Raw genomic sequence first — 72089 nt, forward strand, 5'->3', positions numbered from 1 at the left:
CCAAGAAATCATCATCTTCAAAAGCCATCAGAAGTCTATAGTCATTATTATCTTCATCAATATTTGATAAACCATCGCTATCTTCATGCGTACGGTAGCTTTTCTTACTTACACTTTGTTTCCTATTCCATTTTGTTGATTCCTTACCTTTATCAAGTTTATCTTTATGAGGACATTTGGCAGCATAATGACCAACTCTTCCACAAGCAAAACATTTGAAAGTTAGTTTACCTCTGAATCTTCCAGAACCCCATTGAAGGTTCTTGACAAAGTTTGCTTCTTCCTCTTCTTCTGAAATATGTCCTGATTCATTGAGTTCTTCTTTTCCTGAAGCTTTGAATGTGGCTTCTCTCATGTTTGATGGACATCATTTTCTCATTTCGAAAGCAGTTAAGATTTCGTGCAGCTATGTCATAGTGATACTCTGAAGATCTTGCTTTTCTTCTATGGCAGAAACTTTTGATTCAAACTTAGTAGACAAAGATCTTAAAACCTTTTCAACTAAAGTAACTTCTTTTATCTCTTCACCCAAGTTCTTCATGCAATTAACAATCTCATCTATACGTAAGAAGTAATTAGCTATGCTTTCATCATTGTGCATTTTGAGAGTTTCATATTGAATTCTGAGAGTTTGTAGTTTTGCATGTTTTACCTGATTGTCTCCTTCATAGCTTAAAACGATCTTGTCCCATATTTCTTTGGCGGTTTTGAGCTGCATAACTTTGACAAATTCTAATTGTGACAGATTCCCCAATAATGTATTGACAGCCTTGGCATTGGTTTCATATTGTTTTTTACCTGTTGTATCCGTAGGAATTGTTGATGGAAATGTATATCCTCCTTCCACAATTTCCCAGACATCTGTTCCAAGAGATTGAAGACAGACTGTGGTTCTTACCTTCCAATAAATGAAGTTGCTCCCATCAAAGATTGGTGGTCTAATGGATCCCTCTCTTTCGTAGTTACTCATGATGATAGATCTTCTTTCAAGTTATCAAGCTTCTTCTGAAGGACCTGCTCTGATACCAATTGTTGGAAATAATACTGAGAGGGGGGGGGGGTGAATCAGTATTAGCAAGTCAATAATATTTCATTTCAGATTTATATACGCTACTTCAGTTAATCAAACTTGCGTGTATACGCAATTGTTTTTAAGGCAACTAGCTTATACCCTTCAAACTTATAACTTAGTTAATTCATCATATGTTGATCTTTAATCTGTGCATCAGAACCATATAAACAATGACCAAGTACACTAAAAACATAACAGACAATCACACACATAAACACAAGATATGAGGTGGAAACCCAATGTGGGTGAAAACCACCTACTGCAATCGTCTCTATCTTCTTTTAATAAAAAACTTATTTTTACAATTTTTGTACTGGTGCACTCTTATGCCAGTACACAGGCTTCTACCTGCAGAAGGCTACAACCTTCTCTCGTTCTCCAACTTCTCCTAGAAGGGAGCTACAACCCCCTAGCTCTTGTACTAGCTGATGTGTTTACTAGTACGTAGGTGCTGACCTACAGAAGGCTACAACCTTCTCTTTTCTTCCAAGGACCACGTTTCATAAATTTTTAAACTAGATCCATCAATCAAACATCAAATATATTTGCATCAATCAATCTCCTTTGCACCAACCAAAACTGAATCAATCAATCACTTCTCAGAATGTTGTAACCAGAATACAGTAATAGTAACCAGAACCCAACCTAGAACCGAGAACACTGCAACAATGAACAGAAGTAGCTAAAGCATATTTTATTAGGTATACACTACTTCAATGTGTCGAACATGCGTACACACATCGTTTTCTCAAAGCGAACCTGTGTATACGCTGTTTTGATATGCAGAACCGACATGTATACGCGTCTCCACTGAAGTGAACCTGCATACAGATCTGTAAATGATGATTTAAACTTTATAACAATTCCAGACATCAGTTATACCCAGATCATCATATTTACAGATTATAACATGCGCCAGTTATTCAGATAAAAGATCAAAACCACACAAAGATACTTCTCTTCAAGCCTTGAGATCTTGACCCATCAATAGAACTTATCCTTCATCAAGCGCTCAGGTTCATCCTTGATTCAAATCCAGCTGTGCACCATAACCCAATAACCTGTATTCTAGATCTTGCTCTTCATTAGATATTCAATTCATGAGTGTCTTTGCCTAATGATCTTCTCCTCCTTTAATAGTCTTAGGCCTTACTCAATACCATGGTCCAAAACCACTTAGAATCAATACCTTGGACCAAATACCTGGGGTCAACACTTTGGACAAAATACTTTGGACCAATACCATGGACCAAATACCACGGACCAAAACTAAGTTTTCCAACATGTATGCGCCTTTCCTTCCGTTAAAGTGCGTGTACGCTATACGCTCCTTTCTTTTCGGGAAAGTGCGTGTACGCTATACGCGCCTTTCCTTCCATGAAAGTGCGTGTACGCCATACGCGCCTTTTGGTCTGCGAACCCATGTGTACATTTGGCTTGGTCAATGGGCAACCTACGTATACCTCTCTTTCTTCATTCTGTGACCCTGAACTGTGATCTATCATCTGTGTGAGTTGCCATCAAGGACAGCACCTGTGTCATAATGCCGACATATGGCTCTGGTTTTCCTCATTCAACCTATTATTAAATATCTCAATCTATTTCTTCTACAACAATCCCATTCACTACTCTTTCTTCCCTCTCAACCCTACACAACACAAAGAATGGGATCTTCTTCTTTGCTAAACACTCCCTCAATGTATCCCACTTCTCTATGATGCTCTAATGCACAACATCACAAAAAGAATGTGAACACTATTTGGGAGATGAGCAAGCCAAATGAATCCATAGTTCAACCATTCCAGGAAATTGCTAAAATTGGAAAAGAATGCTTTAAATCCTTTGTCAAAGAACCGAATTTAATTAATATTTGTGAAAAAAATGAAAAAAATCAAATTATTTCTAACGTCAGTTGACAATAATAAGAACACAATGTTTGAAATAGAGATGATAAAGGGATAAGTAATACCAGTTATAAATTCTTTCAAGAGAGCTAAAAGCCCTAGGCCTAATCAGCGGGCAATGGAATTCTATTTGGGTCTCTTTACCCCTATGGGAGATGATACTCTTAAGAAATGTGGAAGAGTCCAGATCCTCGAAAGTATTAGGTGTAATCAACTCAACCTTTATTAATCTTATTCAAAACAACCACGGTCCTTCCTTTGATGAATTCATAGCCATATCAATCTATAAATTGATCTCTAAAATGATTGCAAATATACCAAAAGGGATCGTGTCAAGGGTATTATTTGAAGAATATTCTGGATTCCTAATTAATAAGCAAATCGGAATGCTATGGGTTCAACCTATGAAACCTTGCACTCAACTAAAACCAAGAGTTCCATTCATTAGTGTCTTTTGTAGTTCCAATAAGCCATTCACGATCTAATTGCTTTAATCCTTCTCATGGTCTCCCAAAAGGATGTCCTTTATCACCCTTTCTCTATTTACTAGTTATTGAAGGTTTAAATATGTTGTTTAAAGATGCAAGAAGAGTATAAGAGAAATAAAAATGTACGAAATTGTGGTTATTTTTCATTTTCCTATTGTTGATGATATAATGTTTTCTTTAACATGGTAGTATAGGAGAGATTAGAAATATGAAGGAGATTCTAAAATTTCATAGCAAGGCTAAATTATGGAGATTAATAGGAATTCGTTAACATTGTTCAAAGGTTTCATTGTAAAATAAAAATCTAGATTGCAAATATTTTTCGTATGAATTCCTTGGACTCGGATTAACGGATCAAACACTTGAGACTTTAACTTAAAAGCCTAATGATTTTAAATATGGGATTTATATATATGGTCATAAAACAGATTTGTATTTGGTATAATAAATGGTTGTTAAGAGGAGGTAAGCTAGTTTTGGTCAATGTAGTTTTAAAGTGTATTCCAATGTATTTGATGTCCATGGCTCACATGACAAAAAGCATCCTTAAAAAAATCAAATAAATTATTATTTTATTTTTTTGTAAGCTTGGTAGAACTACATCTTCATCATGTCCAACTTCTCACCCCAATCGGGGGGATAACACAAGATTTGAACCCAAGACTTCCAGTTCGGTGAGACTTCATTTTCACGACTATTGCAAATTAAGCTACCCTAAGCAAACAGATAAATTAAAATTATTATTTAAATAATAATAAAGAATAGTTTCTACTACAAACAATGTGTATAGACCAAATAGTTGCATATATATAACTATATTGATATATAAATTATTGATAGAAGGAATGATGATGCTTTCCAATGAGGACCTTAGCTTAAATATAGCCTAAAGAAAGGCCTTTTCACGAGGGATTGCGATCTTTGCTTGTACCCCTCTAAATATGTAATTATAGCTATTTTATTTTTTATACATAACAATTTCCTTTAGATAATTCAGAGGGAGAAAAAAATAATTAATATGTAATTATAGTTATTTTATTTCTTATACATAACAATTTCCTTTAGATAATTAAAAAATAATTAATATGTAATTATAGTTATTTTATTTCTTATACATAACAATTTCCTTTAGATAATTAAAAGGGAGAAGAAAAATCTATAAGAGGCAAAAGGATGGGAATTAAAAAGTATTCCTTGTTCAACGTAGCACTAGCTGCACAAAATCTATGGAAGCTAATCCACAATTAAGGTTTTTTATGAAAGCTAGCCTACAATTAAGGTTTTTAGGGAGAAGTCATGAAATCAAATATTTGGAAAGGATATCAATAGAAGGCTAGTCAGACAAGGAAGAAAAACCTATAATGCAGGTTCTAGAAGGCTAGTCAGACAGGGAAGACAAACCTATAATGCATGTTCTACAGTCTGGGAAATTCTAGTTGAGGCTGAGGCTTTCCCTCTTATTGGTAAATAGAACAAAGTAAGATTAGGGAAAGATCTCTAAATTAGGGGCAAAAGAATTTACAGATTGTCAAGAGCCACAGTAAGAAATCTTCATTTAATGGGAATATTCTCTCCAAAGGAATGCAAAGACAACTGATGGAAAACATGTTTGGTCTCGGGGATGGAAAATGGCAGGCTCCTTCATTTGCAGCGGTTAGAAGCCAAGTGGAAACAATTGGTTACAGGACTAGATTCCAGCTCAATAAAACCATCTGATTACAGGGATTTAATAAAGTGGCCTAAGAATAAAGGTAAGAATAAATATCTGGAATAAGACGCTTCTACACTGGGATAGATTTAATAAAGTGGTCCAAGAATAAAGGTCTGGAATAAGACACTTCTACACTGGGATATGCAGCGAAGATGGCAGAAGTAATGGCTGGGAAAGGATCTAGTAATGGCGCAAAGCTTAGAAGCTAACGAGTCCTTTAAAAGCAAAAAATTGATTTCACTTGCCCTGAATAATAAAGTATTAACTTGAGACAATTGCCAAAAGAGACATGCAAGGTCTTAAAAGATGCACCCATACAAGAGTTGTGAACAAACTCTAATCAACTGTTTGTTAAATGTAATTTTTCAAATCAATTTGGGATGAACCCCTTCATATTTCAAATGTAGTAAGAAAAAATGGGAACAAAGGACTCTTATGGATTGTTTTCAGTCTTGGATATGCTTATTATTAAAAGAGCCTTTAAGGCTCTGCCTAATTATGTGCACTAGGGTAATTGGTTTTTCAGAAACAAAATGGTATTTCAGGTGTGGAGATGAGCCCAACCCAACGAGTCCAAAAAATCGGATGTGTGTGTGTAAAGGAAGTGGGATTGATTTCAATAAACCATGGGGCTACTTTGATGCAAACTGCCAGGGTGTTCCAAGTTTATGCAGGACTAGTGTCATACTTTTTCTTGATCAATTTTTATCATTTTCCACTGAAGTTTGTGGCTGGGCAAGGTGCAAATAATCATGCTGAGATTAGATATCATTTTTGGGATTCAACTACGTTAAGTAAGTCATTCATCTATGACCATTTCCATGAGAGGTAGTCGTAACTGACTAATTTCTCATGATTTTTGAATAGTCCACATAGCACTTGTTGCATTGAGTGATGCTCACAAGGGTGACGAAGTGGGATTGAAAGTAGTGAAATGAATCACATAACGTCAATCATCACTTCCGGGGTTTGCACCTAGTAACTAAGACTTCCCGGGAGGTCGCCCATCCCAAATCACCTCCGGCACAAGTGGGCTTCACTGTGGGGATAGTGCGCTCAACCAAACCCACAGTGCTCCCCACAGTCAAGCCCACTTAGCTTGCTACCTCATTTGCAAAACCTTAGCAAGTATTGTGCCTCATGAACCATTCAAGTAGAGCTCCCTTCACTCTTTTTGTATACAAGAGATTGTTACTATGTGGGCAATTGCAAATCTTTGGTGGTCCCAAATGAACAGTGGACTGGGCACACACTCAATGCAGATTATAAAATTTGATGCTAGGACCAATTATAAACCAAATATTGGATGTAAGGGGGAGATTTGAAAATCTTTCCTTTGTTCATGTATAAAGAATTCAATGCCACAATTGATTAATTATCGAAGGATGCAAGAGGGTCTACATTCTTGTTGATGTTTGTAGCTTGAGCAGGTACTGCACAAGCCTGAGTGTCCAAGCATGTAGAAGTCACCCAAAGTCACCTTAAACACTTTGCTCTAGTGTGAGGAAGTTGTTTTTGTAACTTAGTCTAAAATATAATTAAGAAAAACACATAATTATTATGTTGGCTCATTGAATAGTTGAACTAAAATAAACTTAGGAAAAGTAAGTAAATTACTTTAGTGAATAAGTTTTAATCTCAGCCTTGTCAAGTCTCACTAGCACAACCGGTTGAGGATGGGCCTCGTCAGTGAGGCGACCTAGGATCAAACCTCACAGGGGGTGGTTGTGCCCTGTGCTAGGGGGAGGAGACATGCTAAAAAATCCAGTCAACTTAGGGCTGGTGTGGCCCTGGCCGAGTGTGATCCCTAGGTGACTTTACGGATTAGATGCCCCTAGGTCGCGGCCCCTCAAGCGACAGGTCAAACCTAGAGGATCACAGACAACTTGACCAAAAAAAAAAGTTTTAATCTCAGCCCTCAACTGAAGTGAGCCAAAATCTAATCTCGGCCATTAACCACTATGGAGTTTAGGGTTAGGGATTTAGCTCAAAGAAAAGTTATAAAAGCAAGGCTAAAGAGAAGGAGAAGATACCATACAGTAGCACAAGATTGAGAGAGGCATCTTAGTGAGCATATTAGGTCTGAAGAAGGGGCAGTAAGGACATCCAGATCAGCCAAGGAGGATTCGATCATCTGGATCAGATTCAATGTTGTATGTATTTCCCCATTTGGGCCATCTTCTCAAGAACAAAGTCCAAGTAAGTTCTGAAAAATTTAACGAGGAATTCTGATTGAACAGAATCTGTTGTCATTTTTGTGATTGAAATTGGTACATTTTGCTTTTCACCAAATTTATTTGGTTATCACCCTAACTGTGTTTTTAATCAGTAGATGCAAATCTGCTCGAAACTAATTGATGGATTGCTATGGCAAAAAAATTAACAATTCTAAGTTTGAGTTCATTGGAGAGTCACAAATATCAGTTTCTGAAAAATATTCTGTTCTAATTCAAGGTTTTTCTACTTTACCTTTAGATTGTTATGATATAGTTTCCAGTGTGGAGCCCAATGGCTGCCAGTAAGATGAAAAGATCTTTTTTTTTAAAGCATGCCATAAGGATCCTTCGAAGACTGTAAAAAATTAGATATACACAGTTTCTGAAGTATGATAGTCATTACACTGATATATTTTGAGCCTAAAATCAGACATGATGTATACTCTGATTTCAAACTTCATATATCGAATATGAAGATTTTTTTCATGGAAACAAAAAAAAAGAGTCTAACAAATAATAAATAAACAACACAACCTCCTATATGAAAGAAATAACCCCTATAATGTTCCTTTTTTATGGTGGTTCGCGGATACTGATTAGTTGCTACATCTATGGGAAAATCTGGGCAGATCAACCCCAAAGGGTATCAATTCCCTCTGGCCAAACTAGCAGAGCCTAACCCCAAGGGCATCGAGGAGAATTGACCATGTGACCTCCCAATTGACAAGGTACTTAGCAACGGGAACTCGCCCAATTACGCTAGCCACTATCATGTTCCTAAAACAACTAAAGACAAAATTTAGAAATGGAAAACTACGATATATCATAATGATGTAACAATGTATTATGAAGGTCATGTGCATTACAATCTGGAAGAGAATCAATGTCTACTAGAGAAAATGGATATAACTGAAGGATACTTGGCTTGGGAAGTGCACAGATTCTGCCAGCGTTTTTCTCAATTTTAATAACACCACAATTACGTCTCAAAATAATGGATATATCAAAATTCCACTCAAACAAACATTTATAAATAGTCAACTACAATGAAGCAGGAAGAGGAGAAAAATGTGTCTTCAGGTCTTCATTGATAAATCCTCCTCAAGTTACCTGCAGAGCCCTTGTTTAGCAGCAGTAAGTGGCACTTCGAATCTTGTCAAAATTCAAAGATTTATAAATAGTCAACTACAATGAAGCAGGAACAGGAGAATAAAGTGTCTTCAGGTCTCCATTGATAAATCCTCCTCAAGTTACCTGTAGAGCCCTTGTTTAGCAGCCAGGAAGTGGAACTTAGAATCTTCTCAAAATTCAAAGACGGCCACATTAGCCTTATGTCTCTGATTGGTTAGCTTTTACTCTAGCCTTCTTTTTCTTTTCATGCCCAACTTCACATGGAATGTAGACTTTCATCATTTTCTTATTGAAGATAGTTCAAGATGGGAGCAGGTTCAAAACACCTAAAAACTTAAACCGAAAAATTGAAAATACAAAACAGCAGCAGATAAAATGGCAAGGTAATCATAATTTACTTAGCAATCCATGTAAAAGGCATCCATTGGCATTCTGCTCGAATTCTTATTCAAACTGAAAACTTTCTGTTCGTCTAAGAAGTCCATCTGACCAAGTCAAACCAGAATTTTTTAGTGTCATCTGATGGTGAGATATTAATACACATTGAAATCATATTCGGTTGTTTGACAGCTTCCTTTAAACAAGTCACTTGGATCTCCATTGTGCCAAAGAAACAATAGCTGAACTTAGTTGATAAGGGCAATTGCAGAAGACTGAAACCATAATTTACTCAGTAAAATGAAAAAGGTGCCCATTAACATTGCATTGACATTCTTACTCAAACTATGAAAACCCTTTCTTTGTACATGTAAGAAGTCATATGACCAACTCAAACCTAAATTCTTCAGTATCCTTCCAGCTTCTAATCGTGAAATATGAGTACAAAGATTAGAGTCCCATTCTGTTCGTTGACAAATTCCTTTCAGCAAGTCATTTGGATTTCCATCCTGCCAAATCCTCTAATGTTAGTTCATAACTATCTTGTGAGCCTCGCCGAATTTCTTCTCCTTTATCCCGGAGAAAGTCCTCAACACTGCTAGGTTCTCCAAACCAACCCAAGCGGTCTGCAATCAGATGTAAGTTGTTGCATCCACTACAGCGAACGATAACAATGCCCTTCTCATATGATTCTCTATTCATAGTCTTTACAGATCTTGTTTCACACACTCTGCAAGTATAGACCATAGCTAGATCATGCCGCTTTGATGCTTTCAAATTAGAGAAAGCGCTAAATTCTACGGAATTGCTTTTGGCACTTGGCTTAGAAATTTCCATTGTTGAGACTGCTTGTGATTCAAGGTCAGCGTGATTTTGCATATTATCAACATCAGTTTCTGAAGTTTTGCTGGAAGTGTTATCTTCCTCAGAAATAACCTCACAAGCATTGCCAATTCCAGTATGCAAACATCTTGTTCTAGAATTATTTTTACGTTGTATAAAAACATTCTCACAAGCTGATGAAACCGATCTGAATGCAAACAAGTTCAATGGATTACCTGCAGCAACACAGCAAATCAATCAGACCTTCAAATTTTACCTTTTCATAGAAATCACTACTGCATGATATCATGCTTTCAACCACATCAGCGGGCTTTTCACCCACAAAACTAACACCCTCAAAAGCAAAGACCATCTACCATAAAAGTGGCATGTATAGACACTAGAAGCATTCTGCTGCAAAAATAAGCTCAACTGAGAAAACGTTAAACATTCAAAAGAAAATGATTTTATATTTGGACCTTTCGTGAAGATATCAAAAAGAATAGCACATGGTGTTTTCATATTTAGAAAATTGCCCATTGAACATCCATCAGAGAACTACTACTGGAGGAGTTTTATATAAATTTCACCAAAAACCTTTGCAGTCTAAACTAAATAAAAGATTAATTGGATTGTAGGCATCAACACCCTTGTAATTGGGAAGCATGAAAACCCTTTGATAATTTCTATGATTCTATCTCGTTCATTGAACTTTTACTCAAATTAGAGTTACATAGCTAGCAGCACATAAATTGGCCTTTCCATTATTAATGATTATGTTTAATGTTCCTCAAGACAAGCAAGGTCTATCAGAGAAATAAATGGACTCAAACTATTTTTATTCAGAATATCATTTCTATATTCGAACATAGTGGAAATGAAAGTACCAACCTTATTATAGTTTTCACAAGGCAGGAGGTCTTTAAAAGTATTTACATTATGAAACTAGATAAATTATGTTTTGTCTTATTAAGGACAGGTGTTGATTTCGTGTAGCATCGGATGTGCTCTAGCCATGAAAATTGATGGAGAGGCTAAAGAACATGAGATCTCCAAGACCCAGAAATGGTTTGGGAAAATTCTTCCCGGTTTAAGAGATATTAAAATAATTAATATTTTTAATGGAGTTCTTAAGTCTAAACTTAGGGAAAATAAATTATTAATGGGTATTAATATAAAATTGGGTTAAAAGGTTCTAAAAGACATGGATCAAGCCAAATTTAATCTTAGCTGTTGATTAGAGATGTAATCTCGACCATTGAAGGACCATCAGTTAAAGTATAAGAGGAGGCTTGAGGGTCAGTTGGAGAAGACACCAAAGTGATCAGTGATTCGATTTTCTAGAGCGGGGTTTGCTAAGAGAAATCGAATCAATGATCAGTTTACAACGACAGGCAGTGAGTACGAGACAGAGTGGCAGAGATAGTGCCAAAAGACCAGCAGAGAGGTAGACGCAAAATCCAGAGGGAGCCACGCAGAGTCTAGCAGAGACAGCACAGAGGCCAGGAGGATCCGCGTCATCCACGCAAGATGCTGTCGGAGTGACGCCGAGAACCAGAGAGGCTGCGCAGAGCCTCAGAGAGCTGACGCAGGGGGTTTTCAGGCTAACATAGAGGCCAAGAGGGCTGACGCAGTGCTTCAGTGGTGTTGGAGAGGGATTCGTGGGGCAGATTTTCTAAATATCTGCGTCCGAATATAGAGGTATTATTGCCGAAATATTTTCTCTGTCGAGTAAGCTGGTTTGGCACCCAGTTGTACTCAGATAGACTGCACAATAAAATAACCCTTAGAATTGCTACACCGGTTTTCCCGCATTGGGTTTTTCCAGGGACGAGTTGTCCAAAACTAACAGTGTCACTTGTGTGTTTGTTATTTCTTTCAGCTATTGATTTGTAGATGTTTGAGATGTATTGTGTTTATTTCAGTGTTTATATGTTCGAAATACTTGTTTGTAATTAACAAGTAGGCGAAATAAACCAGAGAATACAGATAAAATTTCTAACGAGTAATACTTAGAAATTTCAACATGGTATCAGGGCGTGGTTGCAGATCACGGGAGCGCTAAAGGCACCAGCTGAAGCAGAGCATTTGCAGCAGAAACAGTTGTCCTGAGTGACAGAAGTTGTTCCTAGCAGAAAGCAGCAGAGAAGGGTTGACGTAGAGGGACTACATCATCGGTTCGAGCCAAAGAAAGGTCAATGCAGAGGCTGAGGAGGGCAAAAAAAGGCTCACGAAGAGCCACACAGAGACCAGGAGGGTTGACGCAATTGTCTTGGGGGGCATTTCAGCCAGTGTTGGGATTGTGTAGAGCCTAGAGGCTCAGTCCTTCGGTTGCTGGGGATTAGGAAGCTGTGGACAGTTTGCGAGGAGTGAAGCTGGTGGGGTGTTGTCGCTGTCGAGATAGAATAGTACCTAACAGGGCAAAACCAAGGTAGAGAGAGTCGCTACCTAGGCAGATTTCTAGCCAAGAAATCCAGATCAGTGTAACCCGTGCATAGGAGATCGGAGAGGTGAGACTTGACAGTTGCCAAGCGGATTTCCAGGAAGGAAATTGAGACTCAGAGGGAGTCGAGGAGAGAACTTCCAGAGGAAGTAGAGACTCGGAGGAGTCGAAAGGAAAAGCAGAGAAATGGCCATGAATGGACTGAGGGATCAGGACAGGCTGGACGGGGCATCCAACTTTGTGGTCTGGAAGGCCAAGATCCTGACCATTCTAGATAGACATCGCATCAAGGCCTTCGGCTTGAGAACATTAGCTATCCTAATTGACTCGGCTGACAATTAAAAGTACGAAGAAGCAATGGCCAAGGCAAAATGTATAATCCTTGATGGAGTCAAGGATCATGTGGTCCAACATATTGCTGAGAAGGAGACGGCAAAGGAAATGTGAGACGACTTGAAGATGTTCTACCAGCGTACTTCCGTGCAGAGGAAGATGTTACTAGAGAATCAGCTGCGGTCATACCAGATGCAGAAGGGGGAGCAGATAGATCACTTCCTCGGTAGATTGAAGGAGATCAGGGACCAACTAACTTCCATAGGGGCCACGCCAGATCAGGGGTTGATGGTGAGGACCGCCCTAAATGCAGTCTCCGAGGAGTGGGAGACATTTGTCCATAGTATTCTGGGCAGGGCGAATCTTCCAAATTGGGAAGAATTGTGGGCAGCTCTTTGCCAAGAAGAGATCAGACGGCTATCCAAGACGGGAAGTAGCAGCAAAGGACTCTGGATCAAGAAAGAGGAGGAAGAGGATGCAGCTCTGGCGTCGCGGGGAAGCAGGGGAAGAGGAAGAAAAAAGACCTCTCCAAGATTAAGTGCTTCAATTGTGTGGAACTGGGGCATTATGCGAACCAGTGTCCGAGGAAGAAGAATAAGGGAGAGGCGTTTGACTCCAAGGCAGCACCAGCGAAGGCAAAAAAGGAGGTAGAGGAGGATGACGAATGTGCCATGAGTGTTCATGTACCTCTAGAGAAGAGGTGGGGAGACATCGAGCTATAGTCAGGAAGACTACAAGCGATGAGGGGCAAGATCCTTGAGGTACCCAAACTCTTGGATTATATCCGGCTACATGAGCCCCAAAGAGAGAGTAGCAAGACTGGCGGATGTCGGTAGAAACGAATGGGGATGAAGCAGCAGATAGTGCTACAATGCAATAGTCTCGGGCAACGCAAAGCTAACAAGCTGCAGCAGTGCGAGAGGCACAGAGGAGGTTGCAACAATGCAAGATGGCACAGAGAGGTTTGCAGCAATGCGAGAGGCAGGGAGTTGTTGCAACAGCACAAAGAAAAAAAAGAGGGAGCACGAGATAGCGACAAAGAGAGCTTCAACATCGAGAGTGTTCTAACCTAACAAGGATGTCAGTAGTTGGGTGGATCAGTTACTTACTTCTCAATAACTGAGTTGCAGTGCAATAGCAGTTAGCGATAGCACGATGCAGCATGATGAGAGGGGGTTGCTATGCAGATGCAGTGTTGGGAGAAAGGACCAGCAACAACACACATGCAGAGGGAGTTGTTGTACGGATGCAGCAGTGGCAGTGGCAGGGCCATGGGCAGGAGTACAGGATGCAGCAATGCAGAGGATGTTGAGCAGGGAGGCCTAGCATCAGCACAGGTACCAGGGCTGTATAATCAGGGTGATGCTTAGTGGTGGAGTATTATTAAAGCACATTCCTCGCTAAAAGGGAGTGTTAATTTGGGGTAGCATCAAATGTGCTCTAGCCATGAAAATTGGTGGAGAGGCTAACGCACATGAGATCTCCAAGACCCAGAAATAGTTTGGGCAGATTCTTCCTGGTTTAGGAGATATTAAAATAATTAATATTTTTAATGGAATTCCTAAGTCTAAACTTAGGAAAAATCTAATCTTAGCCGTTGATTAGAGATGTAATCTCGATCGTTGAAAGACCAACAAAAAAGTATAAGAGGGGGCTTGAGGGTCAATTGGAGAAGACACCAGAGTGACCAGTGATTCGATTTTCTAGAGTGGGGTCTGCTAAGAGAAATCGAATCAGTGATTAGTTTGCAGCAAGGGGCAGTGAGTACGAGACAGAGAGGCAAAGATAGTGCTGGAAAACCAGCGCAGAGGCAGAGAGGCAGACGCAGAAGCCAGAGGGAGCCACATAGAGGCTAGCAGAGACAGCACAGAGGCCAGGAGGGCCTGTGTCATCCACACAGAGGCTACTGGAGTGACGCAGAGAGCTAGAGAGGCTGCGCAGAGCCTCAAAGAGCTACCGCAGGGGGTTTTCAGGCTAACGCAAAGGCCAGGAGTGCTGACGTAGTGCTTCAATTGTGCTTGAGAGGGTTTCGTGGGGTAGATTTTCTGAATATTTGCTTCTGAATAGAGAGGTATTACTGCCAGATTATTTTCTCTGTCGGGTAAGCCAGTTTGGCACCCAGTTGTACTCAGATAGACTGCAAAATAAAATAACCCTCAGAATTGTTGCACCAGTTTTCTCGCATTGGACTTTTCCGGGGACGAGTTGTCCAAAAATAACGGTGTCACTTGTGTGTTTGCTATTTCTTTCAATTGTTGACCTGTAGATGGTTGACACTGTATTGTGTTTATTTCAGTGTTTATATGTTCAAATAACTTGTTCGTAATTAACAAGTAGGAAAAATAAACCAGAGAATACAGATAAAATTTCTAACGGGCAATACTTAGAAATTTCAACAATAGGGAATGTAAAGAGAAAGTGATGTCCATCATCAACCCACTTTATTGTAGAAATTTTACAAATATGGTCATCCCACGGTGTTTTGGGGTTTAGTCCAGCAACCAGTTTCACTATGGTGATTATAAGCAATGGTCTTAATCTTATATTCAATTTTGCTTTTTAAGCTCGTATTGTCGGAAAAATTCTCAACATAGTTTTAGAAAAGTCATAATCGTACCAGGTTTTTATATGGAGTTCTCAAACAAAAACTAGTTTGACAAAATAGAAATTACTAAAATTTACAAAAGGCGAACAATTTAATAAAATGTTGTGAACCTTATAATAAATGAAACAGCACACTGTAAGCAGAATTTTGAACATTGTCTCAAACAATATAAAACAATAAAAGGGTTATGTTGTCGCACAAAATGTCTAAGCACCACGACAACGCTCAAATCGGGGGTTGTCACCCTGATCCCCGATCTCTCTGTTTAAGTTGTCTCCCTACAACAAGCTAAGGGGGGTAGACCCTATAGATAAATGGGATGAAGGAGAACCAGTTGGGAATCAACTGGCTTGGGAGACACAGCAAAGCAATCGAGTACTTGGCTAAAGCTAAGCAAGACTCAAGATTTAATTAGGTTTTAAGTGATAAATACCAGTGCCTCAAGGAGTCAATGATCTAAGTAAATGATTATCAATTGTTGCTTTAGGAAGATGAAATCTATTTGCAATAAAAATCTTTAGCAATTACTTGAAAATATTTACAAAATGTCTATCATGTAATAAGCATTAAAAATTTCAAGCAATGACAATCAATTTCACTCTATGCACAATGAATTAAATTTCAAAAGATACAAGAATCTTAATCAACCACGAAATTTAACAATTCACCAATTTTGATCCCAGAACTAAAAGATGTATGCTTAGAGAACCAAATCCAGGAAGACTTGCCACTCTCCAATAGTTAATCTTTATATAAACATTTAAGCGCTTTTAACTATAGAGAAGTAAAACATTGATACCACAAAATTCTCCTTTAGATTTTTTACTTTAGCACAAGAAGAATTTTTATTTTTTTTTTAATTGCTTTTAAAGAAAAATCAAAACAAACAAGATGAAAATGAAAATTGAATTATCAAAGGAAAATGACAAACTAAGCCTAATGAAAAATAAAAATAAAAGGTGAAATGAGGTGAAGTCAAAAAATAAACATAAAAGACCAGAGCAAAATCTAATCTCAAAAATAAAAACAAAAATAAATTAAATCTAAACTATAAGAGAAATAAAACAAAGTAAAATCGAAACCTACCTAACCCTAACTTAAGGAAACAAAAATGAAAAAATCGAATCCAAAAAAAACAAATCAAAACTATAACAAAAATAAATCAAAACTAAAGAGAAAACACAAAAAAAAAAAAATCGAGAATCGAACATTCATAAAAAAAGAAACTAAGAGACCCTATCTAACCCTACCACCGTAAACAAGAGAATGGTTTGCAGGTCTGGCGGAAGGGAGAGACTGCGTGAGAGATTGTTGCGTGGAGGAAGATGAGGTATAGATGCGCGCAGTAAGGAGCCACAGGAGGGCGGACGCAGGCAGAGAAGGCTACGTGGGGATGGGAAAGAAATTGCTTGGGCGTGGAGAGGATGAGGTTGCGATGAGGCTCAGGCTGCGTGAGGAGTTTGAAGCAGATATCTAACGTGTTTTCCCTTGCAGGTCTGGTTGCGGATTAGTGGATGTAGTCATGGCAGCAGAAAAACCACAAAGATGAGGGAAAGTTCAAGGAAAGGCAGCGCAAAGAATGGATGCGGATTTGCTAAAGGGAGTTGCGTGGATTTGTTTGCAGTTTGGACGGCAAATGGACGTAGATCTGGAGCTCGTATGGCAGCGGAAGAAAGTTGCAGGGTCGCGAGAGAAGACTCGGGTTGCCAGAGGGAGCCGCAGGAGAGTGAGGGTGAAGCAGAATGTGACAGCGAGGAGCAGAAATGGACAAGGGCAAACAAGCAAGAGGGAATGGCAATGGCAGTGTTGAAGGCTGCGTGGAGCTAGCAGCGAATGTATGAAGGAGGCTACATTAGATAGGCAAAGAGGAGCAACAATGCAGCTGAGGGTATAAGGAAGCATAACAAAAAAACAAATTAGAAATTTTTCAGTAAAATGAAACCCCAGGCAGCAGCAGACAAGTGGCCCAGGAAACCCTTAAAATTCTCCGGTAATCTTAATAAAAATTTTAAATTTTCCTGCTTCAGATCTGCAATGGCAAAAACACCTAGAAACAATATATGCAAAGATGAAACTAAAAACCCCAAAAACCAGCGAAATAATTACAATATTCACAGGCTAAAGGCTCTAAGCAGCCAGATCTATCATTATGCCACACATATTTTTTTTTAAATTTTAAGTTTAAAGTGAGGTGCTTCAGAGAAAACTCTTCATACAAATGGAATTCTAATGATAAGCCCGGGATTAAATCCAGTTGGGCTCTTCAAAAAATGTTATTCGGGAGTTGGCTGGTCCAACTAAAAACTTCCCCAAACGCCCGATGATCTCAAAATCAAAAATTTCTTGCACAACTTAATTCAACCATTAACATAGAGAGAGAAAATGACAATAAAATTCAGATCTAATGGAGATACCTGCCATTATATTCAGAATTTAAACTACCATTCAAACCCTAGTGACCAGCCAAGATACATGTGCTTAAACCACTCCTTAGAAAGCTATTATCAATGGCTGAAAAGAAAATCTATGAATGAAAATAAAACATCTTACAGCATTTCCATGAAGAGTAACACCAGAAGAGATTAACCCCAAAGTCTTTCTTTATTGCACATGAAAAAAGATTACAAGAGAGCTTTCACTTAGCACAAGACTCAAAGATCGAATCATCTCAACTGACAACTAACCTCCTATTTAAAGACAAATCTTCTAACGGCTAGTTCGAGTGATCCTTGTCAAAGCGATCTCGACCATCGATGAGGATCAAAACTTCTTTTAATCTCATCCGTCGAAATTTTAAATATTGAGGAAATTTCGAAATTATCAATTAAATGCATTTTAATTAATTCAAAAATTAAATTTTTGAATTAATTTCCTCAAAAGTTTGACTTTGACTTAACCCTAGGGGCCAAGGGCATAAAATTTTAGCAAAATAATCAATTAACCTTAGTCCCTGGACCTAAAATTTAATTTTTTTAAAAGGCCCTCGAATTTAGCCTTTGGAAAATTTAAAATTTCCTTAAGACCTAAGACTTATGAGGGGATAAATTATTTTTCTAACCCTCAAGACATTTTACATCATGATTTTTATATTTTTACATCTCAAAGGGGAAAACCCATTTGACCAAGACCCTCAATCTAGCACACTAGAACTCCCTTAACATTCTGGTGACAAAATCCATTCCGGTTTTGGGGTAATGCTGAAGAAAAACTCTGCCGATCATGGATCGGTGAGACAAAAAACCTTCCAGAATGTAGATCGTTATCAAAAAATTAGGTTTACCTAGGCAATTACATACACGACACGGATCTGTTGAGATTATTTACAATTTACACATGCAGAAAGGGTTTACAATATAACATGATCAGGCTAATGATGATAGTCGAACGGCACGGACACGTCGATCAGGCGCTATCCCTTTTGTGAAAAAAGGGGGTGTACTGCTATGGGTAGTTGACACATAGTGGTCAATAGGTTCAATGTAAGAATTTAGGGTAATTTCTGCAGTAAATTTGCCCTAGGGTTTCTTAGGGTACTAGGGTTTCAACAAAAAATTCTTCAAGTAGTTTAATCCAACACAATTAATGTACCTTTCAATGAACAAAATTGGCTTTCTCAATAATACAATAAAATCAACTGAGAAACACTATCACGCAAAAAGATCCAAATCTTCAACCAATAATGCAGTAAACCTAATCAACGAATGTTCAGCAAATCCACATCAATCCAGTATTATTGTTCCACATATACATGATATGATCTACGTATGATATTGATAGAAACTAGTACCCTTAGCTAAAGATGAATCAACTTCGCAACCGTAAATTCTATGTGATTGTAATCTCCTAGTCTACCTCAGACCCGCAGTTGCTCTTCCCCAGTGCTGCATCTATGCCTTTGTAATTACCCTAGAACTGTTGAAACCCTCGGTCTTCTACAAGAACTGAGTCTCTAGAAATTCTATCTCCAACTCGTGGTTGCTCTCAACTTCCACCATGCCGCGTCTGAGTCTTTACAGTTACCCTCGGATCGTTGAAATCCTCGATCCGTTACAGAAGCCAAGCCTCAAGAAATTTTGTCTGCAGAAAACAAGGCATGTTGGGCATGGAATCCCCCCAAGGCATGTTTTGGGGCTCAAAGCCCAAGTTTTGACCGAATTTTGTTGTAAAGCTCCGCGAATTGCAAGCGCAGGGCGCAAAAGTATAATAGAGTCACAAGGTTGTCTGCTCTAGTTTTGTAATGTAATGTCGGCTGGATAGACCTACCCATGGTCCGCGTACCATGGAATTGTATAAATAGAGCGAGGCTCTAAGTGTAAAAGGGAGATAATGGTAGAGAAAAATAACAATTCTAAATGATTGAGTCATAAGTGTAAAGTGTGTTGTTGGGTCGTAGGGTAGGAGAAGGCTCTGCAGCTGAGTGCGCAGAGGCCTAGTAGTCCACAACCGAGGAAGGAATTAATAAAGAGAAGTTTTATCATAATTCTGTGTATCCGTTCTTGGGTTAATGCATGTTTGATATAATTTGCGAATATACTATTTATTTACTACGCGCATCTGTATGAATGGTTTATATTGTTAAGTATATCTCAAAGCATGCAAATAGGCTAAGATAATCAACTAACATTGGAATATCAGTGAAGCCTTGGGTAATAACGCAGAAGCGCAGCATTCAACCCTTGAGTAGGGATGCACGAAGGCAGCGTCTCAGGCTGCGAGGGACAGGAAAGTGTGTGAAGCAACTTGCGCGCAGGGTCAAATCGCGAACCACTTGAACTCATCAGACATCTTCAGGGTGCGGAAACTTGGTTCTAACACCCTCCCATACTACTTCGAGTGAGACCTCAGTCCGTGCTCCACAGACTGTTGCCGAAAGGGCCAGTAGTACCGGGATTTGTTTGGTTAAATCATCTCTAAACCTGGGTCAGGCCCCAATAAGCCAACAAATGGTTCTGTTGCCGGGATCGAGATCTGCAAAAGAGATGTCTGATGTCGTATCGCTGGAATCCAACAAAGAAAGGAATTGAAGAGTGATTGGACAAAAAGATTCACGAGTTCGCGCGCAGGAAAACAAGAATTTGCGAGTATCGAAGGAAGAGTGGTTAGATTACTACTTGTATATGGAAATCTACGAAATTTTCTTTGCATCCTTCCCCTCTGAGTTGTATGAGTGGATCGCGAAGCTAGCAAACAGTCAAGGAAGGTGTAGGCTCGACAAACCTATTGTGTGGAATCCAAAGTTGGTGCACAGACTAGAAGCAGCGGAAGATAAGACTGTGTGCGATGTGGATCACTGGCTCGATCAAATCATAGGAGGATTTATCACCGAGTTCGCAGTAGATACTTCAGTCAGCTATAGCAAGGCAGAACAACGTTTCCTCAAAGGACCGCGAGGTAAGTATGTTAAATCTTTGAACACTTGGATTAATATGCTATTGTGTGAAAAGAGGGTTATGCGAATAAATTGATGTTTGGGGCTACGCGAAGTGGGAGATCTACAGAAATGAAGGTAGCGCAGAACTAAAAACTAGCCCCTTGATTTCACCTTCGCGGGAAAGCGAGGAAGAGCTCGCAAAGGTTTCACCAAGAAGTGCGATCAGTTTGATAAGGCAACGAATTTTGCGCATACCACTTCCACCTACACCACATCCAGTCTCACCATCTTCACCCCCATCTTCGCCCATACCACCTCCGCCACCACCACAGTTCAATATGGCGAGCACAATAAAATTGCCGGTGTTCAAAGGAGTCGGGAATAAAGGTCCAGACCAGTTTTGGTTCGTGGTAAAGGCTGTAAGGGAAGCGTAGGGAGTCACAGATGACAATATAAAGAAAGCAACGCTGGTCAGCGCTTTGCAGGAACGCACACTAACGTGGTACATTAAGCATTCCAACGACAATCCAAACGCAGGGATCACGGATATCCAAGCTGCGCTAAACAGGGAATTCAGCAGGCCAAAATCAGAGACACAGTCAATCATCAGATTTAAGGAAATCGCGATACTTCCAGGCGAGACCCCCTGGGCGCTGGATCAGAGACTGAAGGGTATGATTCGTGAAGCCAACATGACCTTGACAAATGGACAACACCACGCATGGTTTGTAGCATCGCTAACGCCGCATCTAAGGACCGTGTTGTCACAGCAGAAGCTATCCACTCAGGCTGAGGCCTTGGAGATCGCAATGAGACTGCACGAGACCCCGATACAAGATCCTAACTTGGGAGTCCAACAGATCCACACGCAGTTGAAAAACTTGTGTCTTGAGATGCAGAGTTTGAAACAAGACAGGACAGCTCGCCCAGAAGCGCGCGAGGAGGTATGGTGCGTAAAGTGCAAAAGCCAAGGACATGACAAGGACCATTATCCAGTCTTCGCAAACTACCTGGCGAGAGGAGGGCCAATGCCATTGAGACCAGAGGCACAAGTAGGACCAAGCACGGCGCCTGCATTATGGTGCGCGATTTGTCAGATAGGAGGGAAGCATGCTACAGATAACTTCCATCTATTACAGAAGTATACGCAGAGTTCCCAGCAGTTGTTCTGTAATTTCTGCAGGTCAGTAGGCCACGATGAGCGTACCTGTAGAAGTTATGAACTGATGATGGATCGGACTCCTGCCTATAGAGTTCAGACCGAAACGTGGCAATCAAAATGCAGGGATGGCGCACACTGGATTTCAGGGGCGTAGACGAGGTCGAGGTGGAATGGGGCCAGGAAGGGGTCGCGACCAGCTGATTTGTTACAATTGCGGAGGGCCAGGGCATTATGCCCGCGATTGTACAAATCCAATGAGAGCATCATGCTTATATTGTACCCAGTTTGATCATGAGACGGAGGACTGCCCCATGCTGATAGCAAGGTTGCGCGATAAAGGAACACTCCAACCTCCCCCGACTCAGAACCTGCAAATGATGAGATCTGAGCCACGCAAGGAAGACCCGACAAGAGATGACAAAGGCAAGCAGCCCGAAGAGAGTGTCTAGGTTCGCAAGACTCCAACAAAGGAACCAGAATTTGATTTGGTGCGCGCAAAGGAGACATTCATGGGAGCTAAGAAGAGCTTCACGGAGGCCTCCACTTCAGCTAGTAAAGACAAACGAGAACCGGAAATGGACCCATCAATGCTCACTACCTTGCTGGAGACATGCATGAAGCTGTTGCGCGACAGCAAGGCTGTGAAGGGGCTGCAAGAACTCATCACTAGATGTGTTGGGACCGCGCCAAGAGAACCACGCGTAGTACGGAAGCTCGGGAAGCACACAACACGAACAGGAAGAGAGATAAGATTGACCGCGCAGATCAGGGAATACGAAATGGATCAAGTGATTTTCAATCTAGGATCGGACGCGAACATCCTGCCAAAGCAAACATGGGAGCGCATGGGCAGGGCCGCAGTGCAATGGTCTCCTATTCAATTGCGAATGGCTACATATGCATGTCTCGCCTGCATTGCACTAGTATATATATTAGTTAATATTAAAAAAATGTCTGTATTTAGGTAAGGAATTAACTATTGAAATGAATACCTAACTTACAAGAACATAGTAGGATATATGATATACGTACCACCAACATAATACATATATATAATTCTACTATATAAAGTTAAAGGAAAGTATACACTTATATATATTAAATGGTGAATGTAATAAAGAGAATAATATATATAAAACCAAAATACTATGAAAATAATTCGATTTAAATAAAAGTGAAACCTAACATTATGATAAAGGAGATATTATATAAATAAGATTGCATGGTCAGCAAATTGGAAAGGGAGAAGGCGGTGACCGACTCTACAACTTATGAACTTATCAAATTAAAATGATAAAGAAAAGGGAAGCGGTGGAGGAGTTTGGGGAGGACATAAAAGGAGGAAGGGTATTGTAGAAAAGGGGGAGGCTGGAAGGGAAAACAGAGGGAGGCAGCGGAGGTATTAATAAGAGGAAGATACAGAGACTAATGGAGAATGAGCAGTTGTTCTTGAGACTTTTGGGCACGGGGGCCAAAATACTTCAAATTTTAAGTATTTTGGGGTGAACCAGCAAAAGATCCTACCTATGGGGAGATTACAAGAAATAACATTAGATATCGAAGGTGCGAGCGCACTTGCAAATTTCGAAGTGATAAAGATTGTTGATGAAGGCAATCCCTATCCCACGCTACTGGGAATAGATATAGCCACTGACATGAATGGAGAGATAAATTTAAAGAAGTGTAAGATGATTTTTGAGAAAAAGTCACTACGCGTAGTGGTCCCTTTTGACCCTGCGGAAAGATCGCGCTACATAGAGCCAATGCGCAGCTGCGAGAGCGACAGCGACGACGATCTAGACTGTATCTACAAGATAACCGCGCGGGAGCAGGAGTGGGTGAATCCAATAGCGAATGGCAGGATTTCGTGGGAGCGTGAAAGCTCCTACACCACAGATTCGGACGAGGAGATAGAACGATTACAGAACCAGTTACACGAGGCAACCACGCTCAACTGCAACATGATGCTAAAGTCACTGCGTCGCGTAACAACAGAGGTAAGAGATCTGCCTATGTATGATGGGTTGACAGAAATGGATGATTTCTTGAACAAATTTGAAAGAGAAGTACCGGAATAGCAGCGTTTTGACGCTCTCAAATGGGCACTGCGTGCTACGCCTGCAAGATGGTGGGGTACGCATCAAAGAAGTTTTGAGGATTGGCGCGAATGCAGAAGGATGATGCTCATGCGGTTTGGGAAGCCTCAGATGCGAATGAAACCCGGGTAAGATGGACGAAACAACCTGCGCACCCACCTTTTCAAAGGGGCACAGGTGTATGGTGCACCACCTGCACGAACACACACCGTCCTCGCGATAGGAAACACAACCAATAAGCAGGAGCGGGCAAGACAATGGCGCGAGCGACAACCAAGAAGTATGATAAGACCAAGCGCGCAAAAGGTTATCCGCATGGAAGCCTTTGACAAAGTATGCGAAGCACTAAACGCAATCCACCATGTGAATCGAACTGGCTGGGACCTGCGCGTACCAGCGGTTCTATGGGCTTATAGGACCATGCGTAAAACCCTGACCGCTCGGGCACTTCCAAAGCTGAAGTATGAAGCAGATGTTGCAATCCCTATGAAGCATGCGAAGCCTAGCCCATGCACAGTAGCACCCGTAGAAACGATGGTTCGCGAAGCCCGAAAAGGAGGGATCACACAGCCGCAAGAAACAGAACGCATGGGACTTGAGGAAGAAACCCAACAAGGAAACCTTAGACTCCACGAACTTAAAGAAGAAAGGGTAGGGTTAAGGAAGAAAAGCACTTTGATGGACGCGGAAGTCAAGAAGCTGTAGGATGAGATAAAGGAAGAGTTTCTCACCGAAAAAACTAGGATGGTAAGGCAAGGTGCGTACAATCGTACTGACAAGTTTGAGAACTACTGTCGTGAATTGATTAGGCTGATGCCTTGGCTCGGAACGCATATTGCTAAGCATAGTGACAAGGGTAGCGCGTTGCAAATGGTGAAGCGTGCGATGTCGACCGTAACAATAAAAGGTGGGGATTCTCTAGGACCCGTGACAGAGGACCGAATGGAACTCTACACGGGTGGTGGGGCCACCTGACTAGCCAAGGAAAGGACAGTCTTAGCACTCCAGGCAGTTGGAAGGGAGCGCGGGACTATAAACTATCCTGCCTGGGAGCTACGCGATGTTGGAGATGCACGCAGCAGCAAAGAGTCAAAAGGTCTGCGACCGTGCACGGGGGGCTGCGCTGCCGCGCGAGTTGGCCAGAAAGTGACTGTTGAAGTCACTATTCACGATGGGATACTCGACTTGAGGCCAAATGGAGCGGGCGGCAGGCATTTAGGACGCGCTTTATGGGCAAGATTTGGGACAATCTGCCGCCAAGAAAGTATTAATGAACCGGAATTGGGGGGAACGGTCAAATTCGAATTCAAAAAGCACTATAAAATACAAAGGGTTGCCCAGCAAACAACACTTGGTCATTTGCGAATTCAGCAATTGAGCAAAGCCCTGAGTATTTTGAGTCGAGCGTTGATTAAGCCCCTGAATTCGCGAGTGATAGATTGTTGCACAGCTACAATGACAGCAACTAAGGATGGTATGGGGATAGAAGAGGTGACTACCAACGAGGTCGCGCAAGCCCTAACTATGGAGGATGTTCCAAAAGGTGTCGGGATTGTGGCAGAGATCCCGAAATCACCGCGCATGCCAAGACCCAAGAAGGATAAACAAGCAATGGCTCCCATACGCGTGTCCCCGCAGAACCCGCTGCACAGCAAACTGTCGATGGAGGAGAAAGGGAAAGTTGTCACTATAGAAACAGATAAAGAAGACGAAGATTTGCAACATCATACCATCGTAAAAGAAGAAGATGAAGGCATGGAGGTGGATACTCAGACTAGGCACTCTACAACAAAACTACTCGCCTATGTTCCCCCACGAAGAGGGAAGGCCAAAGTGCCCACCTGGACGAGACCAAGAGCTCGCTCCAGAGCCCGCTCCTCCCAGATGGCATTATGTTTGAAGGCACGCACTTGGGCCGCGTGCCGACCATGAAATTTGAAGATTGGGACCTCGCTGACCGCGAGAAGTTCCCTCACCTGGAAACATGAAACCTCATGAAGCAAAACACCGCGGGGGTGTTGACAACATTAGAGCCACAGAAATGGTTGCATAGTGTGGAAAAGGCCAGGCTACTGAACCTACTATGGGTGCCACATTTCCACCGCGCCCCAATAACCATTTTCGTCATCAGGCAGTTGCTCTATCTGGTGCATGATGGGTATTTACAGATGGAGAAGCCCATCCCCATCACGGCATACCTAATTCATTGCGTTTCCCGGCTTCCATACAAAGGAAAGGACCCCGCTACCATATCGGAAGGAAAGGGCAGTGATTTGGCCCTCGCGGAGGCCATGAAGACGAAGTACAAGCTGGAAAAGAAGAAGAGGGGCTATGCCATCTCTAGCATGAAGGACAAAGCGGTACGCGTGGCAACCCAAATCCTCGCAGGAAAAGTTATGCACAAATGTCGCGCAGACGAGGTACTTGCGCCGGTGGTCGCATTGGCCAAGCAGTGCGCGGAGGGGGTCCAGTTTAACTGGTCTGAATTCCTTTGCACGGAATTCTTAGAAAATCGTCGCGAAGCCCAGGAGCAGGGTAAGACCTTCCACTATGCATGGTCGTTGCTGTCCATAGTGCTCATGGCTAGGGAATTGCTAGAGGACAGTCAGTTCCCCATAATTGACAAAGAATTACCGGAGGCCGTGAAGTACGCTTCGCTCTGGACCACGAAAGATGCTACAAGGATATGCGACACCAAGATCTTCTGGGTGCTCATGGAGATGACCATCCGAATGTGGATCAACCGTAAGCCGCGGTTGTCACCCACGGTTTACAACAGTCTGCAAAGCTTTGCAGAATTTAAGGCAGACATGCACAACATCTATATAAGGGCGCGAAAAGATCCAACAAAGCAGTGGACAAAGCTACCCTTTGTAGCCACTGACAACGCCATTTTCATTGTTTTGGAGGCATGGCCTCCGGAATGGCGTACCCCAGACATTGCAGAGCTCGAGAGGCCGGCAACGCAGAAGAAGAAAGACAAAAAAAACAACGAAAGGAAACCACAACAGCAGAAGTGCGGGCAGCGCGGGAAGTGGCACAGAAAGCAGCCAAGCAAGAAAAGGCCACATCAGCAACAGCAGCAGCCACGAAGACGAGCGAGGGAAAAACAGCCCCTTCGCAAGGGCAGGCAACATAGGAAGCAGAAATAGGAGGAGGAGGCGCGGCCCCATGGATCACGTCCACACATTTGTAGTGCCAACACCCGCATAGCGAGCAGAATCGAGGAAGAAGGTCAAGGCCTCAAAATTGTCCATTGACCCGATCACCCTAACCGAGGGTGATCTGCATGACATCAGTGAGATGGTGCACAATGTCACAAATGAGGCTCTTCAAGATTTCATGCAGGAGCACCAGACTGTGTTGGGGGCCGTCAAAGTGTTGTTGCAGGACTTACAGGTGCGCCCCCCTCAGGTTGTTACCCTTTCAACCAACCTCGTAGTTGGATCCACAGCAGCAGAGTAGATGTTGCGCGCGTGGATGACGAACACAATCGTGTTGCTGGAAGGGGCTCTAGTGGCATCAAATGAGGACGACAGGCTTTCGGTTAGCACAATGAAAGGTCTCGGGGTTAATCTAGCTGCCCTTCCGCGCGAGACATTATATCTATTACACGATGGGATAACGGCAGATCTGCGTGCTCCAAGTCCTCAGTGAGCAGAAGATAAACATGGAACAACTCAGCTTGCAGCGCGACGAATTGGTGTCGCAAAATCAACAGCTGGTGCAGGTGATAGGCGACGCTTGCCGAAGTGTCCCGGAGCTGGCCATCCCAGCAGATCTACTAACGGAGGTGCAGATCCACAGGTTAGTAGCAGGAGTCCGCGAGGCCAAGGAAGAAACGACAAAGGTTCAGCTGGAACTGAATCTTCAGATCGTCGAGCTGCGATTACAGGCGCAACCATCCACTCCCCCGGAAATCAGAGAACAAAGCGCTAGCGTTATCACAGCGGGATTGGAGGAGATCAGAAGTGCAGTGCGAGATTGTACCAGCATGTTGGAATAATCACTTAAGGTCCTCACAACTCTGCAAGGGACCCCAACATCCAGCGCTTAGAGACAGAGGCACGAGAACTCCAACAACAGTATGACAGTGTCCGATGAATTGCGCAGACAGTGGTTCTCACCCAGGCTTGCACGGATGCAGCAGGCTAAAGCACTCAAGGAGCAGGTGGACGCGGCGCGACACAAGGAGGCAGTTCTCAAAGCGCGCATCCAACCTTGGATCAACGAGGCCTTCACCATCACGGCAGACATCGAAGGCAAGCTCGCGAACATACAGGGGATGCACACACTGATGCAAAGAAGCACCCCAAACACAAAGGTCTCGAAACAGCGTATGCAGCAAATCCCTTCACCATCACGGCAGACATCAAAGGCAAGCTCGCGAACATACAAGGGATGCACACACTGATGCAAAGAAGCACCCCAGACACAAAGGTCTCGAAACAGCGTATGCAGCAAATCCAACAAGCAGCAGCTCAGTGCGCAGCTGACCTGTGCGCAATTCGAGAACAATTGGAAGGACTTCGCCTAAAGATCGCCGCGCCTACAGAGTGACTCGAGGGCGAGTCACGATGTTTGTGTTGGGGGCCTGTTGGGCATGGAATCCCCCCAAAGCATGTTTTGGGGCTCAAAGGCCAAGTTTTGACCAAATTTTTTTGTAAAGCTCCGCGAATTGCGAGCGCAGGGCGCGAAAGTATAATAGTCACAGGGTTGTCCGCCCTAGTTTTGTAATGTAATGTCGGCTGGATAGACTCACCCATGGTCCGCGGACCATGGGATAGTATAAATAGAGCGAGGCTCTAAGTGTAAAAGGGAGATAATGGTAGAGAAGAATAACAAGCCTAAGTGATTGAGTCATAAGTGTAAAGTGTGTCGTTGGGTCATAGGGTAGGAGAAGGCTCTGCAGCTAAGTGCGCAGAGGCCTAGTAGTCCGCAGTTAAGTGAGCTAACCCCTGTAGCCGAATGCGCAGGGCAGAGTCGAGTCTATAACCGAGGAAGGAATTAATAAAAAGAAGTTTTATCATAATTCTGTGTATCTGTTTTTGGGTTAATGCATGTTTGATATAATTTGCAAATATATTGTTTATTTATTGTGCGCATCTGTATGAATGGTTTATATTGTTAAGTATAACTTAAAGCATGCAAGTAGGCTAAGATAATCAACTAACATTGGAATATCAGTAAAGTCTTGGGTAATAACACAGAAGCGTAGCATTCAGCCCTTAAGTAAGGTTGCGCGAAGGCAGCATCTCAGGTTGCGAGGGACGGGAAAGTGCGCGAAGCAACTTGCGCATAGGGTCAAATTATGGACCACTTGAACTCATCAGACATCTCCAGGGTGCGAAAACCTGGTTCTAGCACCCTCCCATACTACTTCGGGTGAGACCTTAGTCCGCGCTCCGCGGACTGTTGCCGAAAGGGCCAGCAATACCGAGATTTGTTTGGCTAAATCACCTTTGAACCTTGGTCAAACCCCAATAAGCCAATAGTCTTCTACAAGAACTGAGTCTCTAGAAATTCTATCTCAAACTCGTGGTTGCTCTCAACTTCCACCGTGTTGCGCCTGAGTCTTTACAATTACCCTCGGATCGTTGAAATCCTTGATCTGTTACAGGAACCAAGCCTCAGGAAATTTTGTCTGCGAAAAACAATGCTGCAAACATCGGCATCAAGATAAAATCGACAAGAGTCTGGAAAACCAAAAAATCGTAGAAATCAGGAAAATATCAGTAAAAATTGGCAAACAACAACAAAATCAAGATACCATCAAAATATTGGTAAAAATTGGCAAACATCGACTAGGCCAAAAATGGTGATTTCGAGATAAATCAAGATGTTTGCAACACTGGCGAAAAAGTCTTCAGGAACACTTCGCATGAGATATCTTCGGTCTACCCTATACATCTCCAGACCAACCTCAGGAGGCCCTCTCCATGCCTCAAAATTCGGGCAAGTTTCCACAGATTAGCACTTCCGTGTCACAAACTTCATTTATTGCGAGAAAACACGATTTACCTCAAGAAACCCGAAAATTGCCACAGAGAACTTGGGTATCTTCCTTTGCTCGCCTTTAGTGCTTAAAACTTTTGCCATAGAATTCGATCCTTCAAAAGAAAATCTCCCTGCTTTGCCAGAACAAGATAAGAAAGATCAAAATGCCAAGTAGATTTATCAACTAGGGTGGAATCTTGCACCACTGAAATTGATAGGAGAGAAGGGGTCTTAAAACCCTCAGAGCACAAGCTCAAGAAAACAAATGATCTGATCCACACTTGATGATCTTCCTTTTGATCTCAACCCTCTTCTATTTAGATTTTCCATGGGCTCCAAAATGTGAGGGGTGGTGTGTGCATTGTGCAACCCCTAGTTTTAGCCCCAGCCAACCCAATTTTTACCCAATGTTGCCCCAACATAGCAAAAGTTGGGTTTTTACCCTTTTAACAAGACTATAACCTACAAGGTCAGATAGGCTATTTCGTCCTCCATTAGCCATAAATTTGGAGAGGGCATTATAGTCCCCACAACCTGGGGTTACTTGCCCTCAAGCAATTGCAGATTGGGATGTTTTAAAACTCGTTCTCCTTCCCATGTGGCATCTTCTTCTAGAAGATTCTTCCATCTAATAAAATATTATGAAATTACTCTGCCTCTTAGTTTCTTTTCTCACACTGCCATTATTGCCTTAGGAATTAACTCCAATTGTCCTCCTTTATCCAAAGGGGGCAATTCGATAGTAGGGACCTGTTGCCCGACAACCTTCTTGAGACATGAGTCATGGAAGACGTTATGAATTTTCCTTTCCTTTAGCAGTTCTAACTCATTCGCCACCTCTCCTATTTTCCGAAGAACCTTGTAGGGTCCATAAAACCTTGGCTTCAACCTTTTTGCACTGCGCTTCTTGAGTGTAGATTACCTATATGGTTGCAATCTCAAAAATATGAGGTCACCTATCTGAAAACTGCGTGTTGTTCGATGCTGGTCCACATACATCTTCTATCGATTTTGGGCAGCCTTGCATGTTTTCTTTGAGTGTCTTGAGAATATCATGGTTTTCTTGTATCCAATTTTTAGCTAATGGGGCCCTACCATCTCCAAAGACAATGTTAACAAAGGTTGGGCATCATAACTATACAGTGCTCTAAAAGGTGTCATCCCAATAGACATATGTTAAGTAGTATCGTAACAATGCTCTCTGAGGTATAGCCATTTGATCCATGCCTTTTGTTGACCAATCACATAGTTACGTAAGTATTCCTCAATCCATTTGTTCATGATCTTTGTCCGACCATCTATTTGTGGATGATAGCTGGTGCTTGGGGTCAATTCTGTCCTAACTAACCTGAAGAGTTCCTACCAAAATGACCCCATAAATATGTTATCTCAATCACTGGCTATATTTTTAGGTAGTCCATGAAGCCTAAAAACTTCCTTGAAGATGAGTTCTACTACCTGTTTGGCTGAATAATCAGTGGGAATCACAAACAAACGTGTGAATTTCATCAACCTGTCAAGTTTCAACCACTGTATATATGCAATCTTTTCCTTGTGATTTGGGTAGGGCTGTAATGAAATCCATTGAAATGCTTTCCCATTTCTGTTCTGGAATTGGTAAAGGTTGGAGTAAACCTGCAAGATACGAGTGCCCAACCTTATTTTGTTGGCATTGTTGGAATAAGTTGTCATTGATGTCAATATAGCCTTTGTTGGAGATGGAACTCTAAGCCTTGCTGAAGATTGAAAAACTAGCCCTAAATATGATGCTCTCAGAGAGACGCTAAGCCCTAGGAGCATACCCTAGATGCAAATCCTATATACAAACCCTAGGTACATGAAAAATCCCTAGTTGTTCTCTTATTTAGTATTGAAACCTCAGAACTCCTATTTTTTAGCCCTATTTCCTAATTCTATGTTTTTGCCCTAATAAAACCCTATGAAGCTCTAACCCTAAAAACCCAAATCCAAATAATATAAAGATTTCTTGATCATACCCTAGCCCTATTTAAATCAAAGTTTGTCCTAATCAATAAACCTTCATCCCTATAAACAAAAAATCTAAAGGACTGTTCCATACCTCAAGTCACAAAAACAAAAAAATTGTTGTTGTAGGGACATTATCTCTTTAAGCCTCCTATACCAGCTTAAAGAAGGGCTCAAGACCTTTCCATCAAGCCCTTACTTGCCCCTAACTCTCAGCCAATTCAGAGAAATTAATTTTTGAATTTTACATGTTGAAATAAGAAAAATTCCCCTACTCGACTTATGTAGGCTTACATATGCAGACATGCCCCCCCCCCAACAGTTGTCTCTCTTCATTGGTTGAAACAAGTATAAATAGAAGGTCAATACACCTCATTTTGGCAAGCAATTCGGATCTGTGATAACAAGTGAAGAAGCAAACCTTTTTACTCGAATTCTAGAGCAACATTTTCTGAGTTCTTTATGAAATTTTGGAGTAATAATTTTTGTGATATTTCTGTTTTGGACAAAGACTACAGACTGTACAATTGGGCCCTGTGGAAGAGCTGAGATTTTGGCCTTTTTGAGCAGAGATAGTCTCTGAAATTTCAACCCTGTGGCCATTGTAATTTCGGCCAAAGTGGTCTGCATTTTTGTCCCTATCACAAACCTGTAATCAGCCCTGAAAATCAGCCTTTTACAGACCAGAAAATCAGACTTGTGGCACCGTCATTTGGACTGTGGAAGTGACAAAAATTTGGACCTGTATTGACTCCTGAGGCACTTCGGACCTGCAACAAAGTTTGCATTTCAGACCTACTACCTGTGGCATCTTCACTATGAACCTGAGATACTTGATTAGGATTTTGGCATGGTTTGAGAGGAATTTTCTTTTTGCGGTGTCTTGTAGAAGATCAATTGAAACAATACCTAAGGAGCATCAAAGAGCATGCTTGAAAAGGGGATCTAGAAGACATTTGAAGAAGACCTATTGAAGCAATTCTGACCTATTCCAACCTATGAACAATTGATGACAGACCTTATTTCAGGAACAGAATTCTGAAATCTGTGAAGCAGACTCCCTAGAGCAAATTTGATACCTTTGGAGCAAGCCACTGAAGACTTCTGAGCAAACTTTTTGAGCGTATCTAAAGGCAGCCTGAATGTCTCATAAGCCCTATATCCTTCATCTCAAACTCCCTTGCAAGGTCCTCCTTGCAATCCTGGATCAAGTTGTCCACTCCAATCAATATAAGGTCAGCAACATAGAGCACTAGAATGATCAGAAGCCCTCCAACCATGATGTAGTACAGGTTGGCATCTGTCTCATTCTTAGTGAAGCCCAATCCTCGAAGGTAGTCGTCAATACGCGTACCATGCTCTCGGAGCCTGCTTGAGCCCATAAAGAGCTCTCTTCAGCCTGCACATGTGTGTCTCTGTTGAAACTCAAACCCCTCTGGTTGCTCCATATAAATCTCCTTTTCAACCACTCTGTTAAGGAATGTTGTCTTCACGTCCATTTGGTGGATCTTCCACCCCATCTGTGCTGCAAGTGCCAGAATAGTCCTGATGGATGAATACCGTGCTACTGGGGCAAAGGTCTCATCATAGTCTATGCCCTCAATCTGTGAGAAGCCCTTGGCCACAAACCTGGCCTTGTACTTCTCCACACTCCCATTTGCTCCATGCTTCACCTTGTATACCCAACGTGAGCCAACTACTTATTTGCCCTCAGGTCATGGCACAATCTCCCAGACATTATTTTTCACGATGAAGGAATATTCCTCCACCATGGCATCCAACCAAACCTGCTGAGAAGTTGCCTCGTTATAACTAGAAGGTTCAATCTCCACCACCTCTATCATTAGTGCCATATATCTTGTTTACCTTTGTGGTTGCTTGCTCTGCTTGAACATGGTGCTAGGAGCTTCAACTTGCTCCTAGGCCTCTTGAATCAACTTCTCGACCCACTTGGCTTTCTTCCTCCCTGTGTTAGGAGTTTCTAACTAAGTTGTTGTTTGCTCTCGTCCTGGTCTCTTCTCCTCATCATCTGTCTCTGCATCTTGTTGTGGATCCTATTGTGCAGGCCTCTTGCCACCTAGCTAAGACTCAATATGTGATCATGCTCGAGGCTCCTCCTTGGGAACGTGTAGCTCTTCCATCTTAGGTACTCCATCTTGCTCTAGCTCTAAGGACTCCCTCGGCGCTCTCGACTCCTCAAACCTCGCATCCCGCCTGAAAACCATCTTCTTGAGTCCTGGTACATACACCCTGTATGCCTGAGTTGTCTCACTATATCCCATGAAAATACCCTTTTTCATTGTTGGCTCCATCTTCTTCCTGCTATATTTGGACACATGGCAATAAACTTTTGTGCCAAAGATACGAAAGTGTGAAACATCAGGCTTCTTGCCTGTGAAAGCCTCCTCCAGTGTAACTCGTCCAAGAACCCTGTGTGGACTCTTGTTCTACAGAAAGTGTTGCATGCCTCTGCCCACAAGAACATAGGCAGCTCCTGATCATGCAACATGGCCTTGGTCGCTCCAACAATGTTGCGGTTCTTTCTGTCAGCCGCCCCATTCTGCTAAGGGTTATGGGGTGCTATCATCTCTCTCTTAATGCCCTATTTCGCACACCAACTCCTTGAAGGCATTGGAGACATATTCTCCACCATTATCACTCCTCACTACCTTGATCTTCTTCCCGGTCTGGTTTTCTACCAAGGCCTTAAACTCCATGAACTTGGTTAAGACCTCATCTTTCTTTTTCATAAAAAATATCCAAGTTTTCCAAGAATAATCATCAATGAAAGTAACATAATACTTGTGTCTCATAAGAGATGGAGAAGAGAAGGGTTCACATACATTTGAATGCACCAACTCCAAAATCCCTTTGGCTTTGTTGTCTCGGCCCTAAAAAGAAGTCTTGGCATACTTGCCAAGCCTGCACCGCTTGCAAACATCATGCTAGTAAAGTTGTGGCTATCTGCTAAAGAATCTTCAGTACCCCATGATGCAAGTGTCCCAGGCATCTATGCCAGAGTTCTCCAACATCTCTACTTTGTTCACCACCTGCCTTGTTGCTCAAGGTTATGTAAGTCTCTACCTGCAACTTGTACAAGTTCCTCACCCTCACACTTATCTGCTTCACTAACCCATAAGCTATTTGCTTGAGGTATACCTTACCTTTGTTGAAGATGACATCATATACCTTGTCCTCAAGGGTGGCTACTAAAACAAGGTTCTTCCTCAATCCTAGAACATAGAGAACATCTCTAAGATGAAGAGAGCTTCCAGACTCCCTCTTAAAGCTGGCTGTACAAACTCCCTTGGTCGCGTACTTGTCATTATCTCCTAGCTCAATATGAACCTCCATGTCCTTCTCTTCCAACTAGTTGAAATACTCCCTATTCCCGGACATGTGGAAGGAGGCTCTTGAATCAATATACTACGTGTTGCTCCCCCTACTGAGCCCGCCATGCAAGCTATCAATGAGAAATCTTTCTCAAACTAAGAAGCAAACCCATCTACCTTAGTGGATGCAGTCACACGATTCTTACTGGACATGTTATTCCGATTAGGACACTTAGTAGCATAGTGCCCAAACTCATGGCAATGGAAGCACTTGATCTTACTTAGATCCTTCTTCTTCTTCTCGCCCTTTTGACTAGACTCGGCCTTCCCTTTGCCTTTCTTGCCCTTGGCCTTGCCTGCAAGAGAAAAATTCTCCTCGTCCTCGGTCTTTGTTGATCTACCATCTTGGGTTCCTCTCTGGATCTCCTCCTGAACGCAATCAGTCCATAACCTTTCCCAACTGGGAAAATTCTCTCTGTCACTGACAGCATCCTAGAACCCATACCAAGACTTGTGAATTCCTAGTAAAGCAAAACTCACAAGGTCCTGCATAGGTACAGTAACACCCACACCACCTAACTCATCTCGAACCTTAGTGAACTTCGTGACGATGGGCTCTCCTTGTCTCATCTGAATGCTCCTTAGCTTCTACTTAAGAGCAAGCTTCCTGGCATCATTGGTACTTTGATATGGATTTAGCATAGTTTTGAACATCTCAAAAATTGTCTTCTTCTCATGGATATGAGGAACTATATAATCTTTAACCCCTTCTAGAATAATCCTCCAGGCCTTGATATCATTCTTAGTACGTTCGGTCAACTAGTGGGGATCTTATGGTGGTGGTATAGCATTCTTGACAAACTCTCCCACCCATTATCCTCCAATAATATCATGATCCTCCCTTTCCAAGAGACAAAGTTAGAGGCTCCCTCTAAACAGTGGTTTGATCTCAATCCTTGGAATGTCATCTTGCTTACCCAATGAGCTCTCCTTCACAAATATGATCTTTGTTCTTAAAAAACTGATGTCCATGTGTTCGTCTTTATGTTGTTCCTTGCTTTTGATACCATATAGATTTTCCTTGAAATGCTAGAAATTCTTGATGAACTAACTGAAACTAGGTTTGATTCACCAAGACCCAGAAACTTCTCTACTTTAAATTTGCAACGAAATAGAAACAAAATTAAAAACTCAAATCACATGACAACACTAACACAATATTTTCTAGGGAACCCAAATGGGAAAACCCTCTGCTGGTTGTAGAATTTTATTGACAGAAAATAGAGCAATTGATCTCTTTACAAGGAAAATTGTTTCAACAGAAAACAAAGATGTTCTCTCTGCTAATACTTAGCTCGAAACCTCCCTGAAAGAACTCAACCTAGCCCCTAAATTCTTGTGTTGTCTAGCCCCTATTTCCTTGCGCTGAAAATCTCCTATTTCCTAATGCAATAATGGCTCCTATTTCCTAAGAAATTCTCCTAATTGCTAGTGCACATCAGTAAGAATTCTCTCTATCAAATCCTGCATATAGGTTCCTCCTTGATACACACTATCCACAACAAGTTATCCTCACACAAACTCGTGCCCAAAACAATTATGATACAAGGGTTCCTTCGTCCTCCTTTTAACCTTTTTGATCATGCTAAATTTGGCAAGAGTAAATTTGGAACACGAGTTGAGTTCGACTTGTTAACTGAGTCAAACTGACTCTTCAACTCGTCCTGCCTCAATTTGAAACTCAAGCTCTCTAACTTGTCCACTTCCAAACTTGAACTCGCACTTGGAGATCGAATTAACTACCTCTCCAACTCTGCACATGAGACAAACTATCACCATGAACTCATCCTATTTCCTAGGAACTCGTGCATGCTAAAGGAAGATTGAGCGAGGTCTTTCTTGACTAAGGCACAAGTCAAGAAGACCTTTCTTGCTACTATTTTCAACATTGCTTATGGCTTATTCAAGATTTTTGTAATTTTGGTCAAAGATGGCTCAAACTGTTTAAAGGTTGATATGTGTATGTTTTTGTTAATCAGGCTAGTCTAGATCTAGGCCCCATGTTAAAATTTTCTTAACTCAAGATAACTGTTGTCCTATGTTTCTTTATCAAATAACCCAAATCTTGAATTACTTCAATAACAAAATTAAAATTCTGAACTTGTAGCAGTCACATATATAGCTGAAAATATAAACAACAGAAACTAACTTTTCAAGTACACATGAAATTTTGTTCTTCAAATCAGCTTATTGTAAATGATCAAAACTTACAAGGACACCTCAAAACTGAGGTTTTCATCCTTCTCGACACTCAGAATTGCTAGATCTGCTTCTTGTTCACTTTTAGATCTGCACCTAGATTTGCTAGATCTACTTGCTGTTCACTTAGATCTGCACTCAGATTTGCTAGATCTGCTTGCTGTTCACTTAGATCTGCACTCAGATTTGCAAGATCTGCTTGCTGTTCACTTAGATCTGCACTCAGATTTGCTAGATATACTGCTTGTTCACTTAGATCTGCTAGATCTAACTGCTGGATATGAATGTGAGTACTTTAAATTCTTTAGATCTGAATATCAACATGCATAAGTAATTGAAATAAATTGTTAAAATACTCAAACACATCAATACACAAGATTTACCCTGGGGAAACCCAATAAGGGAGAAAACCCCAGCAAAGACCTTCTTACTTTATTGCTCTTGAACAAATTTGCAAGTACAAAACCCTTCTTGAGGGTGCAAAAGCCAGGCAAAGACCACCTTACTTTATTGCTCTTGAACAAATTTGCAGGTACAAAACCCTTCTTGAGGGCGCTATAGTACAATTCGCTGGGAGAGAGGACGACTAGAGACAAATGAAGCCTTAACTGACTTGAAACTTCTTGCATGCAGGTGCAAATGACTTAGATCAACTCGCCTTGAGCCAAAGATGTCAGATCTGAAGCAACCCAAACTAGATCTGAGCTTGTATGAAGTAGATCTGAAGATTACTTGGGCGCACTGCAGAAAAATAGACCAAATCTGGGCAAAATGACTGCTGAACTTTGAATGCTTATATCTAACAACTGAGAACTTGAAACCTTGGGCGCTCAAGAGGGATAGGTGCGCCTTGGAGAGTAGATGAAAAACTGCAGAAAAAGAACTTGTGTAGCGAATTCCTTTCTCTTGGTCCTTTTATCATTTCTCTTGGCTAGAATGGAGCGCCCAAATTTAATCTTGGATTGACATTGGATAAGCTTCATGATCCTTCTAGAAGACTCCATGGAAGAGGGGTTAACAACTTAAGTTGTTCTCTCTAGGCACAAGTGCCCCCGCCCCCCCTTCTTCTAATTTTACATTGACATCTTTAATATAACAATGCCTTTATAAACTTGGGCAAACTTAGGCTTTTAGCTTTTACATCATAACATTACATTATAACATCTCAACTAGTCACTAGGACTAGGAGTTTACATGACAAACACTTTTACATGACTCAATGCTTTTACATAGACATTTTATCACTCTCTCAACCAACATGGTCCATTCACCTGCAATTACATTTAAGAAATTATGTTCAAGATATCAATAAGAAGAAGGTCTTTTCCATGTGATCATTTAGTACTACAACTTGGACACTTGTTGGAGTAAGCCTAGGAGGGGCCAAGTCCTAGGTAGTAGTCACATCACAACAAACCAAGGAGTCCATCATACCAGTACTAGCTCATAGGACTTCTTCATTCGTCCTGATTCTTGCTAGACTGAGCCTTGACTATTGCTCAAAGAGCTCACAAGACATTGCCTTGGATTTTGCACATGGCTCACCAAGCATCCACTAGCAGCTCCTTCATCCTAACTCTTGTCAAAGCTCACAAGGCTTCTACCTTCGCCTTGACTTTTGCAGTGGCTCAGAGGATTTAGTGTTTCACCAAATCTTCCCTAGCTAGCCTTAGGGTGGCCATTTAAGGCCTCTCATTGGAGAATGACTTGCGATGCTACTATTTTCAACACCCCAAACCAGTTTTCCCTTTTTGAATGCATAGACAATGTGCTTATATAGAATGTAATTACATCATTTCCATAAATGAATGCAATCATGGTTTCTTTTCCTTTGGAAAAAATTAAGCCACTAGAATTAGTTTTATTAATGAAATAGGGATTTGATTTTAGAGATTTAGTTAAGAAATGAGGAGAGGATTTCCTTATCTTTTTTTTGCTAATGCAAGAGTCGGACCTTCTTTTTCATTAATAAAATACAATATTTACATCAATCCACGAGGAGTTGTGGACTAAGGAAGAGACCCAAAATACCAAACAGAGAACAAGCCCCTACCCCAACAAACATAATATATCCCGCCTGGAACAGAATCAGCCCACCAAGAATAAAGAGTAATAGCGCTCCCGCCATCTTCCTGACAAGCCTCTTTAATCTTCACCGTTGATCCTGCTGACCCCATCCAATCGTTGTGGCCAAAATCACAAAGGTGAGAAGCGCGACACTTACTCCCTCGACCACCAACCTACACGATCAATCCCAGCCGTCAATCCACCTCGTTTGATCCGACGATTGAGGATATTATTACACCTGCCAATATCACTGAACAATAGTGTGCGATGAGGGCGTTATTCTAGCCGACCCCACCACCACGTGTAGCCTGTTGTATGGAATCGCTTCAAAATCAGAAATACCATATCCCGCTTGCGAGGCCCGCGATCGCCGGAAAACCGCCCCAGACCAAGAATATCATTCACGGATGTAAAACCGAGAATGCCCGGGATCCGGCCTTTTGATGTGTCTTCACTTCCAGAACCAACGAAAGAAGAAACACCCGCCAACCTACCTTTCTTCGATGAACCCGAGCCACCCGTCTGGCTACTACCTGGATTTGCTGAAAAAGTGTTCACCTGGGTTACAATGGTCGAAAATGGCCTGCGACCCACTGAAGACCTGATAGTGGAAAATGTGAAAAACATAAGGCTCTTGAATCAACTGGACTCCGTCTCCATGGCTCTACTCCGAAACACGATCCTATCTTCATCTGCGTGGTCATGACATTTCGCTTTTAAACTCCTCTGAGGCAGCTCTTGCCATCTCATCGCCACCCTGTTCTCTGTGTTGATCACACCTTGATTAGCCAAAAGATCAGCCAATTTATTAGCCGATCTTCGTACATGTTTGAAGCTAATTGTACGAAGACTCTGGAGGTGATTCTGAATCCATTGAAAGCCCTGGATCAGCCTCCAGTTCCTTGAGACTTTTTCCGGCTTTGTTCCCCAGCTAATCCTTTTAATCGATTTGATAATTAACTCAGAATCAGCTTCAACAATCACATTTTGTCTGTTATCCTATTCCAGGAGATCCAGACATTGCTCCATAGCCATCAATTCTGCCATGTTATTGGTGGCTCTTCCTAAATGATAGTAGAAGATGAAAAGGACACTTCCATTCTCATCCCTTAGCAAACCTCCAAAACCAGCGGTGCCCGAGTTGCCTTTTGAAGCCCCATCAATGTTGAATTTCAAAAAGCCCTTAGGGGGAGAATGCGAGAAATCTTGCTCAGAATCCAGGGAGATTACTTTCCTATCCAGTCCCTGAGGAATAAGTCCGTGCAAACCCAACACATTGAGAATTCTCAAATCAACAACTGAAGGTGGGTTCTTAGGGAGAGTACGCACAACAATGTCGACCGTTTCCTTAAGTTGTTTTAAGATTTGCTCAAAAAGGCATTGGGATGGCCTCTTTTCATTCTTAAAGATTCTATTGTTTCTTTCCTTCCGAACATTCCAAATAATGAAGCTTGGCATGATGTCCCATGCTGAGCCAAGAACTTCATTATCTGAAAAGTTTCTCCTCCAATTGTTAAGGGTGTTGATAATACTCCTTTTGTCTCTATCAGACTGATTGAAGGTGGCGGCAAAAGAATCCCACAAACTGGAGGTGAAAATGCAATTGTTGAGAAGGTGCTCCATAGTTTCCTCTTGGGCTTCACAGAGCTGACATCTGGAAGGCCCCAGGACACCCCTCTTCCTAATATTATCCCAAGTCAAAATTTTCCTATGCTGAACCAGCCACATGAAGAGTTTAATTTTCATCCAGCCTTGATGTCTCCATAGGTCTTGCCAAATCTTATCCGGAGCTTGTAAGTTTAGGTCAAGGAGAATGAGTTTTGCTTCCTTGAGATTAAAGGCACCCTCATTATTGTTGCCCCGTCTTAGTTGGTCTTGCCCCTCTAACATCAAAATCTTCCTTTGTTCTACCACTTTTTTTAGAGCCTCTGCTTTAGCCTTCAGGGGGCTATCATCCCTAAAGTCAAAGTTCCTCCAGGTTCTCCATTTTCCAATGTTGTTGGTTTGATCCCAAAAGTATTTTACTTTAGATAACCCTTTAGTATCTGTCGCTTCCTTGAGATCCCTCAAGTCTTCTTCTAACAAAATAGGTTCTTGTTGCCATCTATCCTCCCAGAGTAAGGCTAGGCTTCCCTCTCTGATTTCCCAAAAGCTGTTACCTTGAACTAAGCCCCTATTATCCCAGGCTTTATTCCAAATGTGGGAGCCCTTTATGTTTCCAGACATTCTAATTAGATCATTGTTTTGCCAAGCGCTGGCATATTTTTCTTTCCAAATCATTGCCCACTGAGCCTCTGGGTCTTTTACCCATCGCCACCAAAGTTTGGCTCCTAAAACCTTGCTTAGAATCTCGGGATCATCCAAACCAAGCCCTCCATAGTTTTTAGGTTTACAGATTTTTTCCCATGCTACCAAGGCCCATTTCCTTTTTTCCTCCCCCTTGCCCCAAAGAAAGTCTCTTTGTATGGTTTTGAATTGATGCAGGACTCCTTTAGGAGCTGGGAGAGCTGATAGCATGAAGACTGGGATTGATTGTAGGACAGCCTTGGTTAGCACTAACCTACCAGCCAAGTTTAAAGATCTAATAGTCCATTTCCTGATTTTATCTTGCAATTTGTTGATCACTGGCTCCCAGATGTTCTTATGTAAAGGTTTGGTCATTAGAGGAACTCCCAAATATTTTGAAGGGAGGATCTCCCTTTGGAAACCCAAGATTCTGGAAATATTTCTTTGAATAGCAATGTGAGTATTAAAGAAAAAAATCTTAGATTTGGTGAGATTAACTTCCATACCTTAAGCTATTGCAAAGTCTCTCAGGATTTGCTTGTAAGCTAGAGCTTCTTTGACCGTGGGGATACCCTGCAGCATGGTATCATCCACAAATTGTTGATGCGTTAAGGCCTGACCCTCTTCAGAAAGTTGGAGACCTTTGACTTTACCAGCCACTTTAGCATGCTTGATAGATCGACCCAGCCCTTCCATCATGAGAATAAAGAGAAAGGGAGAGAGTGGACCTCCCTGCCTGAGGCCTCTTGAAGGAATAAAAGTCTCCGAGGGAGAGCCATTAACAAGAATTGAAAAGTTGGGAGAAGTAACTAGGGCCATTACCCATCTGATCCAGTTGTGATCAAACCCAAAAGCAATGAGAACTTTTCTGATATAGGTCCAACTCAGCTCATCATAAGCTTTGGCTATATCCAATTGCATGATCATTCCAGCCTTCCTATTGATTGTTAATGAGTGCACCACCTCATGAGCTTGAATGACGTTGTTGAGGATTTGCCTACCTTCCACATATCCAGATTGTTCAACTGACACCAGGGTAGGAAGAAGAGGTTTGAGTATATTGGCCACTATTTTGGATATTATCTTGTAGACCACATTGCACAAGGCAATAGGTCTAAACCTATCAGGAGTCTGAGCCAAATCCTGTTTAGGGATTAGGGAGATAAAAGTGGTATTAAGCACCTTCAATATGGTTTTGTCCCTCCTGGAGTCTTCCACTACATTCAGAATGTCCTGTTTGACTATATTCCAACAAGCTTTAAAGAAATCTACATTGAATCCATCCGCGCCTGGTGCCTTACCATTTTGCATTTCTTTTAGGACCTCACTAACCTCCTCTTCCGACACTGGTCTATTAAGGTTGAAATTGTCCTCTCTGGAAACCAGCGTAGGTATATATCTTGATATAACCATGATGGATTGATCTCTATCTAAACATGTTTCTTGAGCAATACCACGAAAGTGTTGAACCAACACTGCTTCTATTTCTTCATGAGAATTAAGAAGGTTACCTCTCTCGTCCTTGATCGAGGAAATCCTGTTGTGAGCTCTGTTCGCCATAGTGGATTTGTGGAAAAATCTAGTGTTACGTTCTCCTCCTTTTAGCCATTGCACTCTGGATTTTTGTCTCCAAAAAATCTCCTCTTGTTTGCATAAGTTCTCCCATTCTTGATTATATTTGGTTTCCTGATCACTTCTATCTTTATCAAAACCCTCAATGATAAGGGTTTGGTTGAGTTCCTACATTTTCCCCTCAACAAATTTTTTTGCTTCAAAAATATTGCCATATTCCTTCTTGTTCCACTCCTTGAGCCTGAGTTTAATGTGTTTTAGTCTTTTTTGCAAAAGGAACATTCTTGTGCCCTGTATATTCAAATCTTCTACCCACCAGTTGGCTATGTTGTTGATAAAATCTGGGCGGGAGAGCCAAATGTTTTCAAATCTGAAAGGTCTATTCCTGGGGGTACCAATGCCCTGAATTTCCAGTTGCACTGGCCAGTGATCAGAGCCTCCATAGGGGAGAACTCTTGCAACTATGTCCTTGTCCTTGAGCATAAGATCCTCTGAGATTATGAATCTGTCTAATTTGGAGGCAACCTGAGACTCTCCTCCTCTTTTATTGTTCCAAGTAAAGGTACCATTACTCATAACAATATCCACTAGCTTCATATTATCTATGAAGGTTTGAAATGCCCAGGAGTCTTTATTTAGAATTCTGGTACCCCCTTTTTTCTCTGACAGCGATTTGATCATATTGAAATCACCCCCCAAGATCCAAGGGATTCTTGCATGTCTTTCCCTGAGATCCTCCAGGGACTCTAGAAGCTTGAGTTTGCCATCCATTCTTTGGGGGCCATACACATTCGTGACCAGGTAGATTTCCTTATCTCCCACAGGTTGAATGACCACTGAGAGATAATCCCTAGATGCCTCTGCATCTATAATGTCTATTTTTTGGGGGTTCCAAAGCGTGAGAATGCCTCCTGCTGTATTCTCTGCTTTGACTTCCAGAAACTCAAATCTATTGAGCCATTTGCTGTGAATCTCTTTTATTTTTTGAATGGAACATTTAGTTTCCTGGATGAAGATCACATCCGGAGCTGCTTGTTTCATCCTATTACTAAGTAATCTTTGTTTTCTTTTACTGCCTAGACCCCTAATATTCCAAGAAGTAAACTTCATTATTAAAGATTTGTAAAGGAGTAACTGGATAGGTCTTTCATCTTACCTGAGTCTATCATTAGCTTTCCACATTCCATCAGAAGCTCGTTCTGCTTTTTCCTGCCTCTTTTCTTTCCTGGGTTTCTGGGTGCTAATCCTGGTGTGGTTTTCATTGCTTTCACCCCTTCGTTGCCCTGCCTTTCCTTATTCCCTTGCTTTTCCAACCCTATGGTTTGAGTTTTCCATATGTACAGCTGTTGAACTCCTCTGGAGGTAACGAGTCCACTCCCTCCCTGGTTCCTCGATTCAAGAATCCTTCTAGATCTAGATTCTCTTTCTCAAGAATCTCCTGTAGTTCGTGGTCTTCCATCTCCATCTCACTTTGGGTCATTTCCTGGTCCATTTCTAGTTCTGCGTCACTCATCATAACTTCTCTCTGTTTATTGATGTTTTGTGTTTTCTCATCATCTTCTCCGTTCTCCTCCTCCACTGGACTACCTCCCTTGGCCTGATCTACTTTTGTTGTCACCTCTTCCTCTTCTAGTACTTGAAACCTGTTTTAACTGTCCTGTTGTCGCTCTGTTTGAAGTGGCTTTGATCCCCTTTTGCTTCCTTTTCCTTTCTGGACCACTTTGTGAAAGCTTTCTGTATCTTTCATGGTGCTAGTTTTACTCTTGTTTTCTATTTTACTGAGAAGGCAATCTCTAAATAGGTGCCCATGCTCATGGCAATTGCGACAACTGAATGGAATGTGTTCATAATCCATTGTTTGCACCCATTCTTCATCATACACTTCCAAGATTACCTCATCCAGCAGAGCTCCAGAAAGATCCATCTCCACACATATTCTTGCAAAGGATGTGTATTTTCCCCTTCTAGTGGCCTCAGAAGCTTTGACAAAACGTCCTAACTTATTTCCTATGGCAGATAATGATTCCAGTTGCCAAGAATCCAGAGGTAGAGAGTAGAGTCTAACCTAAACTGGGACCGAGGTAAAAGTTTCACGTTCTGGTACAAAATTCATAAACCATGGTCGCATATACAGGCCTGTAGCTGCATAAAAGTAGGGCCCTCCTTCAAACACTCTGTCCTTATCTTTAATATTTGCAAAGACTACAATAAAGAATCCCTTTGACCCAAGATGTAGTTCTATGCTTCCTTTTGGTTTCCCGTGGTATTTTATCCAAGTTTGTAAAGCTTTTTCAGTGGGCCATAAGCCCATGAATTTACAAATGATTACATAGGTCTACATGTGGTCCCTATGCGCCTGCAGAGCTGGATCATTCAAAACTACTCTGGGAGAGATTGCAATTTTGGGTTTGCATGGTCCCTTTTGTGCTTTGTCTTTTGTTCCCTGTTCCTTGTCCTCTTCCTCGCTTTCTTTAGTGTTGTTATTCTCCCTAGATTTAGAGCCATCCTGCTCCTCTTCCCTGTTTCTTTGCCTTCCATCTGAAGGACCCCTATCCTATTCTACTGGTTTTTTACCTCTGTTGGCCACTGCCTGCTTGTAGGAGGGAGTGGAGCTCCCTCCTTTACGTCCTTCCATGGAGAACAAACTCTACAAGCCTGTAACCCTAGCTCAACAATCGTCGCCGCCTTAATTTTTCTCTATTTCTATTTGCCATCAGGAGAGGATTTCCTTATCGACATGTATAAATGATTTGAGAAAAAATTGTTTAGAAGTTGGAGAAAAATAGTGAAGATATTCTCCACATATTTGAGTGATGTAACAAATAACAAGAATCTTGGAGTCATGTAACAAATAGTAAAAATCAAGGATCTATTAGATATCTTAGGAGGATTTTGAGATCTATAAATATTTTAAGAGTTAGTTTAGGATCTAAAACCAATTTTGGTTCAGATCCAAGTGTATAAATGCATTGTGAGCCTATGGGCATGTTAGAGTGTGGCTAAGATAGGGAAAGGCCTGTATTGAGAATCTAGCCAATTTGTACATAATTTAGGTGAATGGAAGTGTGTGAATTCCTCCATATGCATATGTTTGATTTTGAGCTTGAATTAGTCTTATATGTGTTTTTTTAGTGTTGATTGAGGAGAAAAAGGGCGAAATTGACTGCCCTATTGTAAATGAGATGATGCCTGTAGGAATAATTAAAGCCATAAACCCTCTAGAAAAAATTTAAATCCAAATATAAACTTGTGCAACATTGTTGTTTGCTTCCATATTGATTATCTATGTTAACCCATAATCTAAATCAAGATGCGAAATGAAAACAAAGACTGAAAAAGGTTGAACTTGTTGATAAAGTTCAATTATCTCTCAATTTTGAGTTTCTCTTATCCATCATCTAAGAGTAATTCAAGCATTCGAATATTGGATATTTCCTTCTTCAATGTCCTAACTTGAATGCCAGTGGTTTTAGGTGACTTGAATTGTTTTATGCACAAACACTACAGATTTAGATTTTATGTTTTTCTTTATATGGAATTTGAAATGTTTAAATAATTACTTTTTAAAATGCTTCCCAATGCCAAAGGAGCATGTTGGTTTAAGCTAAACATTTCATTTTGTCTTTTTTAACTTGATCCCTAGAAGAACAGATCTAGAAATTACAAGTTCTACTTCTAATTTTCCAATAGAATAATAATTAGGAAATTACATGTTTTAATTCTAATTCCTTCAATTATCAAATGGTAAATTCTTTTTCAAAACTTTATTGTTGAATAATATGTTTTTTGACATTACGCTTGATCTGTAAACTATAGTGGGCATTTCGTTAGACAATTCATCACAACAAATCTGATGAAAAATAGACTAAAATCTACTACTGTGAAGGTTAATTTTCCTTTAGATTCCAAATTTGTTATTACTGATTTTTGTTATTTATGCATGCAATATCTAATGCGGAAAATAGAGATTGGGGAAATACAAACACACACCAATCACAATGAACACCATGATATTACCTGAGAAACCCTTTCGAGAGAAAACCCATCTGAAAGGTGAGGTTGTTCTATTCTCTTCATCTATGGAATGAAAATAATGCAAGTACAAAGGAGAAGGCACTCTCTATGGAGACACCTAAGACCTGTGGCCTAATAGGCTATTACAAATACTAAACCCCCTCTATTATGCTCTCCCACTCCCACTCCCAAGTAGTTCTGCTCTACTGTGGAACCAAATACAGTAGAATAAAGAGAACCCCTTTTCCTTCTAGTGGCCCAATCATACCACAGCCCGATAGCCAACTAGGAGTTAAATTTGATCCATTCAATCCTCAACATGAGTTACAACTCAACCCTTTTAGATAAGATAAGATAATTATATTTATGTCCAAGTAATGACCACAAAGCAGGTCAAAGGGACTGTTGAGTACAATAATGTCCATAAAGTGCGGGAGAACCAAACGATCTCCTATAAAAAAAATACAATTATAAAAGGCACAATGCAGGAACATAAAAGATACAATGTATGAATGCCCTAACGGAGAAGATCTAGGGGCTAATGGGTCTAAGGATCAAACCCATCTCTCCTAACATCTGAGGCTGGCTGAAGAACACTGAAAAAAATTCCACAAAGTTTGTTGGCCTAATGAAGGGCGGTGGGAGGTGCGGACTGTCCACTAACTCGTTGCCTGGGGCAGTTTGCGCACTGCTGAGGTCTAAAGGACCTAGTCCGTCTCCCACGGACAGATTTGAGATCGTGTGGTGGGGTGAGGTGCCACGGATCCTCACTAGTCTAGAATTTGGATATGAAACATTACCAATCATTCTCTTTGTGCCCTTGTCTGAAGGTAGTACCCTGAAAAATGTCGTGATCCTCTATGTAGGGTCGGGTTTGGTGGGAGGCTGAAGAATATGCGCTTGGAACCTAAGAGCCTCCTGCATATATAGTGCCAAACATCTCTGATCGGGATATTTGAAAAAGTCTGTGAGGGTCTGAGAGTCTTTGACAAGCAATGGAACCATCCTCTGATCTCGTAGTAGGTAGGGCATCCAAAAATGAAGTGCACCTCGGTATCTACTTCCTGTAAATGACATACCTAGCAGATTCTATCTGCTCTATCAATCTGGTGATCCACCTCTACCCGAAGTCGATGAGAACCTACTCCAAACTGGCCTAGAGGAATGCGAAGAGCATGCATCCAATGGTGAAATGTATACTGGGGTCAAATAATGAGCCCGTCTTTCAACTCCAAGAAGTGCTCAGCATAGAAGGCCATCTTTGGGTGCAAACCCTCCTGGAGGATTGACCCAGGTGACCTGGATGAACTGCCTATAGATGTCCTCCCTAATGATCTTGTTCAACTCTTGTCTAGTAGGTAGAAGGTGACCAAGAGCATCCAAGGAATATCGGAAAAGAGGGAGACGATCCAACTGAATGCCCACTGAATCTAAGAGATCTGAAACTCCTGTAAACCAACATCTAGCCCGGCCTGAGGGAGTAGAACGAGCAATAGTCTCAGAAGAGCAATATGCCAACTAAGGGTAATGGTCCCCACTCTTTATCAAGTTTGCAAATCCCCAGACACGATGCAAGAATGAGACCAAACTGAAGACTGTCTCAAGCTGAAAGGGCTAAGCTCCAAACTCTGCAAGGATGATGTGCTGAGGTATTGTCTGTTTGCATCTAATGATGCGGCGGAGAAGAAGAGTCTGGACTCTCTCAACTGAAGCCCAATCCGACTCAAGTAAAGACAATCCCCAAATCTCTAAGCCATATAGAACAGTGGGACGGATCAAGGTGTCCATGAGGCTCATCTTGGATGAGATGTCCTAGAAGTGATGTCGAAAGCACTGTCTCTCGAGAAGGGCTAAAGATCCATATCCTTTGTTGATCCGAGGCTGAAGCGCTGGTCGCAAACTGAAGCGAGGGCCTACGAATTGCACCCCCATATACGTGCTAGTGGTCTCAACCTCTGCCTCTATGAATATGAAGTGAAGGTTTGAAGTTTTCTTCACGCCATTAAAGATCATAACCTTGGTTTTACCCAGGTTGACTGTCAACTGTCGAAGATCGCAAAACAGAGCTAAGGCATCCAGTTGCCTTTGTAATCCTTCTGGAGATGAGGAGAGGAGGACCACGTCGTCAGCAAAGAGTAGAATAGATATCATGACCTGGTGAAGAAGGTAACCATCAGTGTCCTGGATATGCTCGTGTAGAAAAGGCTCCAACTCATCAATATAGATCCCAAACAAGGTAGGGGACAATGGACAGCTATGTTTAACACCAATAGTGCTTCGAATGAAATCAAACATCCCATGAGCCATGCGAAGACGACCAAGGACAAACTCATATAGGCGCGTAACAGTTGTCAATAAGGTCGCCAAGATGCCAATATCTCTAAGTCTGTGGAGTAAGGCTTCCCTCGAAACAGAGTCAAAAGCTTTCGGAAAATCTACGAAACAACAGTAGACTTCGAAGAGTGATGTCATGCCTCCTCAATCACGGCGTGGAGGGTGAAGATGTGGTCAATACTCTGATGAGTTGGTCGAAAACCTGCCTGTCCCCTAGCTCTGATTTGTCTCTGCTCAAGGTCATTGGAAAGCTTCCTATGTAGAACAGTAGCATACAACTTCGAGAACATGTGGCCCGCCATGAACGTTCCGCAGTTATTGGGATTTGAGTTGGGGCCTGATTTATGGATCTGATGGATGATGTGGTGTGACCATGCCGGTGGAAAACCTTCATGGACTACATGGTTGAAGAGATCAGCCAAATAACTAACTAAAGCACAAAAACCATGTTTAAAGAACTCTGCTTGGTAGCCTTCCTCGTCAAGTGCTTTGTTGCTGCTCATCACCCAAACAGCCTCTCTAATATCTTTGTCTGAGAATAGGTAACAAGAAAGGGGTGGGGAGGTAACATGAATTTGGCCTTGCCCCGAAATATCATAAAGGTTGGAAGTGTGAGCAAACATGGATGTAGTGTCGAGGTGAGATGGAAGAGGGGAGCATCGAGGAAGGATGGTATGCCAGAATTGTTTAGGGGAGTGGGCAAGGAGAGCAGAAAGTTCTCGTCTTCTATGAGAGACAAAGAGTCGTTTCTTGCGACGAAGTAGATGACAGTAAGAAGCTTTGAGGTCAGGGTAGAAGGGTTGAGAGTGGGTGAAAGCATATCGAAGTTCTCGATGTAGAGTCTTGCATTCGTCATCGTACCATTTGTTCATGGGGCAAGATCCAAGTTTTCGAGAGGTGGAAGTGGAACGAGTGGAGTGAGGGAAGGATTTGAGTGCTGCTTCCCAAATGGCAAATGAAAGACGGGTGTATTTAGTGGAAGCAAAATCAAGCAAGGAGAACTAGGTCTCTGATGGAAGCATCTTCCGTAGGATAGAGGAGAAGATGTCAGGGTCACCTTCGTCAAATCGAAAGGTGGTTCAGGGTGGGCCCTGAGAGGAAGGATGGGATGGAAGGGGAGGGTCAACCGGAGAGAGAAGGAAAGAAGTGGATGATCAGCTAAGGGGATGGGGGAGACCGAGAGATGGCGAAAAGAAGGGAGCAAGTTTTGGCTAGCAAGAACACAATCAACTACACTCACACCCCCGCCATATGGCCGACACGTGAAAAAGCGAGTCTGGGAAACAAGGAAGACCATTTAGAATTAACAGCTCCTATGATTCCCCCAATTGCAATAGATGCTTACCATACACTGTTGTGGGCCCCAAAGCATCATCTGACATTAGATGAAGCCCAACTGAATCTAGATCTATCCCCTGGGTACAAAACACACCCTCGGATCGATCGTGGAGAGGGATCTAGAGATCTCTAGTACGAGCATTGAAATCACCTAGGAGGATGACTTCCCAGCAACAGAGTATTGGGTGATGCTGGTGTACAAGTCTATAAAGGGGTCCCCATTTGAGCCATTATGGTGGCAAATGGTGAAGAGGTTGGCGAGAAGTAACAGACTGCAAAGTAGATGTTCCTTGGATGAGAGATTCCGACGCTAATCTGAATGCACATAAACCTGGCAAACTCGTCTTCGACTACCACAGATAGCCTATTCCAAAGTGAGTCACTAACCAAACAAGCAACTCCACCTGATCCTCTGACCCCTCCCGAGCTCCTCGTCTCCTGCCTGCAAACTGAGAACCAGTGGTAACCTGCGATATTTGGGAGAGGTCGAACAGGTCTTGCATGAGTCTCAGTCATGAAGAGGATGTCCGCTGATTTGAGATCGTCATAGAAAAGTCCTAGCAATGACCAGAAAGATCCATTGCCATTCCAACAGCGGGTAGAGATGCATGTACCCTGTCGTCTCCCCAAGCGGGCCCGTCATTTGGAACCTCCAGTTCAAGGTTCCCAACCAAGTGGGAAGGAGTCCCAAATGACTACCCGAAGATTCCTGATAACTTCCCATTTCCCTGCCTGTCGTGCTGCCATAACCTGTTCTCTGGATTGTTTAAGTTTCGCAACTTGTGCTCGAGTGAGGTGCTCATCCAAGAAAATCTTGTTGGGGAGAGAAAACAACTTCCGCTTAGCCCTGAGGACACAGAGTCAATCGGATGCAATCTGAAACGTGAGGAAGAGAGTGGAGTCATAACCCAACTAGGCTCTGTCCAAAGCTATATCTGAAGGAACCTAGCCCCCGCTTCCATAGGATCCAGAGAGGAGTGAGGTAAGGGTAGACCTCTGACTTTGAGATTCAATTCTCTTACTCGTCTGGTGTGTTATTCACAAGTTTTGCTTGTACCACCTTCTCAACTGCTACAAGAGGGGTAGGAGTTTTATTCTTCGCCTGAACCACCTGTGCCCAAGAATTGATGTGTGTCTTAGTTTCTTGTTTGAAGGTGGCCTGTTGGGATCGAATTTCTTCCTGCTCGCTTTTAAGGTCTAGAATTTCTGCATGCAACGTATCATTTAGAGGATGGAGATTTTCCTGCTCTTTTCTTTCATGTAATATCTTCTTAAGGGATAAATTATCCCCTTCCACCTCCGAAACTCTGGTAGAGAGGGTGTGTATTTCAGAACGGAGCTTGTTGTTTTCAGTTTCCAGAAATTCCATTTTCTACAAAATTTGTTTCACTTGGGCTATCCAAAATGAAAAAATCACTCCATGGTTTTTTTATGAACCCCAGTTTCAAGCTGTACCCCTTGACCTTGACCTTCAGCCACTGCTACTGCGGGTTCAGGGGAAGTTGTAGGCTCTGACAAGATTTCAAAGAATTAGTTAACGTCCATGTATAAGTCCATCAAAAGTCATGTAAAAAAACACTGCACAAACAAGGTTCAGTTGTTATACAGTTGATTTGTCAAACACTTAGCGTGCATCCTCTCTTCCTTTCCTGGGTTGCACCTCTGATGTTGCCGTCTACAGTCTATGCCAAGAACCCGCCCCCCACTACTCCCCTATTGGGCGATCTAGAATCTTGTGTACACTTCAAAGAAGCCTCACGAACATTGCTTTGACGGGAACCTGTAATCATTGATACCTGCGTTTTTCCAAACTCAGCTGACCACCCGAAAGGATCTGCTGTGTCCAGTAACCTCTCAATCGGGATTCGCTGTCACAAAGTGACCCCAGACAGGATTTGCTGCCTCTGTTAGCCTCCGATCTCCAATGCTGCCACAGTTCGTGCCACAAACTAGGGTGTTGCCACAGAATTGCCTCAGATAGTATTCCAAAGGTAAACCACTGTCACAAATGGGACTCAAAGATGGGCTGCTGGCTTAGATGATATTTTGTTGCCCACATAGTGCCAGTCACCCTCGCTGCCACATAAATTAACCCTTTAGAAAACCTACGCTACCTCAGAAAACGTTGTCTGCTACCCAATAGATCTACGATAATCAGAGGACCAACTCTACCACTCTCAAGTGGTCAATCAAAAACCAGAACTGAAGGACAGCAAACCTCTAAATAGCACCTCTGCTCTGGCCAACTCTAATCAATGGTGGATGCAATACAGGTTTAAGGATCTGTTGAAAGGAGTTTTTCTGTTTATTGGCTAGTCTCGTTTAAAATTGGGTAACTTCAATCACAACAATTTGCTCTACAGTCTAAGTGCATTGGGAAATTTCCTTTCATCATTATAAACTGCTCCATAATCTAGGTGAGGTTGTTCTACTCTCTCTATCTATGGAATGAAAGTAATGCAAGTACAAAGGAGAAGGCACTCTCTACGGAGACACCTAAGACCTGTGGCCTGATAGGCTACTACAAATACTAAACCCCCTCTATTATGCTCTCCCACTCCCACTTCCACTCCCAAGTAGTTATGCTCTACTACGGAACCAAATACAATAGAACAAAGAGAACCCCTTTTCCTTCTAGTGGCCCAATCATACCACAGCCCGACAGCCAACTGGGAGTTAAATTTGATCCATTCAATCCTCAACATGAGTTACAACTCAACCCTTCTAGAGTCTTCTTCATAGTGCCCGCATGGCTAGCTCCTTTTGCATGAGTAACAGAAATTGACACGGCATCCTATTGAATTATGGTGGTCAATCACGATAGGTGAACTTAAGGGATATATAACTTTCTCATACAAGCTTTGATTGAGACAATTCTTGTGCCATTGGAAAGGTATTGATGTGTAAATTATGGAATCTATGTTCATACTCATAGTAAGTTCGGAGCCACAAAAAGTGGTCATTTAAGGCCTCAAAATGGCTCTTAAAGTTCTTCCCCCTAAATTTTCCGAACTGGGATTGTCAGTAAAAATGACCCTGCAAGCCAATTCCTCCAATTTTTCCACTTTAAAAGCATCAATATAGATGAAAAATAATATAAATCCAATTCTCAGATAGGGAATATAAAAACCTAAAACATAAAAAAAAAGTGTTCAAATGATAAGGGTGAAAACAAATTCCAACACTCTGCAGCGCCCTCTATCCCTGACCCCATAAATGCCCCTGCATCCTCATTACTGCTGTACAGAATTGCTACAGAAGGCATACTGCTGCTACTGTCTACTCTGCTGGAAGAGTAAGGTGCCATAGGTGGAACACAGTTCAAACTACACAGGTAAAACTAATATGACCTACCTTTATTTTAGCCAGACTATCCCATGGAGATCCTGATTGATTTGCAATGAGACTGCCATGCCCCCTTCTTGGGGCTACTAAGCTGATTTTATAGACGGACGCTGCTATATTATCGCAACTGGAGGAACACTTTGTCGAAAAAACAGCTCATTAATTGAATTTTTCATTTACTAGTCTAGATGCAACCTTTACAGTTATATATCATTTAATTATTCATTTTAACCCCTTGGCCTTTTGATCTTTCTGTTCTCGTTCGGGGAAAGAAAATTTAAGACTACTAAAATCTACAGAAAAGTCTCTCTGAATATATCTTCCTACATTCTCTGTCGGTTTAATGTTTAACGACAAGTAGGACTCGGGAACGCTTGTGATAAGGCTGACCTAGCATCAAATCCTGCCGGGTGGGCTCTGGTATTAAGGCCGTAACCAAGTTCCCGTGAAAGTACGAGGGAGCTTGATGGCCTACAGATGAAGCAGATTAATTGTTAAGCGATTATTTTCGCCGGCACTACCGCCCAGATGTTCTGTCAGCAAAAATAAATAAAAAGGTGCTTTCCTCCATAGCCGAAGGTATTTAGTAAGCTTCTTTTGCATCATGTTTTTTCAGGATGTAACATATTAGGGTTTGGTTTGACAGAAAAGCCACGAGCTTTTACAATTAACCATCCATATTATGTATCCACGACTAAAATCAGCCTTTCATATCCTTATAGTCAAACTCCTAATAAAAAGTGTTGACACCATGGGTTCTGTAATCAGCAAGCTAGGGATAAGAACGGGTATGAAAATGAACAAGATATACCGATTTTTCATACTAGCAGAAACTCGTGTCAAGCTTGATATGCTATAAGAACGAGTAAAAATGAACAAGTCAGGAGTTTCTTTGGAATATTCACAGAGAAATATGGGTAAAATCAAGATGGACACTGAATTTTAATATGCCCTTCACTACCAAAATCTGCCATAACATCGACGAGAAAAAAATTTGCTTAGATGCAAACTAAAAGAAATGACAATTTTACCTTGACTGTGAGCGCAAGGTGTACTCGTTTTCCATTGGTTCAGAGCTTGTAAGCACAGCTTCCTAAGAGCCATTGAATTTTTCATATCCGTCACAAAACCCTGGCTTCGTTTTTTTCAGAGAACTCGGGTGTCGGAACGATATATGTATATATGGAGAAACGGGAACGTGGCATACAAAAGTTTTAAAAGCAGTTTTTAACATGGCGGGATAGTTTTCGAGGTGAAATTTGTTAATTGAATTTTTTTCTTCGTTTGATAATAGTATAGAACTTTGTAGGGTGAATATGATGATTTAATTGTTAATAATTTATTAGTATATGAGAACATAGTTCTATGAAAAAATTGTTGACAATAATTAAACTTGGCCAGGTAACCGTTGGTGTCTCTGCTCTAGCTATTTAAACAGGCTAAGCTGGATCTGTTCTTCAACTTGTCCTGACGATGAATCACACTGGTTGGTTCGAAACGCGTCGACAAATGGTTTCTCATGTGATTTTCGCCGAAAAATCTATCATAAACTTGTTATGGATCACAGAAGCCTCAACTCTACAATAATTAAACTAGCATTTTTATTTTAGGGTGTAAATGGCACGCCGATGGTGTTAAACGGAATGCGGAGGGTGGATTTGAAAACGCTCACGTGGAAACCGCTCGCTCACCTTTATCTTTTTTTACGTGGCAAAGAATTTTGGAGTCGTCTAACGAAGCAGAGGAATTGCCTGGACGGCCAAAAGTGGTCGGAATCCAGGCAAAAAAATTTCAAAATTTTTTATAGAGGCAATGTTTGAATCGTGTTTTTGAGGATGGAAATGGATTCAGCACCGTCAAAAACATCTAGGACACCTAAAATTTTGAAGTTTAACAATTATAACTTGGATTTACAAAAATCCTTGCCGGATTTTCTCTAAATATGACCGGAATTTCCATAACTTTCCACGCAACTCCTCTGCCTTGTTAGACTACGCGAAGAATTTTCAATCCTCCATATAATAATACTAGTTGATAAACTTTATTATCCTCTTGATCCACCAGTTGGAGATCCTGCAGCATCGCCTTTTGTTCCAAGAAGTGATGATCCAGCATTAGCTAATGTTCTCATAACATAAGTAGTTGTGTTCCTATATACATAATAATTCCTATGAGTGTTTTTCCATAATTTCTTGTTTTTTCACAACAAATTGGAAGCTTTCTGCCCTCTCCTCTCCGGCAAAGCAAAGAAGGCAAGCTGGCAATGAACAAGAACATTAACAAGCACTTTTGAATCAATGATCATTAATATTTATATAAGATGCAGATATGAGTTAAAGTGATTGTTAATATTTATATAAGATGCGGATACGACTTAAAGTGATCGTTAATATTTATATAAGATGCAGATACGACTTAAAAAAGCTCACGTGGAAACCGCTTGCTTGCCACTCGCAAAGTAAACATGAAAAACCTTTCCATGTGTGAAAGGATGAAATAGAGCTCAGGATTGGCTAATAGCGTTAAACGGTGACCTCATCAAGACCTCTACAGTACAGGGCTATGAATCTGTACAGTGTGTTAGGTCCCTATACTACTAGTGTAACCCCTTATTGTTATTAGTGCAACCCCCTTATTATATTGTTGTGTCCATGTAGTCCCCATATTGTTATTATTGTGCCCCATAGAAGCCCACTATTGTTATTGTTGAGCCCTTACATTATTATTGTTATGTTGGCTCTGATTATATTATGACCCCTTAGAATCCTATATATAGAAAGGAGGTCTTGTCATTTGTATCATTCAATAATTATTCATTTGTGTAACGTAAAGGAGGTTTCCCCCTCGAAGAGGCTCATTTTGAAGTCGTTGATCTAACTTTTCTATCTTTTTGTGAGCTGGTTTCATAACATTTGGTATTAGAGCTTTGGATTCTAGGGTTTCGCTGCTCTAAACAGGTCATAATGACATTTTCACTATAAATTTTTCTTTACGAAGTTTTAGAAGTTAAAAAAAAACCATTTGCATTGAAATCGTTCTGAACCTCGGGTCTGAATTTCAGATCTTGTTTCACTATATTTTCAGAGATATGATCTGAGGAAGTTAGGGTTTTTGCAAGCTCCAAAATTCCATCTCAAATAGGTCATCGTGGAATTTTCGCTATAATTTTGTTTATACAAAGGTTCCGACTCTAAAATTAAAGCCCATTTGAGCTGAAATCTTGTTGACGTTCGGGCTCAAATTTCAAGTCTTATTTCTCTATAGTTTTGGAGATACGGTCCAAGACATTTAGGGTTTTTGCAGACTCCCGAATTACATGACCTTGGGAAAATTGTTATAACATTCTCTATGAGCATCAGATTGAAATTGCGTAAGAAGTTCCAGAAAGAGGACAGACTTTGCTTCTCTGTGTATCCTTTTCAGGTCCGAAGGTTGAAAAATGACACGTGGCACTTTGTACAAGTTCGCTCTACTGAAAAATTATATAATCAAGGCATCTTGGGAGATTAGGCATAACTCTTTCTTGGAGAATCCAATTTCGATCAGACTTGTGGCATTGGAAGGAGGACGCAGAGGGTTACCGCAAGTCTCAATTCCAGACCTTGGAGATCCAAAATTTAAGAGATACAACAGATTCAAGATCGAGATCCTAAAAGCAAGAAAAAGAATGACTCGAATCAAGAAAATAGAAACACCTAGTAATCAAAATTGGATGGATGATTTGAAGAATGAGATCGAAGCTAACATAAATAGATTTATCTATGCCATGGAAGTTGATATCGATGGTATGGAAGCATATTGGAAGAAAGGCATGGAAGATTTGAAGAAAGACATGCAAGGTTTGAAGGAAGGTGGGACAAAGCTGCTATAAGAAAGTCCTCCTAGTGGCGAAAAGATAGTAGAGGAAACTCATGATGAGAACAAAAGTAATGTTAATCATGATTTCATAGAATCTAACATTGGATTGAAGACCCAACATATTCCAAAGATAGATATGAGGAAGTTTGATGTCAAGGTTCCCGTAACATGGATACTACAGACGGAGAAATATTTTGATCTACATAATGTGCAAAACACACAAAAGGTATGTATTGCACCTTTATATTTAGAACCGAATCAGTTTGTATGATATAGAAGGATTTGTTCTCGTAAACAACTTGTCGCCTGGTCAATTTTCACGAAGGAAATGATAGCACATTATGAGGATACAAAGAGCAACACCTTCTTTAGCCAATTGATAAATCTCAAACAAAATGGTTCAATGGCAAAGCACATTGAGGACTTCCAAAAATTCAATATAAGTGATGGGACCAGCCCACACTCCAATATACAACTTTATCCAAAGTTTGTCCGGCGCTGATTGATAACTTGTATTTGGGTTGCAATTAGGCACTAATCACACATTTAATCATAAGATATTTTCCACAGTGGTTGAAATCATTTATGACTAAATGTTAATGTGACAGCTGATCTGTACCTACCTCGATCCTCGTTTTCCCGCTTGTTCAATTTGGCAACACCCTTGGCATTTCTTTGGCATGCCGTCATTTCGACTTTCTGTTCTACATGGTGAACTCAATGAGAGTTTGTTCTGGTAATGGTCTTTTGTGTTGTCTGTGAATGAATAATGAGCTACAGGCTCTACCTGTGCCGATGGTGGCTATGTTCTTTGCTAGCGCGGCTCTGTCACGCGTTTGGAGGTTTGTCTCTTCAGCTTTTGGGCACAAATTGTTATTTTAATTTTTCGAGCAAGGAAACGACCACTGGTTGGTATTGTCTGGTTCTCAATTTTTCTTGTTCTGCTATTTATTTGCTTTGCTACGGTTCTACTGCTAAATTTTTTTGTTAATATCTCCGCATGCTCCAGGTTATAGGCACGGTGACCTCGCTCTGCTCTTATTCCTCAGGTAATTTAACCTTCCATGCTTCACTTCTATTTTTGTCCGGTTCCAGCGCTAACAATGTGTTGCCCCTTTGTCTCAGGTGGTCTCCGTGTTCTGTGGCTCAATAGCCTGCGTTTTCTTTATGCAAATATGTCCCCAGGTAATGGTTTGTTCTCCCTTTTCTTAATTGTATTTCTCTTCGTTTTCTTTTATTCGCGGTTGGACTAACAGGTTTTGCCTGCTCTGGTCTCGCAGGTCAGGGTTCAACCTTGGACGTGGACGGTTTCGAACTCTTTGGTTCCTATCCGGTAGGCTCTATCACTATATTCTTCTTATGGTTGAAACTAGGGTTTGTAGGTTTTGTTGACTGAGCCACAACATTCATTCGTTGGTTCTTTGCTCCTGTCTCTATGCGACCTGGGTTCACCTCTATTACAACCTTGTTTGTAATTGTTTCATTATAACTGTATAACTGGATATGAGGGTTTCCTGTATCAAACCCTCGACTAGGGTTTTCTCTGTTTCATGGACATTATTTTCGTGTATTTTGTCCGGCAAAGTAACACTAGATTGTTATGTAATAACAAACATATATATTTGTTTCTTCTTCCATTGGAAATGAAAAGAAATTGCGTTGAGATAAACTGTCACGGGTTACCTCTGTTTGGGGTTTGTCCACTTGGCGCTCAGGTGCTTGTTTTCTGGTTCAGTTAGTTATGCTGCATTGAATTCTTTTGGCCATGGCTTATTCACTGTTTGTCCATTCTCGTCTTTGGAAAACTTGTGTGCAAGCGATCTGTCAGTACTCTGTTCTTTAAGAGGGGAAATGTATGAAACCGTATGCGTGCACCATGTTTGTCATTCTGAATTTTTTAATGGTTAAGAAGTATAGATACACAGTACAAAATTGTTACAGATGGATGGATTCGAAAATAAACTTGTTCTCTGCCTTTTATTATTGTGTGCAAAATGCTGAACTCTTCCAATGATTTTCGATTTTACATTTATGTCTTCTGTCCACAGTTACCTGAACTGTGTAGTTATTTTTTAAGTTGCAATTATTATTAGTTACATAACTATTCATGTATTCGATTCTGCCCATACTGCAAGATTTTACATTAGACATATTTGTCTTTTTCCTCTAAAATGAAAGAACAGTTATTAACCTATTGTTTATTAAAGGCAAACAAAATAATGACCCTAACCGACCAAACTGTCCCTAACTAATACTGATATTAAAGAGAAAAACAAAGTCTTACATCCTACTTTGACAAACTGAACATAAAGAAACCAATTCGATGATAAAACTTTCCACCTTGGCAGAGACCAACACCCGGTCATGGTGCCCTAGCTGGATGCTCCTACATCAGGCTCCTGGGGTAAAGAGAAATCATGACTCCGGTCCATGAGCTTCTTGACTGAAGAACCCGCCTGCTCAATTTGCCTGGCATCAAGCCACAAACTGTCCTCAATAGGACGGTTCTTCCACTTGACCAGGTATTGCAGATACTCCTTCCGCCGAGTTCGTTTGACCACTTGAGTGTCGAGGATTCTCTCGATCTCGGGAGGCTAAACGTAAGGCATTTGTATCATCTAAGTTTCACTTCCATCCTAGGTATTCCGTGCAGGCCGTGTGGTTCTGTCTTCTTCTTCTGGGTCAGCAATGTAGGGAAACAGGTCTGCCACATTAAAGATGGGTGAAATGCCTATCCCTGGTGGCAGTTGTATCTCATAGGCATTCACTGAAAATTTTGAGAGGACTTTGCAGGGACCTATCTTCTTGTACTTCAGCTTGTCATATGCACCTCTAGGGAAGCGTTCCTTGCCAAATGCACAAGGACTTCATCTCCCACATTGAACTTCACTTCCCTTCTTTTCAAATTTGCTTGCTGTTTATATTTTTGGCTGCTGTCCTGCAATTTGATTTTCACCCGCTCATGTAAATCTCGCATCGCGTTAGCGAAATCTTCCCCATCTGCACTTCGCCTTTCTTGTCGTCCGAGATCTTGCAATTCATGCACTCTGCGAGGATGCATGTCGTACAAGATCTAAAAAGGACTGCAACCCGTGCTGCGATTGGGTGAGTCATTATAAGTGAACTTTGCCTGGGCAAGTACTCGATCCCACATCCGCGAATTCTCACCAATCAAGCTTCGTAACAGGTTCCCCTAACTTTTGTTTACCACCTCTATTTGTTTGTCAGCTTGCGAGTGATAAACAGAACTATAACTCAACTGTGTGTCCATCTTCTTCCACAGGGTGCACCAAAAGTACCCTGTGAACTTCACGTCCCTGTCAGAAAGAATAGATTTAGGTAAACCATGTAGCCTGACAATCTTTGTAAAGAACAAGTGGGTCACGTCAGTGGCATCACTGGATTTTCTGCAAGGGATGAAATGCACCATTTTCGAAAACCTATCCACTACTACCATTACCGAGTCATAACCCCGTTGTGTCCTTAGTAGACCCAAGACGAAGTCCAAGCTGATTGAGTCCCACGGTCTTCTTGATCAGGCAATGGTGTATACAGTCCCGTGTTTTGACTGTGACCCTTTGCTAACTAGCACACTTTACATCTGGTCAAGAATCATTGTACATCCCTTTGCATTCTTGGCCAAAAGTAGAAATGGTTGAGCTGCTCGAGTGTCTTGTATATGCCGAAATGTCCGGCTAGACCTCCACTGTGCTTTTCCCGAATAATATTCTCTCTCATCGAGCAGTCAAGAATGCATAGTTGTCCTCCTCTAAACAACAGTTTCTCCTACAAGCTATAGTCCAACCACGGACTATTGTCCCTCACCAACGGATTCTAGCACACTTCGTAAGACTCCTTAAAATCTGTGTCAGTCTGATATAAATCTTTCAAGTGCTCAAAACCCAACACTTGTACAGTACTCTCTTGCAAAAGTGAGGTCCTCCTACTCAATGGATCTGCCACCTTGTTGGCCTGCCCGCTGATGTGTTTCAACACAAAGGTGAAACTATGCAAATATTCCACCCACTTGGCATGTTTGTGATTCGGCTTGTGCTGTTGCATCACATACTGCAGTGCAGAATTATCCGAAAATAACACAAATTCATTTCCCAGCAAATAGTGTCTCCAATGTTTAAGTGCTTGGACGACAGAATAGAATTCCTTGTCGTAGGATGAATATTTCTGCCTGATTTCATTCAACTTCTCACTGAAAAATGCAACAAGTTTATCCTCCTAGCTAAGTACATCTCCAATAGCCGTACCGCTAGCATCACAGTGAACTTGAAAAAGCTTTTTAAAATCTGCAAATCTCAAGATCAGTCTCTCTGTGATTTTCTTCTTTAGTCGCTGAAAACTCCTCTCTGCTGCATCAGTCCATCGAAAAGGTTAACTGGCCTTTTTGATAGTGTCCAACATAGGTGCGCAGATTTCACTAAAATTTCTTATGAATTTCTGGTAAAAACTCGCCAGCCCATGAAAACTACATACCTCAAATAAGCTTTTCGGGGATGGCCAATTGACTATCGCTGCAATCTTCTCCAGATCCATCTTCAACTCGTTTTTTGCTATTACGAAGCCCAAATAAATCAACTCTTTTTGCAGAAAAGTACACTTTTTCAGATTTATCAGCAGCTTATTCTGCTACAATTTTTCCAACACTTTTCGAACATGTCGAAAGTGTTCCTCCCTTGTCTTGCTGAAAATTAATATGTCGTCCAAGTACACTATCACAAACTTTCCGATGTATTCTTTCAGCATTTCATTCATTAACCGCATAAAAGTACTGGGTGCATTGCTCAATTCGAATGGCATAACCAGCCACTCATACAGTCCCTCGTTAGTCTTGAAGGTTGTCTTCCACTCATCCCCCTCTTGAATTCGAATCTGATGATACCCACTTTTTAAATCGATCTTAGAAAAATATGTTGCCCCACTTAGGCAATCCATCATGTCGTCCATCCGTGGCAGTGGAAATCTATACCGGATGGTGATCTTATTGATGGCCCTCGAGTCTGTGCACATCCGCCATTCTCCTCCTTTCTTGGGAGCGAGAACCGTTGGAACTACGCAAGGGCTCAAACTCTCCCTTATCAACCCTTTGTCTAGCAGCTCCTGCACTTGCTTTCTAATCTCCTCATTGTCTTTGGGGCTCATCCGATATGCTGCCTTATTCAGCAAGCTTGCTCCGGGTATGAAGTCAATATGGTGACTTATGCTTCTTTTGGGGGGCAGTTTATCTGGCAAATCATCCACCACTATGTCAGTAAACTCCTGCAACATTTGCTGAATTTCCATGGGCAAATCTGACACCTCTGTGTGTAGCAGTACCATCTTTGCTCTTCTTACAACAGCATAGCTCACCTCGCTGTCCTCAACTTGTTTCAGAAACTGTTTTCCGCTCATTAACAATACTTTTGTCTCACTTGTCCCTGTTGTTTCTTCATCTTTGATGGGCACAAGCGTGTGCTTGATCCCATCCTTGACAAACTTATAACAGTTTGTCTTCCCATCATGTACCACCTTCCTGTCATACTGCCATGGCCTGCCTAGCAGTATGTGACATACATCCATTGGCATTATGTCACAAATGAATTTATCCTTGTATCTGCCGATATGAAACTCCACTTCACATTGCTCATCTACCAGCAATTGATGACCTTTTTGCAGCCATGAAACTTTGTAAGGGGTGGGATGTTTCAACCGCTTCAACCCCAACTTTTCCACCATCTCCGTGGCCACCAAATTATCTGTACTTCCACTGTCAATAATCAGCTTATAGCACTTACCGTGTGACTTACAAACCGTCCGAAACAAAGCTTTCCGCTGAGTTTGTTCAGCTGTTTCTTTGGCTGGTTTCAATAGCACCTTGTTCAAAACTAGGGCTTCCCCTATTTCTGGAGCATTTTCTGCTTCTTGGGGAGGTGCCTCTGCTTCTTCTGGTTGGGTGACATACGCACCCCTTTGTCCAGCTTGGTCTGCCTCAGGACACTCAAATGATCTGTGTCCCCACTTATGACACTTGTAACATTGATAACCAACTCCTCTACCTCAGCCATTTCCTCTGCCTCGCTGATTTGGCCTACCTCCTCTTGTGTTGTCCCCTCTTTCTATTGTTCCGGAAGCTTTAGAACTGCTGCCTTCCTCATTACTGCTAGCAGTTCGCCCTCTGCCATAGGACTGGCCTCTTCCTCTGCCGGGTCCTCGTCCTCTCCTGGTATTTTGCTTTCTAGTAATTTTCTCTTCATCTTTCATAGCACTCTGATATGCTTCTTCAATGTTTTTCGGAGATAGAATACTAATTTCATCTAAGATTTCTAACCTTAAACCATTTACATACCTGGTTGTCTTCTCCGGGGTGTCCTCTGTATAACCGGCCCTTAAGTTCACTTGGTAAAACTCCTCAGTGTACTCCCTTACTGTCATCCCTTTCTGCTTCAGATTCTACACTTGCCTGTGTAGTGCAATCTGGTAATCCTTAGGCAAAAATCTGCCTTTCAACTTGGCCACCATCCTTGACCAGTTCTTGATCGGCAACTTATTCAATCTCCTTCTCTCTGTTTGGACACTATCCCACCACAGGGCTGCATGTCCCTTCAACTTTGTCGCAGCGAACTTAACTTTGCGGTCTTCACTAACCTCCTCACACTCGAAATACTTATCTAGCTCGCTGATCCAGTCCAACAGAACCTCTATGGACAAGCTGCCATCATAATTTGGGAGTTTTGGTTTGGGTTTACTACTTGCCATTAAGACCGACCTCAACAGTCTCATTTCTGGGCCCTCTCCATCCGATCCATCTGTTGTCGCTACAGCTTCCTCCTCGCTATCATCACCTATCTCTGGATCCCTTCTTCTCCCCGCTTCAACTGCCTCCAAACGGGCAGTAAGAATCCTGATCTCCTCTCTCAGTCCTTCCTCTGCTATCCTTCGAACACCTCTTCCATGACCTCGCCTTCCTACCTCCATTTCTCAAACTGACTTTAAATTCTGCTCTGATACCACTATGATGGGACTAGCCCACACTCCAATATACAACTTTATCCAAATTCTGTCCGGCACTGATTGATGACTTGTATTTGGGTTGCAATTAGGCACTAATCACACATTTAATCATAAGATATTTTCCACGGTGGTTGAAATCATTTATGACTAAATGTTAATGCGAGAGCTGATCTGTACCTACCTCAGTCCTCGTTTTCCCGCTTGTTCAATTTGGCAAAACCCTTGGCATTTCTTTGGCATTCCGTCATTTCGACTTTCTGTTCTACATGGTGAACTCAATGAGGGTTTGTTCTGGTAATGGTCTTTTGTGCTGTCTGCGAATGAATAATGAGCTACAGGCTCTGCCTGTGCCGGTGGTGGCTATGTTCTTTGCTAGCGCGGCTCTGTCACGCGTTCTGGAGGTTTGTCTATTCAGCTTCTGGGCACAAATTGTTATTTTATTTGTTCGAGCAAGGAAACAACCACTGGTTGGTCTTGTCTGGCTCTCAATTGTTCTTGTTCTGCTATTTATTTGCTTTGCTACAGTTCTGCTGCTAAATTTTTTTGTTAATGTCTCTGCATGCTCCAGGTTACAGGCACGATGACCTCGCTTTGCTCTTATTCCTCAGGTAATTTAACCTTCCATGCTTCACTTATATTTTTTTCCAGTTCTAGTGCTATCAATGTGTTGCCCCTTTGTCTCAGGTGGTCTCCGTGTTTTGTGGCTCAATAGCCTGCATTTTCTTTGTGCAAATGCGTCCCCAGGTAATGGTTTGTTCTCCCTTTGCTCAACTGTATTTCTCTTTGTTCTCTTTTATTCGCGGTTGGACTAACAGGTTTTTCCTGCTCTGGTCTCGCAGGTCAGGGTTTGACCTTGGACGTGGATGGTTTCAAACTCTTCGGTTCCTATCCGGTAGGCTCTGTCACTATATTCTTCTTATGGTTGAAACTAGGGTCTGTAGGTTTCATTGACTGAGCCACAACATTCATTCGTTGGTTCTTTGCTCCTGTCGCTATGCGACCTGGGTTCACCTCTGTTACAGCCTTGTTTGTAATTGTTTCGTTATAACTGTATAACTGGATACGAGGGTTTCCTGTATCAAACCCTCGACTAGGGTTTGCTCTGTTTCATGGACATTATTTTCGTGTATTTTGTCCGGCAAAGTAACACTGGACTGTTATGTAATAACAAACATATATATTTGTTTCTTGTTCCGTTGGAAATGAAAAGAAATTGCGTTGAGATAGACTGTCACGGGTTACCTCTGTTTGGGGTTTGTCCACTTGGCGCTCAGGTGCTTGTTTTCTGGTTCAGTTAGTTATGTTGCATTGAATTCTTCCGGCCACGACTTATTCATTGTTTGTCCATTCTCGTCTTTGGAAAACTTGTATGCAATCGATCTGTCAGTACTCTGTTCTTTAAGAGAGGAAATGTATGAAACTATATGCGTGCACCATGTTTGTCATTCTGAATTATTTAATGGTTAAGAAGTATAGATACACAGTACAAAATTGTTACAGATGGATGGATTCGAAAATAAACTTGTTCTCTGCCTTTTATTATTGTATGCAAAGTGCTGAACTCTTCCAATGATTTTCGATTTTACATTTATGTCTTTTGTCCACAGCTACCTGAACTGTGTAGTTACTTTTTCAGTTGCAATTCTTATTAGTTACATAACTATTCAAGTATTTGGTTCTGCCCATACTGCAGGATTTTATGTTAGACATATTTATCTTTTTCCTCTAAAATGAAAGAACAGTTATTAACCTATTGTTTATTAAAGACAAACAAAATAATGACCCTAACCGACCAAACTGTCCCTAACTAATACTAAGATTAAAAAGAAAAACAAAGTCCTACATCCTACTTTGACAAACTGAACATAAAGAAACCAATTCGCTGATAAAACTTTCCACCTTAGCGGAGACCAACACCTGGTCATGGTGCCCTAGCTGGATGCTCCTGCATCAATAAGGGTAAATGATATTCCAAAGAATCAGAGGATTGATGTCTTCATAGGGACTTTAAAGGATAACATTCAACATGAGGTTCGCCTTTGGGAACCTGATTCATTGGAGAAGACACACAAGTTGGCAAGAAAAATTGAAAGCAAAATTATGGCAACAAAGAAGCCTACCACTCATAACAATAAAAATGGAACTATTGTTACTCCTAGCCTTTCACCACCTACAAGGTTGACACCAAAACAATTGGAAGAAGAAAGAGCAAAAGGGCTTTGTTACAAGTGTGATAGAAAATACACTAAAGGTCATAAGTGTGTTGAGAAGAAATTAATTTACATAGATGGGGAAGAGGAGCAAGAAGGGGAACAAGAAACGTCAAAAAAAGAGGATATACACTAGGAACCAATCCCAGAGAAAGAAGAAATGAATATGACCATATCTTGTAATGCATTGACAGGAATTACCACTCCTCAAACTCTCAAGATAGAAGGGCATATCAAGAAGAAAAAGGTAATAGTGTTGATTGATTTAGGTGGTACCCATAATTTTGGTCATTGTAAGATAGCCAAGGAATTGAATTACTTCCTATATCCAGCACCAGAGTGTTAAGTAATGTTTGTAAATGGAGGAACCATAAATTGCTCTAGAAAGTGCCATAATATCAAGCTATCCATGGGAGAATATGTCTTGAATAGTCCAATGCTTTCCATTCCAATGGGTGGTGTAGATGTTGTACTAGGAGTCCAATGGATACAATCTTTGGGTACGCTAGCTTTTTATTTTCAAGAACTTTTCTTGAAATTTTTTTGGGAAGGAAAGGAAGTTGAATTAAGGGGTATCGCAAGGAAACCGAGAAAGATAATCAGCTCTAACATCATGAAAAATATTTTAAAGAAAGAACAACAGGGTGTAATTGCACGATTATGTTCACTAGAGGTTCCCACATCGAAATCATCTATTTCTCTAGATCTCCAAAACCTTTTGGATAGTCATTCCAAGGTATTTGAGACTCCCAAAGGCCTCCCACCTATTCGTGATCATAATCATGCTATTCATTTGATTCCAGGAAGTGTTCCCCCCAAACATCAGGCCTTACAAATATCCATATGCCCAAAAGAGTGAAATTGAACGTATGGTTCCAAAAATGCTAGAGGTTGGTATAATTCAACCTAGGCAAAGTTCTTTCGCTGCTCCAGTGGTATTGGTACACAAGAAGGATGGATCATAGTGCATGTGTCCAGATTATAGGGAGCTCAAAAAGCTTACTATTAAAGATAAATTCCCCATTCCTGACATTGATGAATTAATGGATGAATTACATGGAACAATTTACTTTACCAAGTTGGATCTTCATTCAGGATATCATCAAATCAGAATGAAGACTGAAGACATTCCAAAAAAAACATTTAGAACTCATGAGGGTCATTATGAATTTTTGGTAATGCCTTTTGGCCTTACCAATGCACCTTCTACATTTCAAGGTTTGATGAATTCTATTTTCAAACCCTTAATTAGAAAATTTGTGTTAATATTTTTTGATGATATACTAATCTACAACAAGTCTTGGAAGGATCATGTTCAACATGTTGACAGGGTGCTCAAACTATTGGAGGAGAAACAATTATATGCAAAAATCTCCAAATGTTTCTTTGGAGTACAAGAGGTGGAATATTTGGGTACTCAGTTAGCTCATAGCTCATCTTATCATTCTCAATCTGATGGGAAAACTGATATAGTCGAAAAATGTTTGGAGGGATATCTTCATTGCTTTGTATCTGATATACAAGCACAATGTGTCAAGTGGTTGCCTCTGGCTGAATGTTGGTATAACACTTCCTTCCATACTGTAGCAAAAATGACCCCATTAAAATAAAATTCTAAGGTTCAAGGCGTGGAAGATCACATCGAGCATCAACAACAAGTTCTCAAACTCTTAAAGGATAACCTCACTTTAGCGCAAAATAGAATGAAACAACAGGAAGATCAACATCGTAGGGAAAGAAGTTTTGATGTAGGTGACTAGGTATGTCTACAACTACAACCATACAAACAAGTGTCCCTCAAGCAAGCTAAGAAGGATAATAAATTATCACCAAAGTATTATGGTCCGTACAAGATGTTACAAAAGATTGGTACTATGGCATACAAATTGGAGCTTCTTGTATCCTCCTGAGTGCACCCAGTTTTCCATGTTTCATGCTTAAAGAAGGTTATAGGTGAGAAGATCCCAGTTGAAACAATATTGTCAGAACTTGACAAGGAAGGAAAAATCATAGTGGAACCTGAAGCAGTCACAGAAACAAGAACTCGACAGCTATGAAATCAATCAATTTAAGAGTATCTCATCAAGTGGAAGAACTTACCCGCTGAATGGGAGGACGAGAGTTTTATACATAAGCATCCAGAACTACTCAAGCGTTGAGGACAACACTTTTTGAAGGAGAGGAGCATGTTAGGTCCCTATATTACTAGTGTAACCCCTTATTGTTATTAGTGTAACCCCCTTATTATATTGTTGTGCCTGTGTCGTCCCCATATTGTTATTATTGTGCCTATAGAAAATTTGTTGGTAGGTTAACCCGATAATGCAATATAAATCAAAGTAGAATACTATAACCAACTTCTACTATCAACTTGCGGAAGCTTAAAGACTGAGTTGAATAATATAACCAGAAGAAGATGAATCAATGGCACAATACACAAGAAAATACTTTGGGGAAAGCCTCAACTAAAAACCCCACACTATTGTATTATCATACATGGTGGAAATACATACGAATTATACAAAGCCTTAGCTCTCATAGCTAGCCAGCTCTCAGTACAATCCTCACAGATGCTCACTGGCAATCTTGGCTTCTCTTTAGCCTTCCTCTCTGCCCTCCAAGCTCCTATTTCCTTGCATTGTTCCTTGTGGATGATCTGCCTATTACCAAGTGGAAAACCAATCCATCAAAACTGCGCAAACCTCAAAGATAAATCCTTGACTGCATGCATGAGTTTTCTCCATGAGAAAACACATGCAACTGATAGTACATTGTCCTTGAACATTAATCTCAATTGGGTCTTTCTCAAAATGGACATGCATGAGTTTCCGATGAGGGAATCTTTAGTTAACTGGAGTAGCACTACTTGAGTGCATTAATGCATCAACTAACTATTAACTCACTATTAGTTCCTCAAACAGTTTGGAACTAATTTAACTAGACTTAACTCTGTAAATTGAGTTATCTAATTACAACTCAAATATAACTCAATCTTATCTCCTTAATTTAAGGGATAACTCTGCATGACTTTAGAAAGACTTCTAACTTGAATTTCTCCAACTAATTAATTTAAAATAAATTAATTAATTTTTTTCAAGTAGCTGTTAAGACTAAATTCGATTTTAATTCACAAATTCAAGGAAAACTTAAATTGGAATATTCTTGTTGCCATATTTCAACACTCCCTCTCAACAAGAAAGGGATTATCTGCCACCCCGATCCTGTCTCTATGGAACTCGAATTTACACTTTGACAATGCCTTTGTCAAAAAGTTAGCATCTTGCTCCTTTGTTGAAATATAATGCAGCAACATGATCCTCCTGACCTGTGAAAAGCCACGGGCAACAAATCTTACCTTATGCTTCTCCACACTACCATCAATAGCTTGCTTTACCTTGTAAAGCCAACGGGAACTCACAACTGACTTGTTCTCCAGTCTCAGAACCACGTCCCAAACACTGTTACGAACTATGGAGTCATACTCCTCCACCATAGCATCAACCCAAATCGGTTGTTGCACTGCTTCCTCAAAGGAAGATGGCTCGGTCTCAACACATTCCCTAACAAGGGCCATGTATCCAGTGTACCTCTCAGGTGACCTCCTCTGTCTGCGCTGAGAAGATGGTGCTCCCACATTCTCTCTCGCATCCTCCAACAATCTGTCAGCTTCTCTTGTGCGCTTCCATCCATCTCTGGAAGACTCTGCTTGAGTGGATGTCTCCACTCCTGGAACCTCTGCATGCAGCTGCTCTGCATCAGTATGAGGGTCCTCCTCCTTAGGAACCAACAGTTACTCCACAACCTGTAGTTGGAGCTCCCTCTCAAGAGAAACTCACATGGCCTTTTGCTCATCAAACTTGAGATCTTTGCGAACCACTGTCCTCCGACTGGTAAGCAAGTACACCCAATAGTTGTGAGGTGTATCAGTGTACCCCAAAAATATCCCCAACTCTATTGTCGGCTCAAGCTTCTTCCGTGCATCCTTTGTCACATGGCAATATACCGATGAGCCAAAGATCCCGAAGTAACCCACATTTGGTCTCTTACCGGAGAAAGCTTCCTCTGATGCCTTCATCCCAAGAATGTGATGCAGGCTTCTATTCTGAAAATAGACCGTTGTGTTGCATGCCTCAACCCACAAGTGAAGTGGTAGGCCTTGGTCATGCAGCATCGCCCGTGCTGCCCCTACAATAGTTCTGTTCTTCCTCTCAGCCACCCCATTCTGCTGTGGGTTATGAGGTGTCGTCAACTCTCGTTTAATTCCTTCCGTTGCACAGAAGTCCTTAAACTCTTGAGAGACATATTCTCCACTGTTGTCGCTTCTCAAGGCCTTGATATTCTTCCCTGACTCTTTCTCGACCAAAGCTTTTAACTCACAAAACTTTGTGAAGGTTTGGTCCTTCTTCTACATGAAATAAATCCAGCATTTACGAGAATAGTCATCAATGAAAATCACATAAGACCTTTGCTTTGTTGTGGATGCCGTCGAGAATGGTCCACACAAATCAGTATGAACTCACTCTAAGATAGCCTCTGCTCAACTGTCTCGATCATGAAAGGAAGACTTGGTGTACTTTCCCAAGGTACAACCTTTGCATGTGTCAACTTGCTCAAGTTTACCTTTGGGAAGTCCTGTAGTTATCTGATGCATTATCTTTAAAGCCCCATGATGCAAATGGCCCAACCACCTGTGCCACAAATCACCAATGTCTTGGCTTTGCACCAATTATGATTTTGTACTCAATGCTGCACAATCA

At 41.4% G+C, this 72089-nt stretch overlaps 1 protein-coding gene across 1 annotated transcript; it reads right to left on the reverse strand.

The window, feature by feature from the left end:
• Positions 1 to 8633: 8633 nt before the first annotated feature.
• Positions 8634 to 55451, reverse strand: ZR3 (Zim17-type zinc finger protein). The gene is made up of 2 exons (XM_089410958.1): positions 55294 to 55451; positions 8634 to 9958 (listed from the first exon to the last, which is right to left on the reverse strand). The coding sequence occupies exons 1-2, from the start codon at positions 55376 to 55378 to the stop codon at positions 9393 to 9395; spliced, it is 651 nt and encodes a 216-aa protein (XP_089267084.1). The 5' UTR covers positions 55379 to 55451; the 3' UTR covers positions 8634 to 9392.
• Positions 55452 to 72089: the final 16638 nt, after the last annotated feature.

Source organism: Pinus tabuliformis, chromosome 3_1 (assembly GCF_031772625.1).
Source record: "Pinus tabuliformis cultivar Carrire ecotype Pingquan chromosome 3_1, CPIR1, whole genome shotgun sequence".
Classification (NCBI taxonomy): domain Eukaryota; kingdom Viridiplantae; phylum Streptophyta; class Pinopsida; order Pinales; family Pinaceae; genus Pinus; species Pinus tabuliformis.

Coding starts and splice junctions, on each gene's coding strand:
- ZR3 (XM_089410958.1), bottom strand. CDS start 55,378: ATGAAAAATTCAATGGCTCTTAGGAAGCTGTGCTTACAAGCTCTGAAC. Junction 9,959..55,293: donor ACCTTGCGCTCACAGTCAAG/GTAAAATTGTCA, acceptor GTGTTGCTGCAG/GTAATCCATTGAACTTGTTT.